The 52894-nt window shown below is 50.6% G+C and overlaps 6 protein-coding genes across 8 annotated transcripts; all 6 read left to right on the forward strand.

The window, feature by feature from the left end:
• Positions 1-4482: 4482 nt before the first annotated feature.
• Positions 4483-7812, forward strand: HOXD13 (homeobox D13; the record flags this gene model as incomplete). Its single annotated transcript, XM_080621321.1, has 2 exons — positions 4483-5170; positions 5962-7812. The coding sequence occupies 2 exons, from the start codon at positions 4483-4485 to the stop codon at positions 6210-6212; spliced, it is 939 nt and encodes a 312-aa protein (XP_080477447.1). The 3' UTR covers positions 6213-7812.
• A 4405-nt stretch (positions 7813-12217) lies between these two features.
• Positions 12218-13517, forward strand: HOXD12 (homeobox D12; the record flags this gene model as incomplete). Its single annotated transcript, XM_080621392.1, has 2 exons — positions 12218-12779; positions 13095-13517. 2 exons carry the CDS (start codon positions 12218-12220, stop codon positions 13331-13333), a joined length of 801 nt encoding a protein of 266 aa, XP_080477518.1. The 3' UTR covers positions 13334-13517.
• A 6126-nt stretch (positions 13518-19643) lies between these two features.
• HOXD11 (homeobox D11) lies at positions 19644-21389 on the forward strand (the record flags this gene model as incomplete). Its single annotated transcript, XM_080621743.1, has 2 exons — positions 19644-20250; positions 20825-21389. The coding sequence occupies 2 exons, from the start codon at positions 19644-19646 to the stop codon at positions 21058-21060; spliced, it is 843 nt and encodes a 280-aa protein (XP_080477869.1). The 3' UTR covers positions 21061-21389.
• Positions 21390-28870: 7481 nt separating this feature from the next.
• On the forward strand, positions 28871-31328 carry HOXD10 (homeobox D10; the record flags this gene model as incomplete). The annotated part of the gene is made up of 2 exons (XM_080622191.1): positions 28871-29612; positions 31051-31328. 2 exons carry the CDS (start codon positions 28871-28873, stop codon positions 31326-31328), a joined length of 1020 nt encoding a protein of 339 aa, XP_080478317.1.
• A 3602-nt stretch (positions 31329-34930) lies between these two features.
• HOXD9 (homeobox D9) lies at positions 34931-37470 on the forward strand. Its single transcript, XM_080620916.1, has 2 exons — positions 34931-35900; positions 36301-37470. The coding sequence occupies exons 1-2, from the start codon at positions 35255-35257 to the stop codon at positions 36540-36542; spliced, it is 888 nt and encodes a 295-aa protein (XP_080477042.1). The 5' UTR covers positions 34931-35254; the 3' UTR covers positions 36543-37470.
• A 4020-nt stretch (positions 37471-41490) lies between these two features.
• On the forward strand, positions 41491-42924 carry HOXD8 (homeobox D8; the record flags this gene model as incomplete). 3 transcript variants are annotated; one of them, XM_080621748.1, is made up of 3 exons in its annotated part: positions 41491-41625; positions 41893-42040; positions 42629-42924. In XM_080621748.1, 3 exons carry the CDS (start codon positions 41491-41493, stop codon positions 42922-42924), a joined length of 579 nt encoding a protein of 192 aa, XP_080477874.1. The 3 variants fall into 3 exon arrangements, with proteins under 3 accessions (XP_080477874.1, XP_080477872.1, XP_080477873.1); XM_080621746.1 differs by having other exon boundaries at positions 41491-42040; XM_080621747.1 differs by having other exon boundaries at positions 41491-42040; positions 42632-42924.
• Positions 42925-52894: the final 9970 nt, after the last annotated feature.

A 52894-nucleotide genomic window follows, 5' to 3' on the forward strand; every position in this document is an offset into this window, starting at 1 on the left:
TTATGTTATATTTTGCACCTTTTAATAATACTGATACCTTAGGTTATATACAGTATATCTTAAAATATAGCTACACTCATATGCAAGGGAAATAACGTTATAAAAGACGTTAATAATCCACTAAGTAGATGTGAGGTAACAAAACTGCTCCCTGCCATGCAGTTAATCAGTTCACCCCAAACTGTCAGCTCACTAATAAACAAGTCATCTGATATTTATATTCCCAGCAAACTAGAGACATTTACCGCACTGATGTTTATCGTGGATTTTTTTTTCTCCCCCAAAACAATAGCACAGTCTAAAAATCTTTCGACATATATTTGTAGAACTTCAAAACCAACAGCTCGGCTTAAAGAACCTCCCGCATTAGAGAGATATTAGTGAGCAATGGGGGAGGAAGTTCCAGAGACGGCCGAAATACGCGAAGTTTTGTCAGACGCTGTTTACTCAGTTGTTCTTGTAAGTTTAAACGGCTGCTTAGGCCTATGGCCAAACGTCTTTGCACTTTTACCTTGAAAGCTATTACTCAAGGCATCAAAGAACATTTCAGTGCTCGTTTATTGAATCTGAGCCGGGAAAAAGGTCATGCAACCTGATTGAAATGAAGTTCGTATGAAATCAGCCAAACAACACCTCGGCCAGCTTTTCACGACCCAGAGCGTGCTTGGGAAAACGGACACGAATATCTGATTCCTCCTCCCCTGCGGGGCAGGCTGCCAACAGGGGCCCGAGGCGCTAGCGGCTGGGACGCTGCCCGCGGAGGGGAGCAGGCGGCGCTGCGGGGTTCCGGAGGTGCGGGGCCGGGGACGGCGGGTACCGGTGGACGACGCAGGAGCGGGCTGCTCCGGCGGACCCCGCGGGGCAGGCGGGGGAGAACGGGCAGCCCGCGGCGGCGCCGGCGACAGGCACGGCGGCGCCGGCGACAGGCACTGCGGCGCCACCTGGCGGCGCTGCTGAGGCACTGCGCGGCGGCACAGCGGACTCTGCCCTCCTTGCCCGCCGCAGGCCGCCTGGCAGTGCAGCTCCGGGGCTTCCCCGTGTCTCGGTCCGCACCACCTTGTCGCTCAGCCCCGACTCTCCCCTCCGTTTCAGATCATGGTGCAGGGACACCCGCGGGGAGTCTGCCTGCTGTCCAGTCCTGGTTCTCCTTGAAATGTCACCCCGCAGCGGTACAGGGCATGAACCTGGTGTGTCCCGAGTCACGCGGGTCGGGCAGCACCGTCCCTCCCCTCGCTTCCCAGGCGGACATCCCCCTTTGCGAGCTTAATGATTACATGATGTCTTCCGGGGCTGCCTTTGCACACAAACAGGTTTCAATTTAAACAATAAAGCCTTACTCCCGTCGCAAAGCGACCCGGCCGATTCTTCGTCCTAGGTCGCGTCGGCAGCAGGGTCTAGGTGACCGAGGTCCCCGCGCGGCCTCAGAGGAGAGGTGGGAGTCAGGCAGCGGTCAGCACCGCCCGTGACCTTAGAGCTCAAGTTCAACGCCCGCAGTGGTCTGCCGCCCGTCGACGCTGCGTCTGGGCCAGGGCACAGAGAGTCCTGAGAAAACCTTCTCCGTCCGGCTCGAAATGGAAATTTTAAAGGCTGAAATAAATAAAGAGATGAGAAACTGTGGCACGGATTTGGAGGGGAAAAATAGTTTAACATTTTTCCACACGTTGCTGTTAAAGCTTTTCATTATCGTAATTCGGGTAGGGGAAAATAAAAGCTTTTCTGTTCTGTTTAGCTATTACAAGTCCACGAAAGTTAAAAGGTAACAACGGAACGCAGTGTGCACGGGGGAAGGTTTGAGGGAAGTATAAGTCGATTTTTTTCTCTTAGTTTACCTTCTCCGTTTGTCCTGGAAGACCTTTTTCCCTTCTTTTTCTTTTTCTTTTTTTTCCTTTTTTTTTTTTTTTTTTTTCCTACAGTGAACAGTAACAAGAGAAGCTGTGTCCTAAAGACACAGCTGAAAAAAATGTGGGTTTTTTTCCTGGGAGAGACCAGGCAGAAGACAGAGAGCAAATAATAAAAGATTGTCCTAAAACTTGAGTGAAGTCCTAACTCCGTTAAATCATGGCAAATGTATTTGAGGAAATGAGATTATTTGAGGGAGGGGAAAAAAAAAATAACCAAAACCCACTTTTTAATTATTATTATTCGGGAGGAGAACACAGCCAGCGATGCTATCTACTTCGTGTGCTACGCAGATTCCCGTGCAATGTGTCAATAGGTAATGCGGCGCAGCTCCGCAAGAAGGCAAGTAGTGTCCGCAGCGGAGGCCCGCAACAGCGGCACATCGCCTTGCCTATCGCGGACCTAACTCTCGGTGAGGACAGTCCCCCCCCGGCAACGGGGACAGCGGGTGGCTCCGGACCGGGGTTGGGGCTGCAGCACGGAGCCCTGCACGACCACCGGGGCCAGGGGTGCAGGACGTGTCCTGTCACTCGTAAAAGGGGCGGATGCTCTCAGAGATCCGACCTTGCCTTATGAGCTCATTATTTTTATTCGTGTGCATAATATCCTGCCGTGCAAGTCAGTGCTGTTTTCTACACCCTCCACAAAACAGCTCATTATAGAATCGAAGTTGTTTGTCATAAACCCTCCCAAAGACACTGTTTTCTATGACACCGAGGGGCTGTCATTGGAAAGAGTTGCACCGTGGTTTGTTTTGATGTTTCGGAGCTCCGAAACCCTGAGCTTTAGGTGCTCATTTCTTTCGGCGACCTTATTTAAAATGCCGTGACTAGAAAGAAAATTTCATTGCATTTATGGCAATTGGAAGCACAACGGGAGATGGGAATTCAAACGGAAAGATGTCCGGAGGAATAGTTTCTCATTTCTCAGGACTTCAGTGAGTTAGCAATGCTTTCACTAGGAAGCTGCATACAAGGAAATAAAAGGATGAGAAACTTGTACCTCGACAAAGCGTCCTCCTAATTATATTTGGTTTTATGTTCTGAGAGAAAATACTGACTCGACTTATAACCGAGCAAAACACGTAATCACGCCTGGCTCACTCTTAGCTGATTATGAAAGATTAATAGCAATTAAGTGGTTAGAACTCTAGAATGCGTTTGCCATCCGGTTGTTGATGTGCACCCTTTGTCATTCCACCCCGCTTCCAGAAACTGCCGACGACTACTAGACTGCTAGCCCCCTCCGCGCCCGCAGCAGCCCAGCAGCCCAGGGGGAGGCCCACCGCCTGCCCTGAGAAGGCACGCACAGCCCCCAAATCTTGTCAGCACTGAGTTTCACCTTTACGGCAGTTGCCTCTCTTCTCTCCTGCGCCTGAGCCTACTTCGGGACAGCAAACACGGCCCCAGCCCTATGCTTTTCAGAGGGCTAGGAGTTTCCCTGCCTTTCCCAGCGGAGCTGCCGCAACTAATTGCCCTCCCCGCCCCAGACAGGGCTAAATGTCTGTAATGCACAACCGCGGAGCGACAGGAGCCGGCCCAGAGGGGCAGAAGCTGGGACAGGGACTCGTCTTCGCTGCTTTCTCCATTTCGAGCTCTTCGCGCTGCTGCGATTTCCATCTCGACCCAGCGGGAGAGTCGAGAGAGACGACAGAAGGATTTGCCATCGTATTGGGTAGTCACGACCAGAACAGCCGTTAGCATAAGCAAACGCTGCGTTTTAACTAATCTGCCTTACCACGACACGGACTGACACCGCAAGGGTATAAAAGCCACATCTAAGGAATACCACGTTTAGCATCTTGTGCTGCACACAGCCCTGGTGCTTTTTCCTGGCTGGTAGCGATATAGGGGCGGGGGGGGGGGGGGGCCTGAATCAGGGATCTCCCATGGACAGAGCTCAGTGGAGACGGGGGACCCCTTCTCCGCTATAACAAAGCCCTCCTACGCCATACATGTCCGGGAAGGAGGGAGGTGTGGAGGATGGGATACAAAGACTGTAACTGGGGTTTTCTTCACCCTGCCGCAGACACAGCAATGAGCTGGGGAAGGTCTCCCCGGGGATCCGGTCAGATCCTTGCCATCTGCTTCGACCAGAGCCCCTGCTCGCGGCTTCAAAAGGGCCAGCGGAGGTCCTTGGTCCTTCGCTGGCCCTTTTGAAGCTGCAGGCAGGAGGAAAGGGGGGATGAAAGCGGCGGGGGCGAGGCTGGCCCTGAGGGGCATCTCCTCCGCCCGCCTGCCCAACCCCTCCCCAGCGCCGGGTCCGCGGCAGGGCGGGAGCTCGGCGGCGGGGCGGGGGTGGGAAGGGAGGGGGGGACGCCGCCGGTGCGGACCGGGGGGCTGCGAGGCGAAAGGGGCAGTACGGGCAGCGGGAAGGTCACATGTTTCGACGGCAGCCTATGAGCAGCCCCCCGGGCTGCGGCAAACTAATCTGGAGCCGGCCGCCCCCACCCCCGTCCCCCCTCCCAACCTGGACTTCGTTTTTATAAACGTACCGCCAGGATCCAACCTGTTGGAGGCAAATAACCATTTGCATCATGCCCGGCCGGGGACCGAGCTGCCGCCGCCCGCGATGTGCAAGGCCATGAGCAAAGCAGCGAGCTGGGAGATGGACGGACTGCGCGGCGACAGCAGCGGCGGCGGCGGCGGCAGCAGCGGAGCCCCAGGGCAGTGCCGTAATTTTCTCTCCTCGCCCGTTTTCGGGGCGGCGCACACGGGCCGAGCGGCTGCCGCCGCCGCTGCCGCCGCCGCCGCCTCGGGGTTTGCCTACGCCGGCGGAGGGGAGCGCTCGGGGGCGGCGGCGAGGCCCGACCCCCCGGCCAAGGACTGCCCAGGCTCCGCCGCGCCGGCCGCCGCCCCTGCGCTCGGCTATGGGTATCACTTTGGCAATGGATACTATAGCTGCAGGATGTCCCACGGGGTTGGGATCCAGCAAAACGCCCTGAAGTCTCCCCCCCATGCCTCCATTGGCGGCTTTCCTGTGGAAAAGTACATGGACGTCTCCAGTCTGACCAGCACGAGTGTCCCCGCCAATGAAGTCTCCTCCAGGGCGAAGGAAGTGTCCTTCTACCAGGGCTATACAACCCCCTACCAGCACGTTCCTGGGTACATAGACATGGTCTCAACGTTTGGCTCTGGGGAACCGAGACACGAAACATACATATCAATGGAGGGCTATCAGTCTTGGACTCTGGCTAATGGCTGGAATAGTCAGGTTTACTGTGCCAAAGATCAGACACAGAGCTCACACTTTTGGAAATCGTCCTTTCCAGGTACGAGAGGGAGAGAAATGGTCTCATCTGCACCCCCCCCGCGCCTCCTCCGCCTGCCAGTCCCCTCCCCCGCCCCTCGGGCTGCAGGGGCGGCCTGCCGAGGTGGACACGCCGCACAGGCACAGAGCGGAGAGACAGGGGGGGACGATGGATTTCCCTTTTTCCTTCCCACCCCCCCCACCCCCGAGGAAACCTCACCCTCTGCTTTCCACCCCGCGGGACAGACCCTGGAGCCTCCCAGCCGCCCAGCACCAGGGTCCCGATCTCTGTCCCGGGGGCACCAGAGCGGCCGTGGTCTCCTTCTCCCGCTGTCTCTTCCCTCGGTGGCCGCTTTTGTGTTCGTGTTCGCAGCTTGCAGGACGGTGCTCGAAGGCTTGCGCTCCTCTGCCTCTCCGGCCGGCGACTGACGCGGCCCCAGAGCACTTAAGAGGCTGGGAGTAATGAGGGCACAGAGGCACAAACCACATGCAAACAAACCCGGGGAAAAACACACCAAAGCGAGTTCTCTGTGTGTGCGCTGCCAGCTTCGACCTGCCCTCGGCCCCCCGGCCAAAGAAAATCCCTGCCGTCCTGCACGCTCGCTAGCAATGCATGCCTGCAAAGTGATGACAGTCCATCAAGGTCATGGTGCTTTACTAACGCGCAAATAATGTGGCAGTGTAAATAATAATAAACTGTAAACAACCCCGCATTATTTATTTGCCCGTGAAACCTGTGCCCAACAAGTATTGGTTAAGCTCTAAACGCCTGTAATAAAATTCTAATTTTTCACATAATGTCTTTTACCATAGGGGACGTTGCACTAAACCAGCCCGATATGTGTGTCTACCGGCGTGGGAGAAAGAAGCGAGTGCCCTACACAAAACTGCAGCTTAAAGAACTCGAGAATGAATATGCCATTAACAAGTTCATTAACAAGGACAAGAGGCGAAGGATATCCGCAGCCACAAACCTGTCTGAGAGACAAGTTACCATTTGGTTTCAGAACAGAAGGGTGAAGGATAAGAAAATAGTCTCCAAACTGAAAGACAATGTATCTTGATCTATTAGTTGCGGACAGTGGTGGATATACAAACTCAATTTACGACCAGCTAAAGACTTTTGGAAAGACTTGAAAATATATTTAATTTTTTTTTTTCTCCTTCCAGTGGTGGTGAAATTTCGGGAATTGTTTTCCTTGAAAGTCAGCGTTTTTCTCTCAGTGGCAAGGAGTGCTGACAAGTCTTGAATTATAGTTCTGTTTCTTCCTTTTGAAAACAATAATAATATTAATATTAATTATATTTTCTGTTCTTCCCTCTAGGCCAGTATAAACGAATTTAAACATGTTGAACGGTTGCAGTTATAACTTTCTTAAACGCTTAACTCCTTAGGGGAGGTTCTGTAATTTTTTTTTTTTCTGAACAACAGTCAGTGCCAAAAAGTGTCAGTTTTGATTTGGTATCGTAAACTTCAAAACACACCGACTGAAAAAAAATATCAATCGGAAAACGCAAGAAATCCGGAGTCCGGACCCGTGGCTGCACCCGGCTGCTGCCAAAACCAGCCGAGCTCCCCGGGACCCGGAGGGAATCCCGAATTGCATGGAGGGGGAACGCCTGCAGCCAGGTTTTGTCCTTTTCGAGGGAAGGAGGGTATCTCCGAGCTGGTGCGGGGCGAAAAACACAGTGCCGGGCATCTCCCACCGCGCTTCCTGTTTCCGTAGGTTTGGGTTTGGTTGGGGTCGGGTTTTGTTTGTTTTGGGTTTTTTTAGAGTGTGGCCTTTTTGTTTGTTTGAGGTTTGTTTGGTTTTTTTTTTGGTGAGGGTTGTGGTTTTGGTTTTTTTGGGGTGGGGGGTTGTTTGTGGTTTAGGGTTTTGATTTGTTTGGGGGTTTTGAGGGGTGGTGTTTTTTGGGTTGGGTTTTTTTGTTTTGGTTTGATTTTTATTTTTTACGTTTGTGTGGTTCCCTGCGGTTCCGTTTTCAGTAGAAATATTTCATACAGTTAATATTCCCCGGTTTCCAAAGGAGCCGGCTGTTCCCAGCTCTTCGTGTCCAGGCGCTCCTTGGAGGAAGCGCTTTCTTTTCTCGGGACTGACGGGCTGGCTTGTCCTCAGCCCGGTGTGTATAAACCTGCGCAGCCCCTGTGTAAAGTGCCCGCTGTAGCTTATTTGACCGGACAAACACAAGGTTCTTCTCCTTTCTTCTGCCATGGCGCTTAAAAATTAAAATAACAAAAAAAAAAAAAAACAAAAAAAAAAAAAAAAAAACCAAAAAAACAAAACAAACTCCTGGTCGGAGAAGTGAAGTTCACCGCTAACTTTTAATTTACGAAACTAAACGGGTGTTAATGACAGAAGCAATAAATAAGGAATTTCAAAAGATGCCGTAATTTATATAGGCCGAAAGGCCAGTATTTTGTCGGGGTTTTATTATTTTAAACCTAGTGTGCATGTTATGATATACACAGGGTGATCAGACACGCTAGTCAGCTACTAGGAGAGAGAAGCGGTATCTCTCTGTTAATGTGCCTTGTCTAATTATTAAAATGTGTGTGTTCCGAACTAGTATTATTTATTTTAATATCCTATTGCTCTAAACACTTCGATTACCAGTGTATGTGGGTAAGACCTACGGTAAGACTCTTCCTCCATAAACCATATCTTTTTCTTTTCTTGTCTTCAAGTCTGCTTTTACTTTGTGTTAGGATTATAGGCTGTTCCAAGCTGTTAACAATGTTGCCAAACTGTTTCTGAACCGTCTTTAATAAAACTATATCTTTTCGATATATATATATAAACGAGAGGACAAAATTCGCCTTCTTTTTGCAGCACGGCGTTTAGCGGGTTCTAAGTTTGCCTGGGATCTTCCCAGGATCACTTAAAGACCGCGGTTCTTGGGAAAGTAGAGTTAGATACGATGCGAAGGAAGCACACAAGTAGGGAAAGGCGTCTCCAGGCGCGCTTTTCCGCCGGGAAGGGGTTTTGGGAAGAAAGAAGTACTGCCGGTGGAAAATATCCGAGGTGGGAGGCAACTGGGTGTCTGTCTTTCCCTCTCCTCCGAGCCCAGCTCTGCCTGCCTGGTGCCTAGCGCGACCCAGCGCCCCTCATTTCCCCTCCCAAGCTGCCCTTTGCCGGTGCTCTGGCGGGGCTCCTCGGCTGCGAGAATGGCCGGCCCAGTTCGGCACCCCTCCGTTCGCTCTGCAACCGGCTGGCTCCAGTGAGGAGTTATCTTCTGCCTCCTCCGCCCTCTTCCTTCCCTTTTCTCTTCCGCTTGCACATGCACGGGATTTGAAACGCTTGTTTTCCCCGAACGGATGGGAAAAAAGTCCATCTCGGAGCATTTCAGATTTTATCGCAATATGCATTTTTGTTTGATTCTGGAAACAGAGGATACTTGTGGGACACATCATTTAGGTACCTGGAACGGCCCTCTCTGCTGGTGCAGACTTGTTTTCCTTGAATATTTTAAATTCTTCTTTCTCCCTTTCCTTGACACCTCCCCATCCTCCCTAATTTGGTCCTATTAATTCCGGAGTAGTTTTTCTTCCCGAGGAGTCTCCCTGTGGCCGGGCACTGCCAGAGTTGTTGTGTTTCCCGGCAGCGGAGCCGTCGCGGGCTGTTCGCTTCCTCCTTCCAGGCTTAACCTTTGGCTTTGCCGGACTCCGGGCTTTCAGACGATGCAGCTTTGCCAAGGCCAAAGCTCTCTTTCCAGGGCAGGAGGAAACACAAACTGGCTGGCAAATGGGTACCAGATGGAGAGGAGTCACCTTTTAGTTTTGTAACAACGTGCAGAAACGTTAAGAAACCAGCAGCCACAGCCGGGAGGAAGGGGAGGCCAGGGCTGCGGGGACGGGACACAGCAGCCGTCCACCTACCAGTGCAGACTGAAAGACTTTTTCAAGCCTGGAGCTGGGGCATTGACAAGCGTTATTCAAAGCTCCAGCGCCGACAGCCTGGGCTCTTCCAAGCGCTCACGGACCCGGCAGAGCCCTGGTGCTCCGCTCTTCACTCAGCGCGGGCGTGGAACCTCCGCGCAGCCGCAGCTGCAGCCGGGCACAGCCGGCCGTGTTTAGAGAGAAGGGCATAACGCTTCCCAGGAAATGTAGCTCGCATTATTACATATAATTGATATGTACCTCGACAAAGTGGCTTGCAAATGCGCAGTGGCACGATGATGCATTGCAGGCCGGCCGCCTCTCCTGCCCCGCAGACACCATGAAGCTTGCTTGGCTCCTCTCAGGCAGTGCTATTTCCCAGCCATGTCTGAGGCAATCCTGCCATCTCCTGGACAACCCCCAGCATAGGCAGCGGAAGCCTTAGCCTCGCTTCAGGAGCCGTGTTTTCGAGTGATAAACGAGCGAGGGAGACTACTCGGTCACACGCAGAGCAACCTTCATCTGTAAGCTTGAAGAACATGTATGCCAGTGAAATCATAGCGTGTGGTCAGCTCTGATGTTCAGGCCGATCCGGTTGCCTACTTAAAAAAACCTCTAAAGAGCGGAAAGGAGCGTGTGAAAGCAGCCCTCCGGGTCGCTCTGTTCCTCAGCGGTGATATTTCCTGTACAGACACAGGCAGGGGGACACCCGCGGCATTCTATCGCCGCCTCCCAAACCAGAAGCCGGCTGGGGCTGGAAAAACCAGCACCAGTCCGTCCGAGGTTCTCCGCCCCGCGGCAGCGGCCAGCCGCCCCTGCAACAAGATGTTTCTGTCAGTGTTTTTCCCTGCAGATTTAAACATAAACATCACTTTCCGCAGCTGTGAGTGTCTCCAGCTACTCCCGATTTTTCTTTTCATATTTTTTTTCTCGATATTAATTAGCAATTACAGATGAGTTGAGCATTAATTGAAAGCTCTGTTTTCTCTAACCCCATAAAAGTTAGTTTGAAGTGTCACCTTTCTTTCCGGTAACTGGGAACTCACATCCATTCCTTGCGTTTATTGCGGGCTGAAAAAAATATGGTCTTTGAGCACAGAAAGTTCCTTCTGTTTTCTGAGAAGCGAAAATCAGAGTCAGCTTTTTCGTACAAGGCGATTATGAAAATAAACTATTGCCCATCGTCATGGGGAGAAAAAAAGCAGAAAACAAGTAAGCTAATAAGAGGGAGATTCAATTGGTAGACATAACTCAAACAATAAAAATTAAAGGCAGTGGTCAGTAATATCCTCCAGCGGTGCTTGTGTGGTCCTGTGTGGTCTAGGAGGGAGCAATCATTTAAAGCTTTCTTCCAGGGCAATGAAATTACTGCAGAATTTACCCCAATTTCCCATCAAACAGAAAGATGAATTTGATTAGGAGAATGTCAAGAGGGGCAGCGTCTCTGATCTCGGAGTAGAAATAAAACCAAGATTAAAACTATGATTAAGAGGACAATAACACGGAAAATTAACCCTACCTGTTAACAAGGTTCAGGTTTTTAACCGAGGTAATGAAAGTGGCTAAATCCTGGTATTAAGACTGTTGAAGATGGGCTCGCTCAAACTCGGGGAGATCCTGTTGGAAAAGAGGCCGGGGACAGAAAGACTCGGTCCGGATGACGAATGGGCCTCCAAAGGGGCCGTGGGGTGGCGGCACCAGGAGGTGTCCGGGAGCGCGGGCCTCTGCTGGGCTCTGGCGAGGTGCTGTTCCCCGAGTCACCCAGTCTCTTGGCCCCTGCGAGTGCCTTTGGGTGCAGCACACGGGGCCTCGGCTTGCCTCTGTGGGAAGAACACCGCCTGCCTACCCGCATGGTCTGGGAAAGGACAAGACAAACTCCTGGGAGGATACTATCAAATATGATTTTATTTGTACTTACTCAGGTGTAACGGGAAAAATAGGAGAAATAGCAGAATAACTGGGCTGTTGTTTGATCTCTTCAAAACGTAAAAATATGTATAAGCTCCCCAAAACAGCACCGTAATAACACAGTAAGGGATAATTTTCTCTTCAGGGGAGAAAAATTCCTTGTACGCAACTTGGAAGATAGCAGCGGGGTACCCAGCCGAGCTGACTCTGCTCTGCCCACCGCTACACTCCCATCCTCTGCTGCAGAGCAGAACCGGCCAGGTTTTTTTTGCAGTCTCTCCATTCTGTTTGAATGTTTGTTTGTCTGTTTATCTCGGTGGGTCGCTCAAGTAATTCCGTGCTGTTGCTGCTATTATTCTCAGACTGTTGGTGTTTGGTTGTGTTTTAAAGACAGAATAAACTCCGGGTTTTAGAGGTGTCGTTTAAAATCTTGCCTTCTCTCCAGAGTGAAGATGAAAAGTAAAAGGGGTAACAAGGGCAGACGTGCGTACCTAAGAGAATACCAGTCATTAGTGTACCAGAATGACGATCATGGTAATATCCGAACAATTAAGAATTTAATTGCAAGCATATGCAGATGCTTATCATGTTGCTCGCAATTAAAACAAACGCGTATATAAAGAGGACATAATGCGTATTCTGCGCCCAGACACACACACACAGAGGCACAAGGTGTGCTCATCTGCACAGAGGCAGAACCACAACCGTGTGTCCTAAGCACTTGCATATCCTTCCCGTTACTGGGAAGGAGACATCGTAGGTTATTCCCAGCTCGCTGTGCACACTTTTATCGCGGTGATAGTTTTCGCCCCAAAAAGCTGCCCAGGCCTTGGGGAACTCCAGACCCGGGGGTGCTGGCCGGCCCTGGAGGGTGTCTGCCGGCTCTGGAGGGGCTCCGCCGGGCACGGGCTGCGCCGGGGGCTGCCCTGTCCCCTCGGCGACTCTGCAAATGTTTAGTTTCCCCTCATCTCTCTAGCGCCGCAGCTTTGCCAGCCAGCCCCGGCCACTTTTATAGAAGTGGAGACCATGTTTTCCCCTCCCCCTTGCGAGCTCGGTATTTTCATATTTCAAGTGTTATCATAAGACTTTTTAAAAGGGGAAAAAAAAAAAGAGACGGGGGAAAAAAAAGGGGGGACTCTGTGGCTCGGTGGCTGGAGGCGGTGCTGAAATTACCGGCTTTGAAGAACCTGTCTGCAAAGTTTCGTCCAATCGTTTCAGGCTTTCCGCTTATTCCCTGTTGTAACTAAATACTGCTGTAAGAACAGCTGAAGTCCTTTGTTGGAAATGTGTGATCGCAGTCTCTACAGATCTGGCTACGTTGGTTCTCTCTTGAATTTGCAATCTCCAGATTCCTTTTATTTTCCCAATTTGCGGGCTAATGGCAGTCAATTGGCGGCTCTGCCCACCATTTCCTACCCCCGGAGCTCGATCCCCTGGACTTGCTCAAGTTCGTGCGCAGCCCAGCAGCAGAGCCACGCGTTCGGCGGCGCGGCGCAGCCTTACCTTCCCGGCTCCGTTCCAATCAACATCAGCTCCAACGGCAACAAAGAGTGCCTGGAAGACAACAATAAATATTACGCCCACGATGCGAGCTCCAAACAAGAGGAGAGATGCAGGCAAAGGCAATCTTTTGCAAATGACCCAACTGTTACTCACGCAGCCAACTTAAAGCCCGTAAAGTATGACCACTCGAGCCTGCAGAGGGGTTTGCATGGCTCGGCTGCTCTTTTTGAAGTGAATTCCTGCACTTCCAGCTTAAAGGAGGACATCAAGAATTCCGTCAACTTGAACCTGACAGTTCAGCCCGCAGCAGTCCAGTCATGCCTCAGACCTTCAGTGCAGGATGGTATGCCTTAAATATCTCGCTTTAGCTAGAGGAGACCTAGTGATACTTGCTTTTTAGGAGATGCCTGTAATTGCTTTGTAACTCCCCCGTAACCCATTCGGAGCGATAATCGCTTAATCCGACTCGAAGGTAGATAGCAATTGTGCTGTCAGATGTGCTTTGCCCGACCTAGTTTAGCTCTGTTACCTTGTGGTTTTGGTGGTGGTTTGGGTTTTTTTTGTTTGTTTGTTTGTTTGTTTTTGGTTTTTTTTTTTTTTGCATATTCTTTCTGATGCCCAGACCTGATCCACTAAATTATCGACGTGTTTGTTGTAGGTTTGCCTTGGTGCCCCACCCAGGGGAGATCAAGAAAGAAACGGAAACCTTACACAAAACAACAAATTGCTGAATTGGAAAACGAGTTTCTCCTCAATGAGTTTATTAACCGACAGAAGAGGAAAGAACTATCAAACAGACTGAATTTAAGCGATCAGCAAGTTAAAATTTGGTTTCAGAACCGGCGGATGAAAAAAAAAAGAGTAGTAATGCGAGAGCAGGCGCTTTCTATGTACTAGAGCAGAGTCTGCCCGTTCCTGCATGAACTTGTGCCCGGAGTGTTCACCCCTAGAGTAGAGTGTATTCGTGAGTCAAACGCGGGGACCGCGGTTTGTGGGTTGTTTCTGTTTTTACCGTTCAAACCAAGTTCTCGAAAAGCGTAGGATCCCTGCGTAAATTGGCAGGCGCGGAGTTCTTAGCCAAAACAAAGAAGACAAGCCGGACCAGCATGGAAACCTGTATTATCAGCTTTTAACCTTTCTTTCTCCATTTATATATAGTTCCTCACGCTTCTTACCCTCTATTTCCTCGGAGAACGAGTGGTGCTAAACTAAAATCGATTTCTTCTATCTGTATGTAAATACCATTTTGCAGCAAAAATAAAGGAATAACGCCTAGTAAAGACGTCAGCTCTGTGAATCCTGGCCGCTCCCTTCATCTGCTGCTCTGCACGCCAGGGCGAGCCTGCGGCGCCGGCTTGTTTTGTGGTTTGAAGTAACCTGCTCGAGCAGCGATGGGGAAAGTGGTTAGCAAATAAACCTTTTTCTTTTTTTATTTTTTTTTCCTTTTTTTCCTTCTACCCCCTGCTCGGAGCTGCAGATCCGGCCGCAGCCTGGCAAAGAGGGCACGTGACACCCGCGCAAGGCCAGCGCGTAACCTGCGCTCCGGCTCCGCAGTGGTATCCGCTCACACTTGCCCGACGGCAGGGGCACGGACAGGGGTGATGGGTGGAGGGGAGCCTGTGTGTCTGCTGGGGATGGGGGGGGGTTGCTGCTGCTCCATTCCCCGGGTACAGAGGAGCGGTTCCCCTTTGGGAAGATGCGCCCCACTCCCCCAGCCGAGCGCCAGACGGACCCCGGGGAGCGCGGCGTAGCGCTGAGACGGAGGGGCAGCAGGGCCCGGAGCAGGCAGCCTACGAGGCGTCGCCGCCGGTGCTGCCCCAGGCGGCCGGGCCAGGCCGGGCCGTGCCCTTTCAGCGCCGCTGACTTTGGCCTTGTCCAAGCGCTGCCCCAAACAAAAAGGCGGAGGGAGAGCGGGCGGTGTTGAGGCGACGACGGGCTGGGGTCGGGGCCTGGGCTGGGGCAGTGCTGCAGGGAGCCGGCGACAGCCTCTCACCTCGAGGTGCTGCCGGCACAGGAGAGGGGAGAGCCAGGAGAGTTTGGTGGGTTTGATTATCTTGAGGGACAGTCCCCATGGCCGTTTCCGCAGAGTCTTTCGTGAGGAAAAGGGGAGACCCCTTTCAGGTTTTTTTTCCCAGTTATAAACCTCAGAGGATAACCCAGCCAGAGGGGCTGGGAGCATTGCCCAAGCCGTTTGATTATTGTTTTAGGACGAGAAGGAAATCGATTTTCCCCTCATCTTGCTGACGGGCTTTCTCTGCCGGGAGCCACCAGGTTCTACAGCACCAGAGCAGTCAGTCTGGACGGAGCTGCAGAGCTGGGGGAAATGCGGGTGCTACTGCCTTGGTCTGGTACTTCAGAAAATAAACAAAAATAATAAGAAAAAAAAATCACGGAATTTTAGAGCCGGATTAAAACTCCTTTTGGCCTCAATTTCCACATAAATCTGTTTCTAATGAAGAGGCGTTTCGACATGCAAAATCTTGGGTTGTCTCCCCCAACACTAATAATAATAACGCTGGCAGAGCCTGCGGTATTTTCTGGTCTATAATGTAAGCTCAGATATGGCTGTGCTGGGCGTACACAAGGCTAAACAACCAAAAGGAATGGCACAGTGCAGTACCTATTTACAAGGGGCGATTGCCTTCCTGAAAGGAATAAACTCATTATTTCATAAAAGGGTATATTTGAACGTCGCTCCTACCCACTCATTTTCTTGTGATAGCTGCTCGCGAGGGCACAGTGGGACACATGATTTTGGATCTTTAAGCGGGCAGAGGTGCAGCCATCTTCCCAAAAGCTTTCCAGAGATCCCCAAAGGTAATGTTCTGGTAGTGTTTCGGGAGGGAGAAGGAAACCCAGCCCAACTCGGAGGCGGCATTTCTCGATGTGCAGAATGGCCACCCTTGCCGCATTGCCCATTTCAGACAAAACCTTGCCTCGCCATGACGGGGCTGCTGCCAGGGGAAAGCAGGGGTGCAGCAGCGCAGGGCAAGAGCTCCCTGAGGGCCGGAGTAAGCACCTGGGCACCCACAACCTGAGACACCACCCTTGGGTCCCTCCAAGTCGTCGAAGCGTCCAGTCCCGTGCTGGTAGCTGGCGCATTGCGGAAAATAGGGGTCTTTTCATTCTGTAGCTTTTCCCTAATTAAAAAAACTAGAAGCAAGCTCAATGGTGCAAGCCAGGAGAAAAGGAAAAAAACCAGATAAAGCCCCTTTTCTTATTCTCTTCTGGAAATATATTCATTCGGCTACAGTCCATGAGAAATGGACCTTTTATGCCGTCATTCCCTATCCTAACCAGCCCCAGTACAACCAGTCCCTTTATTACATGGATGATGTGAAATCCGAAGAAGGTCCTCGTGTGAAAAGATGTGAAAGGCGATGTACTATTTATCAAACGTATCTGACCCACGATGATGGCTTATTGTAGAGCTTCTAGCCTAAAATCGCCTGCGAAAGGATCAAAACCAGAAGAGGTAGAATATAAATTGTGTTGTGATGCTAAAGTACGTGTGTTATGTACCTCTGTATGTGCCTGTGTATAGAGAGGCACATATTTCAGCAGCACCCGTTGTGTGCAACCGTGTGGGCACGTACACACACACACACGCAGACATGCATATCTGTGGGCTGAAACTGTTCACAGACACACAGGCGGTAGAAAATCGTGCATGATTTCAAGCGCGCCCATGCCCCAGGTTTCAACTGTTCCTCTGGAACAGCAGGCGACGACACACAACCACACATACACACACACACACGCACACGCGTGGCAGAGCTGCAAACACAGAATGCGCGCTGCCTGTGCTGCTCTGCCTGCGCGCACCCGCCTAACCCGCCCTGTGGGCACATGTGTGCGCACACGCGTGTGCGGCATGCTGACTGGGAGGGCGTGCAGGAGATGCGCCCGAGTGAGGTGGATGTACCCTTCGCCCTCCGGCTGGATTATTTCGGGTGTCCTTTCGCCCCCTATCCCTGCTTTGCTGGTGCATGGGGTGCGGTGCGGGAAGGGGGGGAGCAGCGGGCACCCGCTTGCGGGGCCCACGGCCGCGTCCCCCCCTCAGCGTGCAGGCAGCCATCCATCCCTTTATTTATTCCAACTTAAACATCTTTGCATTCCGACCGCAGCCCTAACGTGATAAAGCCCTTCCGAGGGGACTCTCCATTCCTCCTCGTTTGATAAGGCTGCGAAAGCAACTCGGCTTGTTGGGAATGGCTCTGGATGCCTTTGTGCTTCCTAAAAGAGCATAAATAATTAAAGTTTGGCAGGGAGGAAAAGCTTTCTTGCAGAACTGTAGTGGCAATAAATGAAATGACTCAGAATCTCTTCTCCAGTCGGTTTTTACGAGAGCTGCCAGACAGTGTCTGTTCACGTTCTCCAGATACTAGGGGCGCCATAACAAAGTTAAGGTCAAGTTAGTGTCTTATCTTGGGTGGCACAAAACACCGCATCTTCTCCAGCCGGACTGGGTGTATTTTTCAAACCCGAATGTTATGCGAGTCGTCTTGATTTTCAAGGAGGGCTTTTGGAAAATGTCACTTGGACCTGAATCATTGGTAATTCCAGGCAACGGTTGCAGATGTTTCAAGACGCCTAACGGTAAAGTATTCGCCTGACTGTGGACATGATGTGCATTTATGCTTCTATGCTGTCTAATCTGCTTGAAGGGGAAAGAAAAAGAAGGGGGATATATATGTAATGCTCAGAGCTGGGCTGGGAACGGACCCCAGGGTGAAAATGCTGTGGCAGGCGGGGACCCCCAGCTCTGCCTTATTCCAGCGGGATCTTTGCTATGGTATTGGTCTCACATTCTCCAAATTAGATTGCTCTTTAAGGGACTGTTTCCTAAAAGGGCTTAGTATTAACAAATCGTCGCCATGTCTTTGAACTTGAATTAGTTGAAACCGGTTGGCTCCTTCGCCAAAATTTAACTGATGCTAGGCTTGCTGCATCGAAAGGAAGGTGAAGGATTCTGTCTAAGACGTTATTAATTGTTTGAACGGTAAAGAAAATGAAGCTCCATAGGTTCCCAGAGCCATCTTTCCTGAGGAGATAGGCGATGAGAAACCTGGGGGCACAACCCAAAAGGATCACTGCCCTGCTCTGCTGCAAGCTCAGGGTGGTAAGTGACACAGGAGCCATTTTAACTGCACAGGCATCGTTTTTAGGAGGTTGTTCATGCGTTGCATCAGAATCGAAGGGGCACGAAAATTATCGATAAAAGAAGGGAGTGGTGGTTTTGTGCCTAGATTTCTAGTGATACCTCGCGAGGGTCTATCTGCTGGAATCAATGTGTAGCTTCTGAGATGGTTTGCGGGCGAGGCACCAAGACAAAACCCACCTTTTCTTTGTACAAAGAAGAGAAAAAATGAAAGAAAGGGAGGAAAAGGGGGAATGAGTTTCATCTTATCTGCTTGGCTTTGGTCTTTGCCTTTTAGACAGGGCAAGCTGGGCTGCGGTGAGGAAGCCCCTTGGGCAGCCCTCGCCTGCTCTGGGGGGCCGGAGTATGCGGGAGGGGCAGCGCCGGTAGTGGTGGGGCGGAGGGCAGGGTGCGGGGAGCAGGGTGAAGGGAGCAGGGTGCAGTAGGCAGGGAGCCGGGCGCTGGGGGCAGCCCCTGCTACGGGGCTCCGCGCATTGAGACCCTCCGCGGCGTTGTGCCGAGAACGCGCTGAGGCGCCTGTCGCAGCGGGGCCGAGCCCTCGGTGGGCACTGCCGCCTTGCATAGCCGGGGAGCCCTCGGGCCTTCCTCCCCTTGCCCGCCGTCTGGGGCCAGTTCTCTACCTGCCGGGCTCTCTGCATGCTGTGGAACTAGGCAGCTGCCTTTCTGGAGGAGATCTGGGGCCTGAAGCCTGGCCGGTGCTCCCGGGGATTGCCTGGGTGCTAGCGGGTGGCTCCCTCGGCGTGGATTTTGGGTGTATTTGGAGAGCGGCATGTGGCGAGGCTGCTCTGGCTATGCTGTACAGTGGTGGAAAAAAGGCATTCCCATAGAGAGCTGGCAAACGTATCTGGAATGAGGGATTGCTCGAGCATAGGGCTATTGCTGGCGCATATTATTTATTCTCTTCTTTTTTCAGCCTTTGTGACTTGGGTTGTGCTCGTGTATGTAAAATAATATTTCAAGGCGAAAAAGAAAATTGGCAAAAATGAGCCCTCGAAGGCAGGGCCGCCGCGGGGCTGGCGGTTGTTCTGAGTGTCGCCCACTCCCAACCCTGCTTTTCCCTTCCAATGAAAATGGACATTTTGGTGGGAGTTGGAGGCACGGGAACAGAGGTCACTTTGTGTGCTGCTTCGCTTCCCAAGGAAACCGTGCTGGGTGGACCCCTTCCCTCCCTGGCCCTCTGCCTTCCAGAAGAGCCCGAAAGTGTCTCCCTTTCATAAAAGCGGCTTCTGAGAGATGTTCTGTTTGCATATTTCTGATCTCAGTTTTTCTCTGGCGTCCTGGCACAAGCGCGCACTGTTCGGGCTTGTAAGCAGGGGAGAATGAGGTGATCGGGACTCGGACTCTGGATTTTGTGACCGGTTCTGATGACAACTGTGGATTGCTGGAGCCGGGCGGACTGATCCACCCGTGCGAGCGGGACTTATCTTTCCTGAGTGAATCATCACCCGCTCGCTCACCATCTGTGTGAGTGGCGGTGGCCGGCAAGCATCGCTCCCGCTAACGAGGAGCCACCGCGCTCCCTAGCCGCGGGTGTCCGACGGGCTCCCGCTCCCCTGGGGCTCCCTTCCCCGACGGCGGCTCAGTTCTCCCATCGCTGCGGGGGGGCGGGCCGGGCAGCGATGCGGGCGGGGGCTGCGCACCGCGGGGCTCCACTCCTGACTGCAACGGTGGTTGGCCAGGCACCCGCCTGGGCAGCGCGGCCCCAGGTGATCACCGGCACCACCGACGTGTACCTCACCGCCGGGAGAAAGGCTGAGGGTGAAAACCGGCTGTATTTGTACAAAGGCTGCTCTCGCCTCTCTGTGCTGGGAGGGCTCTTTGGAGCGGTGTTAGGAGCCTTTCCGAGGGGCTGATATAGATATAAGGACATTTCTGCATCGCGTCACGTGACATAATTACCACTAGAATCAATCAAGATGAATTGCACGTCAGCACACGGTGGGGATTTTTTCTTAGTTGATCCTGTCCAAACCCTCTTGTGCAATAGATGGATCTTGTTCAATGCATTGAAGCCTCCTGGTTGCTTGCAATCGCAAAAAGGAAGACATGACTGAGTTTGACGATTGCAGTCACGGCACTTCCAATATGTATCTGCCAGGGTGCGCTTATTACGTCTCACCCTCAGATTTCTCGACGAAACCCTCTTTTTTGTCGCAGTCGTCGTCCTGTCAAATGACTTTTCCTTATTCTTCCAATTTACCTCATGTCCAACCTGTGCGTGAAGTGGCATTCAGGGAATACGGATTAGAGCGCAGCAAATGGCAGTATAGGGGCAGTTATGCTCCTTATTACTCAGCTGAAGAGGTGATGCACAGAGACTTTCTGCAGCCTGCGAACAGGAGGACGGAAATGTTATTCAAAACGGACCCTGTCTGCGGCCACCACGGACCGTCTCCCGCCGCCTCCAACTTCTACACCTCGGTGGGGAGGAACGGCATCCTGCCGCAAGGCTTCGACCAGTTTTACGAGGCAGCCCCCGGACCCCCGTACCAGCAGCACTCCGAGGGCGAGGGGGACGCGGACAAGGGCGACTTGAAAGCCCAGAACAGCACTTGCAGTAAAATACCATCCAGCCAAGAGAAGAAAGTGACACCAGCAAACAGCGCCGATTCCCCTTCTGGTGAGGCTGTTGCAGAGAAGAGCAACAGTTCAGGTAGGTATCAGTAGTAAATTGGGGGCAAGAGTACAAGGCCAACACTTTGTCAAGCCGCATTTTATGTGCAATTTTATAAGCATCCAAAGGATTTTATATATCCTATAAGATTTCCTTTACCGTTGTAAAGCGTGTTTACGATAGGAAACCAATTTAGGTGGGCTTAAGGTATTCTTGGAAGAGGATATTAATTGTTATTAAATTGTTGATTTGGCGGGGGGGGGATACGGGGAGATTTCACAGGTACTGCTCAGAGCTGCCTTCGGTTTGGAGCTTAAGATCTTCGTTTGTTTGGGGCGGGGGGTGGGTGAGAGGAGTTTGAGAAACTTGGAATTTTTCCAGCCCATTTAAATATCTCTCTGTGTTGCTCGAAGTGCTCTCTTTTAAGGAGAAGTTGGAAAATATTCGCTTTTTTGTTAACTCACCCAGAGAGCAAAAGCCCCGGGAATATTTTTTCCTTTAACTGTTAGAGGGCTGTTATCCAGGCAATGTGATATTGTCAAAGTCTCTCACCTCTTCCTAGCTGAGCGTGTTCGCAGCAGCACAAATCAGTTTCTTCTCTCTTGAATTTCAGCAATTCCCCAGAGATCAAGGAAAAAGAGGTGTCCATATACCAAATATCAGATAAGGGAACTGGAACGGGAGTTTTTCTTCAACGTGTACATAAACAAAGAGAAAAGACTGCAGTTGTCCAGAATGCTCAACCTCACTGACCGGCAAGTTAAAATCTGGTTCCAGAACCGAAGGATGAAAGAAAAGAAACTGAACAGAGATCGACTCCAATATTTCACTGGGAATCCCTTGTTTTGAAAGGAGTAAAAAATGAAAAAAAAAAAAAAAAAAAAAAAGAAAAAGAAAAAAGAAAAAAATTAAAAGAGAGAGCAAGAGAAAAGGAAGAAAAAGAAAAACAAAGAATATCTCGGTCTCTTTGACCTGCCATCTGAATGCAAAAGTAAATTGGTTTACATGACACATCCACCCTGCGGAACTCAAAGTTTCATTCTCATATGCAACTCCACACACTGAATGGCCACTGGAGATTTCGGGGCTTGACGGAGCAGATTCCTGATAAGGGGAAATTAGGGCAAATCCAACTGTCCACACTCCAGTGTTTCTCGCCAAAGGTGCTTTTTTTCCTCTCCCACAGTGCCAGCAATGGACCTGCAGTGTGTCTGGTAGTTTTTGCTTACAATTCATTGAGTTCGGGAAGGGGGGGGGGGGGGCTCTGTTGTTGCTTTTGAGCTAGGGTAACACTTTCCTCCCTTTAAGTGAATGCGGTTTATTTAAGAGATGGTAAATGTACGTTCGCTATATATAAAATATATATATATATATATGTTTCTATTGTCATCCAAAAGCATGGGCCACTGTCTTTTTCATGTGAATAAATGGTTTCTAGTAAAGTTAAGGTTATAACTTCCGTGCACTCTATGGATTTCCATCTCCAAAGGATTCTAGCTTTTCCCGGGTTAGAGCCAAGTTCAATTGAATAATAATGGGAAGCTGCCTAGTAGGGTTGTTTTGAAGGCGTTTAAATCAAGAACAGTTTAGATGTGTAACTCTCCCTTTGTAGGTATGCGTAACCTTCTCTGTTTGTCCGTGAGGCAGAGCCAGCATGGCTGGCTGCAGCCCATCACTTCTGACGGGGCTGCACTTGCTATAAACATCGAAAAAGACTTATTTTTAATTAAAATAATAACAATAATTGTCAGTCTCACAGGAAGGCCAGAATCCCCAACGCCAATGGCTGTTTACTTGTTAGTGAAGAGAGAGGTAGAAAGACGGAGGGCTCGGAGCGAGGCAGACAAGAGGGAGCTATAAACAATTGGCACTAGTTGGGGGGGAAAAAAGGAAAGGAAAAAAAAAGAGATCCTTTTAGAGGCAGAGGGGTGGATCTCTTGGATGCCGTTCCTGGGGAGGGCGAGCGGAGCGCCGGGAGCGCAACCCGCGTCCCCATCCGCGGCTGCGGCAGGCCCTGCGCGGGGGCCGGCATCCGGCAGGGTTCTGCTCCGCGCCGCTTTATCTTGCGTGACCTGGCTGGGCTGTTTACAAAACCTTGAACTGTCTAGACAACACCATAAAAACCGAGGTTCTAAACAGCTTAATTGGGTTATATTATACACCTTCTGGTGGGTGAAAAAGAGATTTCCGCAATGTGCAATAAAGGCGAGGAGTGAGGAAAGAATTTGCCTGTTTTGAATAGGATGAAGCGGCGGCTTTCGCTACGCTTGCATGCAGGGAAGGCAAAAGTGCCCAAAGAAGTCAGGAAAAGCCCGAGAATTCAAAATATGGAGAAATAGAAGCGGAGGGAGGCATGACTTTTTAAAAAATTATTTTTAAAACCTTTAGCAAGAAAAGCATAAGTGTATGCCTTTGAACTTCCAAAATGTCAAGGTCATCACCTTTAACCTTTCTGAATAATTAGGCGCCTTAAGGTTCCTCTGTTATTTTCAACCACCACCCACTCTCTCTCTCTTTTTGTGTCTCCCTTCCTCCCTCTCTCACACACATGCACAACCACACACACAGAGTTATTACCGCATAGCTAGCCGGATTAGCAAATGCATCATAACGCAGAGAAAGCCCCGGCTGGGTCGAGGTGAGCTCTCGGCGGCGGGCGGGAGCGTGCCCCGCTCCGCTCCTCTCCCGCCTTGGCCCGCCGATTCCCTTCCCTTCCGCTCACAGGAATTCACTCCAGATCTCCCTTTTTTTTAGCTCTAAAAATAAAATAAAGAGGGTTTGGGTTTGGGTTTTGAGGTCTTTTTTCTCTCAAAATGATAATAGGTGGGCTGTAGGAAATGCTTCGTAATGTAAGGAGAAAGATGGTCTCTCTATGCAGGTTTTCTGCAGCCGTGAGTTTCTCCACAAAGACCATTAATTAGAAATGCGCGAAGCGGCGGGGAATTTCTTACGGCGTTTCGCCTGATCTTATAGCAAAATTGTCGCGTCTCTCCCGAGCCTTAATCCGCAGGACAAGAACGAGGCGTTTGATTTTTCTGTTCCCTGCAGCGCTTTAACAGTCTACCTCAGCGGATTAATACGCCTTTAAAATGCTAAGACACCGCAAAAAAAGGGCCGCGGAATTAGAAACAACCCAGCATTAATCTTGCATAAACGCTCAGGGATAGCACGGTTACGTTTCTATTTAAAAAGAACAAGAGAAACCCGTGATCGGGAGCAGACGGAGCCGCGGAGAAGAGAGAACCCCGAGAGAGGCAGGCAGCCGGCTGCGGCAGTGCGGGCCTCGGCCACAGGGAGGCGCCCCCACGCGCTGCAACGCCCCTGGCCGCCCGGCTCCCCGAGAATAACCCCACTGCTACTAAAATAGCTAATATATAAGTAACGATAAGATTTCAGGGCCTTCCAAATGAGAAAATAAAGCATCAAAAAGATTTATTAAACAAATAACCCATAACAGCGACGGGATGGAGAAATACGCCGCTTTAAAGGAGAAGAAAAAAAAAATTTGGTCGTAATCCTTCATAATGCATCCGAGCTTTAAAAAAAACCCACCATAATTTTAAGAAGAAAAAAAAAAAGCCACCAAAACTCCAGTGATATCCCGAATTCGTTCCCTAGAACGAAAATCTGTTTATTCCTTTAAGGGCAGCCTTAACGCCAATGAAACAAAAGTAATACAAACCCCATGTTTCCACAGTTTATCTTCGGTTCTTAATCCAGGCTTTTCTTAAAATAAACCTTTAGACACAGAAAGCATAATTTTAAAAACACACTTTACTTAAGGAGAGATTAACGTTAGAACCTAGAGAGGGCTTATTTTGTAGAAAGACAGAGCGAGAGAGACTAAAGCAAAAAGGCAATCTTTTTAATATCCGAACATCACTTTGCCAAGGCATTGCTGAATGAAATCTCTCTCTTTAAAAGTACTATGGAGATCTATTAAAATGAAACTAGAGATTAGAAAATTAAAGTGAAGCTTATGAATTTCCTGGATGCTCTCCAGTGACTGAGCATGTTCCGGTTTTTGTTGGTTTTCTTCTTTATATTTTCCCTCCAGTGCTCACTTTTGGTCAGAATGTGAGGAAAGAAAGAGCTTCGCTGCTTTCTGCTTATTTGCAGAATTAGTCGAAATCTATTTCACGTTGTTTCAGCCATATTCCGCATTTTTTAAAGCCCCTTCTCTCGTGAAAGCGTTTGCTGGCACTTTGTCTGATGGGTTGTTGGGGCTTGGGGTTGGTTTGTTTTTAGAAGTTCATTGTTAACACTTTCCTAGAAATAGCCTTTCCGTCGGTAATAAAATAGCATTGTACAATCTGAAATCCTGGGGATCCCTGACGCCAAAGGTAGTCCTTACAGGCGCAGCAGGATCCCGAAAGAAAATCCCCTGCTCTCCCGGTGGAGATACCCATTTCGAGAGGGAAACGTTTAGCGAAGTTTTTGTGTTTGTTTTTCTTGGCTTGGAAGTGCTCCTTGTGAGCGCCCACACCAACCCCAAATCCATCAAGCTTCATGCGAGGCGCTTTAGCCGCTCGCAGTTACAGTGAGGCCGATCACAGCGAAAGTGAACGAGTGATCGGAGCCAGGATGTGTTATTAAAAAAAAAAATCTGTATACCAGAATATGGAAACGCAGCTTCTATCTTGAACCATCGTGTAAAAGTGATGATTTTCCACGAGCCTATAACCTCTTCTATTATTTTCCCCCCCCCCCCTTCTCTGCTTTATTCCCTTAGACAGAAAAAGCTGTGAGCTATTTCCAAGCATCTATGGGCTTGTCCTTTAAGGAGAACGAAAAGAATATTTGCTTATTTTCTGATTAAACTGCACGTGCGGCAGGAATCTGCCAAAAGATAAATATGCAGCCCAAATACCGAGGCTGAGGGCTGCATCTGCGGCCAATTTACAGGCTAAAATCTCTTCGTAGCAGATACTCACTTCCGTGTCCGCAGAAATATAGAAATACAATAGAGGAAGGATTGAGGCTTCGAGTGAAGCTGAGAGGACAGTCTGGGCTCTGGGTTCCTGTGCGATCCCCACGCTCAAAAATACCTTTGAAGAAAAAGCCAGCATACTATTTTGTTTATTTTATAAGCTTTCATATTTAGGAAGAAGCATAATGTCATCAGTATGTCGTCCTGAACCACCTCGTTCCGTCTCCCCCCACCCTCTCGGTCAAAAAATCCAGGGAATTGAGCCCTCAGTCCAGGCGCCGACTGTCTATGAAAATATGGCACATAGAAATCCGGGCAACGTGACAGTTGAATTATTAAAAGAAGAAAGGACACAATATCGTAGCCAACTTTTTTTTCCTCCCTGAAATAAAAACTATTCTTCAATCTCTCTGCAATATAACAGCATGGCATAAAACATACCATCCCCTCCTTTAAAGACACCTTAAATGAAATGCTGAAATCGAGTAAATGGAAGGAATTTTCCTAAAAGCTTCCTGGGTTCCAGCCTGTTTTTAAAATAAGATATTTCCCGCAACACCTTTGTTACTGAAGGCATCTGCAAAATATCTAGCCTGTTTCGTACCTCGCTCCCATCCCCCTCACATAATGAGACACAAACAGAGCAAATTGCAACTATGAAAATCCTCAGCACAGCCGAGAAAAGAAATAATAATCATATCACCGGTAATAAGGTTTAGGAAGATAAGGCAGTGAAAATTAAGCCCTGCTGCCACGTCTGGTAACCTCAAGTTTTTAGCCCTGACATTTGCTAGAGGAGAAAACTGTAATGTCCACCTATGCTTTATTACAAACAGTGATTTACATCTGCATGGACTCATTGGTTGTCTTTTTTTTTTTTCTCCCTCGTTGGGAAAAATATGGGGCTCTGAGAGCCAAACCTTTATATTAATGTAGATTGTATATCTCATTTATTGCACAATATTGATTTATTTATTAATGTTAATTACTTGATTCCATTTTAATATGATTTAAAACAAGAATGACATTAAACGCCCAGAGCCTAAGTCCCCAGTTCCCCAGTGGCTCTCGCATGTTTATTCAACTTCTATTTACATCAAACTTAAACTTTCCTACTGTTAATTTTCAATAATAAAAAAATGCTGCCCGCTTTTAAAGCCCCTCATAATTTATCACTAGCGAAGGGTCTTACGGAGCCGTTTACCAGTCCTGAATACGATATTTAAGTCATTATCATCGCAACCATCAGCTGAGTTCCCGTGTAGTGACATGCGAGAAATGCCTATTTTCAATTGAAAAAAATCAAAGAGCCCTCATGTCTAATCAGGAGCCGAGCAGTCAGCTCCCCCAGCACCGGCCGGGCTGGAGTGGAAGGCAAGCGCAGTCTTTGCTTATTGTTTTAACTTTGCTGCCGGGCGAAACCCGCTGCAGAGCTCTGAGCTCACACTTCAGCTGGGATATTTCTGGGACCCCCTTTTCTGCAAGTGTAAATAAAGATTATGAAAGAGCCATTTGATGGGCATAAAATTCCTGATTAGATTTAACAGTCGAGTCTTAAGCTGCGTCAAGGAAAATAGTATTTTGTTTCTTTAAACTCTGTGGGTTGTCCGGGCTGTTGTTGCAGAAGAGGAAATTGCTGGAAATCGAGGGGGGGATGCGGGGCTCGGAGGGAGCGTCGTGGGCTCCGCCGCAGCTTCTCCTCCTCCTCCAGCGAAGGGAAATCTTAGCCATGGCTCTGATAATGATCTTAACTTGCCATCCCGGCGGAGCTCGACCCTCGGCGCCGACGGAGCGCGCCCGCGGAGGGGCCGCGCCAGGCGCAGGGGATGCTGCTGCGGCAAGATCCTGAGAGCAGCGACTATGCCGAAGGTAATATTTAAACTCTTAGGCGAGCCAGGAGCCGGAGACTGCAGCTATAAAAGACACTGGCTCTTAACCTGACAATGATGTTGTATTTGAACAGCTGTGATAAGGTTTTAAAGGGTCTGTCTCATTGCCACAGAGAAATTTTAAATAGGGTTATTGTTTCCAGCAGTGCAAAGTGTACTGTAAAGTGCAAAACATCCAAATGCCAAGAAACGGGGGAAAATGCAAACCCACGCTGGTGGGTTTTCTGCCATGTGAAAGGCGCGTTTAAAATTTTTAAAGTCCTTCCACGTGCTGCCTGCTTTTGGAGACCTGAAAGGGTGTTTTGATGGAAGAAAGGCCCAAAATAAACAGGCGGAGGAATTCGAAACAAAAATTATCAACAAGTTCACTTTATCTGGATAAGAGTCCTTGACAGCATCAGCCCCAGAAAAGAAACACCCCACTCCGAGTACAGAAAAAAAAAAAAAAAAAAAAAAGAAAATAACCTCCCTACAAACCAAAACAACACACGCACACACACACACAAAAATCCCACAAAACCCAAACCAAAAAGAACACAACAAAAGCACCAAAAAAAAAAAACCACCAAGAAAACAAGGGGAGGGGGGATAAAAAAAAGAAAAGCAAGGGAGAAAGAGTAATAAACAGTTTGCGCCGTCACTATTTAAACTGTAATAGATGCCGGTGTAGATAGGGGTAGGAAGTGTGGTGGTGGGGGAAACAGTAAAACAGGTTTAAAATGTTGGGGCGGAAAACTCTAGTTTGCCATGTAAACAGTTTCTGTTGCCTTCGGTATTTATTTCCTTTTTTATCATACAGATGCATTTGTCATTCTTCTTCAAAAACAAAACAAGACAAGGAAAGAAAAAGTTGCTGGAAGTGTTGCAGTGAGGATATGAGTTTCTGTATGTTTTTTAATGAGCAGGACCACAGAGGGAGAAATTATCTTTATGATGCTTTCGGTTTCCAGGGCAAGTGAAAAACCCAATTTCTTTTTAAATTTTTTTTTTTTTTTTTTTTTTTTCCAGGCCGTCGGGCGAGAGCATAGTAAAATAATTTTAGGAATGTGGCTTCCCTATAAAACTCGAGTTATGACAGAAGTCTAGCTTTTAATATTTGACAATTTGTGTTAAAACAAAAATTGACCTTCTCGGTTAGCAGCAAGGAAAAAAATCAATAGTATAATATTCAATAATTCATAACGCGAACGCCATTATGCTAAATCTTAACTATTAATCTTATCCTTTACAAAGTCTGGATTGATTTGTTAATAAAATATCTTCCCGTGCGCGGCAACAGAGGGTATAACTCTGGAAAAAGCTTCAGAAGCAAGAAAATTACCAAGTAGCCCAAGAATGTAGATGAGGGTTTTATTGATCGCCCCTGATTCTTCTTAATACGCATTAATAAATCCCGCAACCTTTTGTCCCCGCACTTGTCAGACGAGGGGCTTTTACGGGAGCCATGGCGGACAAGCGGCGGTTTGGTTTTCAGCCCGCCGTGCCACCCGGGGAGGTGGTGTTGCGGGGTGTGTGTGGGGGCTGTGTGTGCTCCGCACCCGCGGAGGCTCCGCGGTGGTGGGAGAGGGGGGCCCGGCCCGGCTGCCGCAGCGCGGGCGCGGCGCGGCGGTGCGGTGCCGGCGAGGCGGCCTAGGGGTCGCTGTTGACCGCGGCGGGGCGCGGCGGGGCGGCGCGGCGGGGCGCGTCAGCGGCGGGGCGGTGGGGCGCGGGGCGGCGGGAGCTGCCATTGGCCCGGCTGTCATGTGGTCGCGCGGAGGCATCCGCAATTACACGGGAATGTTTTCCTAGAGATGTCAGCCTACAAAGGACACAATCTCTCTTCCTCAAATTCCGCCCCAAAATGTCCTTTCCCAACAGCTCTCCTGCCGCTAATACTTTTTTAGTAGATTCTCTCATCAGTGCGTGCAGGAGTGACAGTTTCTACTCCAACAGCGCCAGCATGTATATGCCACCTAGCACAGACATTGGGACGTATGGGATGCAAACCTGTGGACTCCTTCCGTCTCTGGCTAAAAGAGAAGTTAATCACCAAAATATGGGTATGAATGTACATCCTTATATACCTCAAGTAGACACTTGGACAGACCCGAACAGATCTTGTCGAATAGAGCAACCTGTTACACAGCAGGTCCCCACTTGTTCCTTCACTACAAATATTAAAGAAGAAAGCAATTGCTGCATGTATTCCGATAAGAGATCCAAACTCATTTCTGCAGACGTCCCTTCCTACCAGAGGCTGGTGTCTGAATCATGCCCCATTGAGAACCCCGAGGTTCCCGTCCCAGGATATTTTAGACTGAGCCAGACCTACGCCACTGGGAAAACCCAAGAGTACAATAATAGCCCTGAAACGAGTTCAACTGTAATGTTACAGTTAAACCCTCGCGGCAGCTCCAAACCGCAGATATCTGCTCAACTTCAGCTGGAAAAGAAAATGAATGAAAACCCGAACAGCCAAGACAGCACCTCTAAAGTCTCTCAAGTGGAAAGTCCCGAGCCCAAGTCCACGTTGCAAGACGAGCGGAGCTGCCTGCCCGAAGGCTCCGTGTCCAGCCCAGAAGTCCAGGAGAAGGAGAGTAAAGGTCTGTATTACCGAGTTTAACCCGTGCCGTGGTGTAACTCCAACACGCCAGCACCATAAAGCAGGCTTGAATATACTAACGAGCATCACAGCCATCACATTTAATGCTAAGGAGTATCGGGCTGCAGGTGCTGTGTCATTGAAGATTTTGGCAGGAAAAAAAATGCCACACTAAAGGGTCCAGGGATTTTCTGTAGAGGTTTGCCTGTTCCGTGCATGCAGACCTGCAGACAGCCTCCGTGATGCGGAGAATATAGCCGTCTGCTCCTTAGTGCGCTGCAGCAGCCAAAAGCAGCCCCATACCTCTAAAAAAAGCAGGTCTGGAGGTTGTAAAATATGACCAGCTCAAGTTTTCTCTCGTAAGATTTCGCTGATTTTTTTTTTGTGTTGTTGTTTAATTTATATTTTTTTCACTGAGCCTCACTGCGGTTTGATTGCATTTAAAGTTAATTACGATCCTATTAAAATAGGTGAGGAATAGGTGGTGCCAGGCTGGGTAAAGTTGGAAATAAACGCACAATGAAAGCAGCAGCCCGCTATCTGCCTGGTCCAAAGATGGAATATTTCAGTGTGGTGTTTTAGATAACCTTGGGTTTGTCTCCAAAAGTGCTACAATATTTTTGAAATGCGATTGAAAGCTAAAGGTGGTGTAATCTGATTTTATTTTCCCTTTAAAAGTGCACTAGAGCCTTCCTTTTGAGTGGCGTGTTTCGAAGAATCCCAAAACGGGAAATTTTTTACATATCAAAATGTACTTTGCAACCTTTAGGTCGATTTTTACCCTACGTGTGCATGGAGATTCTCTTTATCTGAATTATATTTAACCTCACAGGTCTAGGTTGATGTGGGGCAAATTTCTTTCTGGCGGGAAGAAAATCTAAAAAGAAAATGGAAAAAGAGAAAAAATCCAAGCTGAGGGTGTTAATGTCTTGTATGTCTTTATGTCTTTTTGGCTGGCAAAACGGCCATGTCTGTTCCTAGGTGTGCTTGTGTAATTCAGCTCATGGCTGGGAAGATGCTGCTTCCAAATACAGAGAGAGGGGATTTTGTGTTTGGGATATTTTCCTAGCAACTGTTGTGGGAACCCGAGGCGGCCGTGGCGGGGATAGACCCGTTAAAATCCGGCCACGGGGCTGATGGCAGGTTAAATATTGTTGAAATGCTGAACGCCAGCTGAGAAGTGGAGAGCCCGTTGTGGGCCGGGGCAGGAGAAGTGCAAGGCAGTCGCAGGCAGGGGCCTGGTGGCGGGGTTGGGCAAGCCCAGCTTGGCAGCGGGTCCTCTACCGATGCCCACCCCGCACCCGAGTCCTACGTAGTGCCCGCATCCACCATATCTGCCAGACACTGCAGAGGAGGGGTCATGGCCAAGGGTACAATCTAACAGCCTGAGGTATTTTTGATATTTTTTTCTTCTTCTTCTCCTTCTTTGATTTTGATAGAGGAAATCAAGTCTGATACTCCAACAAGCAATTGGCTAACTGCAAAGAGTGGCAGAAAGAAGAGGTGTCCTTACACTAAACACCAAACACTGGAATTAGAGAAAGAGTTCTTATTCAATATGTATCTCACTCGAGAGCGCCGTCTAGAGATCAGTAAGAGCGTAAACCTTACTGACAGGCAGGTCAAGATTTGGTTTCAAAACCGCAGAATGAAGCTCAAGAAGATGAGCAGGGAGAACCGAATCCGGGAACTGACCGCTAATCTGACCTTCTCTTAAACCCTAACCCCGGGGCGGGCACCAGTGAGGAGTGGGGACAACACCACCACTTGTTAAAGGCAGGAGAGACTGTGGCAAAACCCGGCATTTCCCAGTTTTGTTTTGTTTTGTTTTGTTTTGTTTCTGATAGAATGTGACTTTTTGTCCTTCTTTTAGCGCTGCAAGTGAATATGTATTACTATGATGAGTATATATAAAACCTAGCACGTGTAATTTATTTTTGTTCTCATCGTAATGCAGGGTAACTATTATTGAATATTATCATTTGGTCTTAACTTATTGGAACTGTCGAACATCCAAGCAATGTGACTTTTTCATGTTTTTACTAACAAAATGGTATTTATGTGGGGCTGTTACACGGGCCATAACGTTTGGAGTACATTCAATACTTTAAGAAAAAGAGGGGGGGGAGGGAAACTTTGGGGGCGGGGGGAAAGAGAAGCACATTATAATGTAACTATCCTCGCAAATGAACTTCGAGATTGTCCTTCGTAAAATGGAATATTTCCTTCTTCTCCATTGTAGACATTTCCTTGTGGTGCATATGTGGAATAGTAGTCGTTCAGCAGCAATATGTCCTTCTTGTGCATGTTCTGTTCGCATGTATAATGCAATAAACTCTGTAAACTACTGTGGTTCCTTTGGTTTTCTACAAATACTGAAAGTACAGATGCAGGTTGGCCTCCTGGTCTTTCTCTATGAGCAGCTCTTTGGACTGAGGTACCTTCTTTGCCATTTTCTGGTCTTTGTGTGTATCTGCCTGGTTTTCTTTCTTTCTTTCTTCCCCTTTTCTTTTTTTTTTTTCTTCCCCCTTCCTTTTTTAGGGGTGGGGTCGAGACTGGGGCGGGAAATGATGTAAACCTGATTCATTTATAATTGTGCCTGTAAACGAATGATTAATTGATAAAATGTTGTGTGATGTTCCCAGTCTGACAAACTGAATGAAAAAAAAAAAAAAAAAAAAAAAAGAGAGAGGGGGAAGGAAACAAAAATAAAAACGTAGTAAAATATTATGACCTCAACTGGACATCCTCATCCAATCAACTCATATATGGTAAGTGATAAAAATTCTTTCTACTGCAAGCTGTCAGCAATATGTATGTCATTTTATTTGACGTTCGCATGTTGATTTAAAAAATATCAGTCATCGCGTGCTTACAATGTGTAGACTTTGATTTCGTGTCTGTACTCTCTTTAAAGAACCCCATCATGCCAAATGCAAAGCTGGGCATAAGATAAAGGTTAAGGAGTTCTGTTCTTGATCAGCTCAAGAGCTTTCGGAAGATGGTGGATGTGAAAATGTTCCCTCAAACGTCTGGCAAGGTTGGCTTTTTTGAGCAGAAACGCTCCAAGCATGCTTACAAAACTACGCCGGCTTCTTCAGACCTACTTTTGTCACCCTGCACCGTTTCTGTTTACTCAGAGACCGTTTTATTTCGCGCAATTCCATTTTAGTAGAAGACATCTAGATAATGACGTTCACGACTCTTAACCCTTTCTGTACATAGCTGAAAAATGTTATTCACAGGGCTCTGCTGAGGAAGGCTGTGTGTGTGAGAAGGAGCGGGTAAGGGCCTGTGTGAGCAAAAATACTCAGCAGAACTGCAAATGGCTTGCAAATGAACATGACTCCAAATTGAAGTGCAAATACTTGGGCATACTTTCACGTTCAAACAGTACTGGAAAAATAGCGCGGCTACTGTTTGGGCTGGGAAACCAGCTCGCTCACCATCAGCGCCCATTCCTTCCCTAAGTAGTTTCTAAATCAAGAAATTAAACGCAAGATAGTGCCAACATTGTCTGACTTGGAGGAATTAGTACTGGTCGTGTTGCAGCTGGTGGTATTGCATTTTGCTCTTTTGTTGCTGAGATTTAATTTTATATCAATTAAGTACTTAAATTTAGGCCAATACTTCCTCATGTGCACGTTTGCTCGTAGGGCAGAGGTGTATTTTCCTCAAACCAAAGCATCATAATCTTGATGCTGCGGGAGCCGCAAGCCCGTAGGTATTTTGTGCTTGCTCTCGTTTCGAAAACAAACAAGAAAATCCGTGCTCAACAGCTCCCGCCCCCCCGCCCCCCCCCCCCCAAGTCTTTAAATATTGCATACATTTGAACCGTCTTTTATTTTCCTTTAAAGATAGTGGCTACATCACCAAAGAAGTTTCAGCAGTGGGAAGTAATTAGCTGGCTCCATACCAAGTGTTTAACGTACATAGAAAAAAGGAGGCTCGCTCTAATCCGCCTGCTTTATTATTTTATATCTGTAAAGAGAGAGGCAACTTTTCGACATATCAGAAACCCAGCTTCTAGAGAAAAAATATAGAAGTATGAAACATAAAGGAAAATACTAAAGTGTGATGAGAGAAACAAACACCAACAAGGGAAAAAAAGGATTAAAAAAAAAAAAAAAAAAGAAGTAAAAAAGAGAAGCAAAAAGGAAGAAAACAACCCCAGAGAGTAATAAATCATTAAATAAACAGGAATTTCAGTCCCTTCCTCATAACGGCCCTGGAGTAGGAAGTGTTTTCGCAGCGCTGTTGTCGCTGGTGCCCTCGGCGGGCTCCCCACTAACCGTGTGCTTTCCTCCAGATCCCGGCACAGCCGCCGTCCCTCGCTCGGCAGAGCAGGCGTGGGCAGAAGACCATGGGTAATCTGGTTTTCCGTACTAACAGGGCACCGTGTCGCTCGGGAAGGGTAACTGGGCAGGGAGAGGGGGGAGGGGAGGAAAAGAAGGGAAGCGAAGGAAAAGAAAGCAAAGCGGGCAAAAACCTCGCGTAGGCATTGAACGTGGCCAGCGCGGCCCGGCCCAGATCCCCCACGAGCTAGGGGCGGAGGAGTCAGTTCTGTCAGCGAAGGGGGGCAGCGGCAGCTCTGCCTGCGCTGCCCCTGCCCCGCGGCCGCGGAGCTGCCTGCAACCGGGCCCGGCGGCCTCCTCTGGGCAGCGCTGGGCATCGCCGGGGGGGGCTGCTTTGGGGCTGCGTAGCCCCGAAGTTTCGCAGATACAGGAGCATGTGTTCAGCCACACGTCAGTTGTGCTTGGAGACACAGGCTTTGCTGTTTCCATCCGTCCGTTTTATTAGGGACACATTAATCTATAATCAAATACACCTCATAAAATTTTTATTGAAAGGCATAAAATCATTACAAAGGTCTTCCACCTGTTTTAAAACAACACAATGGGCATCTCTTTTTAAAAGTGTATCCTTTCCATGGAAACTTTCTGTCAAAGGAGGGGGGGAGGAGCGGATAATAATACCCGCACATGCTCTGAAATATGGAAGTACCGCAATGTGCTTTTACTGTAACATTTTCCTGTTTTATGAGAAGTCGTTACAGTCCCAGCTTGCGATGGTTTGTTTTTACAGGCAAGAATCCCCCTTTCCCAGCGGGTTTCCTCAGCAGCTTGGAGTGTGATTAGCAAGCCAAGGCTGTTGGATTTATTTAAACACCCTGCCTCTCATTGATTAAGAAATGAATGGCAGAAATCACTCAAAGGAGGTGAAGAAATAGTGCGCGCCCGCCTCGGCCGTGGGCTGCCAGAGTGGCCACGCCAGCCGAGCCCGGGCAGGCAGGGCGGGCAGCGAAGACGGCCAGGGCAGGCAAGACAGGGTGGGTGGGCAAGCGGGCGAGGAGGGCAGGGCGGGGAGGCAAGGCAGGGCAGGCGGGCAGGGCGAGCAGAACGGGCGGCCCCTCCGAGGTCCGGGAGCGCTGTGCGGGGCTGTTGTTGATGATTTTTTTTTTTTAATCACAGCAGCCCCAGTTTAGCGGATTGATTTACTCGCAGTATTGGTAAATATGATCACGTGGGCTGCGCAACCAATGGTTGAGGGTTGCAGTCTGCAAAATACTACGATTGTTCTCCGGGAGGGTATCATATACAGTTAACAGTGTAACCTTTTATATGACTACGAGGGGAGCCTAAAATGTCGTCTAGTGGCACCATAAGTAACTATTATGTCGATTCTCTCATAGGCCATGAAAGCGAAGAAGTTTACGGGAGTAGATTCGTCCAGGGAGGTCACAGTGCGACCTCCAGGCCATCAGGTGTTGCAGAGAGTTCAGATTTTTCTTCCTGTAGCTTTGCACCAAAATCCACCGTGTTCTCCACCTCCTGGTCCACGGTTCACCCTCAGCCGTCTGCGGCAATGACCGGGATCTACCACCCCTACATGCACCAGCCCCACTTAGGGGCAGCCGACGCCGGCCGCTACGTGCGCTCCTGGATCGAGCCCTTTCCGGGCTTCCCGGGCGGCGGCGGAGGCGGCAGCGGCGGCGGCTCTGCTTCCAGCTCCGGCTCCTCCAACGGGCGCCACTACGGAATAAAGCCGGAGACGGGAGCAGCCTCCTCCTCGTCTTCCTCCTCCTCCTCCTCCTCTTCCAAAAGGACTGAGTGCTCCTCGTCCCGGGAGTCCCAGGGGATTGGTGTGCCCGAGTACACGTGCAGCTCCTTTCTCCAGGAGCCCCGGGAGAAGGCGGCTGCCGGCAGCTCCAAGGACCCCGTCGCTTGCAGCCACAACCCTAGCCCGAGCAGCGATCTGAAGGAGGAGAAACAGCAGCAACTTGACCCAAGTAAGTAAAAAAAAAAAAAAATAGGGGGGAGAGAGAGGGAGAGAGGGGCAGAGAGAGAGGGAGAGAAAGAAAGAAGGAAAGAAAGAAAGAAATTGCCCCTTTGATTTATTGCCGAAACCTGTAAGGCTCGAATGTGCAAAACTGATAGTTTTACTAACCTATAAAAACGTCTAGACGCCTACCCCAGCGCAAGCAGCAACAAGCACCCATAAAAGACTCCACATAACCACCTACCATCAAGACATCATTTGTACAGTAAACAGACTGGGGCATTAAGGCTTTTATGATAATTCCTCCAAAGTTGTGAAAACAGTCCATCCTTCGTTAAATTAATTTAACGACCTTTCTCTCTCCTCCCCACCCCCCGGCCCCCGTTCCCTATATACTTCCCTTCTTCCAGATAATCCTGCAGCAAACTGGATCCACGCTCGTTCAACGAGGAAAAAGCGTTGTCCCTACACAAAGTATCAAACTCTGGAACTGGAAAAAGAATTTCTCTTTAATATGTACCTCACCCGAGACCGCCGTTACGAAGTAGCTAGGATTCTAAATCTCACAGAGAGACAGGTCAAAATCTGGTTTCAGAACAGAAGAATGAAAATGAAAAAGATGAACAAGGAGAAAGGCAATAAAGGAGACTAACGCTGGAGTAGAAATGCAGTTGGGGAATACTGCTTTAGTTTTGAGTTTGGGAGGTTTAGGTTTTATTTTGAATTTGGGTTTTTCGGTTGCCGAGTTGTTGGTTGTTTTTTTTTTTTTGGGGGGGGGGAGAGGGGTCTTTTTATTTCTTCCTTCCTTTCTTTTTCTTTTCTTTTTTCTCCTTTTTTTTTTTTTTTTTTTTTTTTTTGTGGTTTAGTTTGGTTTTATTCATTCTCCCCCTGTACTCTCAGCCCCACATACGTTTCTCCTCCTCCTCCCGGTCCCCCCCCCCCCCCGCGTCTCCCCCAGGAACTTTAAATCAATCTGGTCCTTTTTTTTTTCTTCTTTCTTTTTTTTCTTTTTTTTTTCTTTTTATTTTTTTTCCTTAGCTAGAAGTGAAACGTGGTCTATGTCAGGTATTTTGGGAAATTTTGTCTTGCTCGCCAACGTGTTTTGCAGAGTCGCTTCATCCCCCCTTCCTCCTTCCCAGACAGTTTGGTTGATATTGTGAGTGCACGTTAGCTTTGGGAACTCTATCTGATGTTAAATGTTTGACATGTTCCTTAAAAGTGATGTAGTCTAGATAGTTACTTTGCCAAAATAAAGGTAAGGAAATTAATTATAATTACGGTAATAAAATATATATTAAATTACATTGGTTTAAATCAATGGGGGTGCTGTGTTGTCCACGATTTACTAAGAGGAAACCTTTCCCAAAACCTCTGCTTTCTAGGTCTGAATTTCGCTTCTTCGCAGTAGATGCCACAGAGAGGCCACGAGCTATCCCCCCCCACACCTTTAGTGCACTGATAGGAGGTTATCTCATCCCCAAAGCCGTTCGCAATAGGCCTAACGCCTCCCGGTCCCTCGGCTAGCTGACGACCCTGCCCCCGGTGACTGTTGTATTAACTAACTGCGCCGCGTCTCGAACTACAGACCTGTTGTAATTGTTGTCAGTTATTACACAATAAAGTCTGCCGTGACCGAACGACAGCGCTGCGGTGAGAGGACAAATCTGTGCGCCCCTCGCGACGCTCTCCGTGCCGGCGACCCTACCGCGCAGCTCCCACGGGGCCTCCGCGGGCCGAGCACTGACGGGCCGGGGCCGCGGGAAAGCCCGGCCTCGCTGCCGAGCCAGCAGCACCTCTGGCAGCCACAAAGGCCGGAGGAAAATCACTTCCCCGCCGCTCCCGCCTAATCGACGTTTGCTTTCGGAGGGCAGCGGCGGCGAGGCCGGCTCCGGCCTCTCCGTGTAGGTGCACGGGCCGCGTATTCCTCCCGAGCGCCTGGGTTACCGGCGCTCTCTGAAACACCAGCCACCTCTTGAGACAACTTAGGAAATGTTCCCGCACGGGTCCCCTAGAACCAATGGACAAAAATGATGCCTATTCGCTTAAACGTATTTTATTGTTGGGGGCCGCTTCCAACCTCTACGCTCTTTAATCTGGAGGTTGGAGGGCTCTGGGGGGACCCGTCTGCTTCCAAGCGTTCGGCTTTGTTGGCGAGAGCTCATTTAGCAACGTGTCTCCTGCCTTCTGCGTTTATAAGCCGACATGACTTTATCAAGATAATTGAGATGAAGTTCATTGTAAAAAATGCTTTGTTTAAAGAGCAACCATTAAAATGAAGGACCCGTAAATATTTACGAGCAGTTGGTTAATTCAAGAATAAGGGGAGAGCTGAGAGACCTGGTGTTTAATGTTTTTTACCTCTGTAAAAAAAAAAAAAACCGGCAAAAGCCTGCAGTGCCAGGAAAAGGTGTTGCATTGCTTCCCATCCATTGTGGAGAAGATACCTATAATTCTTTTAAAACAGGAAGAACCGTGGTATAATAAAACCATTGAGATGGCTAGACGTCTGGACCTAATGAGTTTACGATATGCTATGGCGCTTTTCTTTGAAACCACCTTATTTTGATGTTTGTGTTTGTTAAAGGGGGGGGAAAGGCCAAAAAATCCAGACAAACTAGGTCTTAAAATCTTGGACTATAAATTTCAATATGTCAGCTTTGGGCCAAGGCAACAGACTCAAAAAAGACCCGAAGGTCACTGAACTGAGAGATTTTACGAAGTCTACTGATTCGTTGAAATGTATTTTATTGGATCTTCCACTGCGACGTTAGCGTCCGTGTTTGCGGAAATAACTATGGAGGGGGGTGATCAATAACTAACAACACATAAACAATATTCTTGCCACACAACAATCTATTATGTTGATTCCAGCAAAGGCTCTGGTAAGAAACTGTCGTCACGTCCACACAGTCTCTTTTAAATATTTTATTTCTGGCATATTGACAGTTTCTACCTTGTCTATTTCCCCCCCTCCCTGGCCTTTGTTTACCTATTTCTAATATGGTGTGCGTTATTTCAAAATGGCAGAAGGAAAACCAACGGCTCGAACGCCGAAACGCGGTTTTTCCATGGAAATGATTTTTTGTGTCAAACAGAACAATAACTTAATTGCTACCCGTTGGCTGTGTTAATATATGTTTGTACATATACGCAGTCGCGTGCACACGCATCATACCGAATAATTCACAGGCATGTGTGGTGAAGAGGGGGGAGGAGGATGAACAAAGATCCATCTTTACTTTCGTTTACATAAATCAATCCAGAAATACAGAAATGCATGGCCAAAAAAATAACATGTTGAAGACAAAAACGTATAACTCTGAAACTACCACACATGGAGAATTTGTGGTGTAATATGTGGGGAAACACGATTGAAAACTCGATAGTAGCGGTCTTCAAAGCTCAGGCGTCGTTCCTGGCTGCCATGTGTAAACGAGGCGCATTCTTTGTATGTAGTTAATTATAGCACTGGAAAAAAATAAAAGAGGGTCACAGAAATGTGCTAAGAAAATGGCACTGTGAAGTTCGAATGACAAAAAAAAAAAAAAAAAGAAAAAGAAAAGAAAAAGGGTGAAAAAATGGGGGAGGGAAAAGGGAAAAAAAAAGGAAAAATAAAAAGAATGAAAACCATCCTAGAACCAGCGAGCACAGGAAGGACCTCTCAGCGTTGAGGCCCCGCCGGGGCAGTGCAGAGCCGGCCGGTGTCCCACAGTGCCACTTCGGGGTACTGGCGGAACCACGGGACGGCGACGGGGCCGGTGAGCTGCGGGCAGAGCAGGGCAGGAGGGCGCTGCCTGCCGCCACAAGCCGCCAGAGGGAGCCCGCGCTCCACTTTAGTGTCACCGCCGCGCTTGGCGCTCCGCGCCCCGCGTACTGCTCTGCGCACCGCCCGGCAGCGGAGAACCGCTGCTGGGACTGCAGCTCCATGCGAGTGGCAGTGCTGACACGTGGGAGGAGGGTGGTCTGGAGTGGATGCGGAAAACATCCACGCTGACTCTCCGCGCCTCTCCGCGGAGTGAGGCAGTTTCTCTGCTGCCGCCATTCCGCCAACACACCTCCTGGCCTGGCCTCCTGCCTTCCTGCTGCTCTCTTGCTATGGCCTTTTGGTTTTGATTCTATCTGTCCTTGTAGCATTAAAAATCCGTGTGCCCTTTCAGGGCCTCTCTCACTCCATCACCCCCCACCCGCCTGTTCCCCGGCTGTTCCTGAGCCTTTGCCAGCCTCCAAAGGCACGTGTTGCAGGCCACCGGGCCCCTGCTTGGGCGCGGGTGTTGCTGCGGGCCTAGTGCCCGTTCGGGCACTCGTGCTGGGCAGCAGGGCTGGTCACCCAAACAAAGCAAGTTAATTGTGATGGGGGGGGTGGGGGAGCTGAGTGTGATGGGGAAGGAGCCTGCGATGCCTTTTATGTAACCACAAGTATTTTTTGTCAATTCACACCAGATGGTCACACGTGGCTCCAACCGGGGCCCGTATTATATTTCACCTAAATTTTTCGTTTCTCTTCAAAATAGGGCGGACTCGACCTCCTGGGTGTGTCTGTCCAAAAAGCTGGTTCCCACCGCAGGGTGAAGCCGGGAAGAGAGGGCTGGAGACAGCACTTCGCGAGGCTCGGGGCCCCGCGATGGCTGCCGGCTAGAGGAGCAGGGGCAGAGCCGAGCCTGCCGGGCAGCGCCTTCCTTCCTTCCTCCCATGTAACAGGTCTCGCTTATTTGGAACCTCGTCCCCGAGAGGTGCTAACCGCTCATCCACATATTTTCCTTGTTTTCTTTATTTTTTCCCTCCCTCTCTCTGCCTCGGTAATGACGTCCACCAAGGGTGAAATGATGGAAAATATATTCATAGGCATGATTTCCATTAAGTGTCAATTAACCTGGAGCCTCAGCCATGCGTGCACGGCGTCAAGGGTAAATGTGCATCTCATTTCCCAGCGCTCTGCTCGCCTGCAAGGGAATGACCGGAGGGTCCGCAGCACCCCGCCGCCCTCTGGATCTCCCCGGCTGCCCTCGCCAGCACCCTCGGCTCCGTGCGCCGGGCACCGGCTCCCTCGGCTGGTCTCTGCCCTAGCCGGACGGCGGTGCAGGCCGCGGTTCAGTGCTCAGCCGCGGCCCTGGGCCCCTAGTGGCCTCGCCCCGGGCAGCGCGCCCGCGGTTATCGCGCGGGATCTGCGCGGCTGCCTCGCCTCTGTGCGGCGGGGGTTTCGTCGGCTTCTGGCGAGCGCGCACCGACGGGGGGAGCGGAGGCGCCGCGGCTGGGGTGGATCCGGGCAGGGCTGGGCCGGGTTTTTTTCTTGCCTGAGGAGCGGCACATGTAAACTGAAGCCAAAAGTCCCCCCTGAGCTCATGAGCGTGTGTGTGTGTATGTGTGTGTGTGTGCGCGGGCTGCTGTGTGCCTAATAGGAAATAGTAAAAGCAGTGAGGCAGGTCATTTTGGGAGCGATTATAATCCAGTCCTGGTCACCACATACACGGAGAGCAGGAGCGGTGAGCGCACGGGCAAGCGGCGACGGCATGAGCACGGAGTAGAGGCATCAGAGGCGGCGGCGGCGGGAGCAGCGCCCCGTGCCCGCGCCCGCGCCCCCGCCCGCCGCTGCCCCCTCCCAGATGAGCTCCTACTTTGTCAACCCGCTGTACTCCAAGTACAAGGCGGCAGCGGCGGCGGCGGCGGCGGCGGCGGCGGCGGCTGCGGCGGGGGAGCCCATCAATCCCCCGTACTACGACTGTCATTTCGCACCCGAGGTGAGCGGCCGCCACGCCGCCGCCGCTGCCGCCGCCCTGCTCTACGGGAACGGCGCGGCCGCCGCCGGCTTCCCGCACCCCGCTCCCGGAGGGGCGGGGGGCGGCGGCGGCGCAGCAGCGGACTTTTACCACCCGGCCGGGGGGAGCCCCACGGCCGCCTACCAGCCGCCTCCTCCTCCCCCCGCCGCGCCTCCGCCTCCTGCCCCCTGCAGCGGGGTTACCTGTCACGGGGAGCCCGCTAAATTTTACGGATACGATAACTTACAGAGACAGCAGATTTTTACGACACAGCAAGAGGCCGAGCTGGTACAATATCCTGACTGTAAATCGTCCAGTGCTAATATTGGCGAGGAACCAGACCACTTAAATCAGAGCTCGTCTCCTGCTCAAATGTTTCCCTGGATGAGACCACAAGGTTGGACGCAGTCAAAAATTTGCTTCCATCTCACGTCTGAGTTCGAAACTTTCTTTTCCTCCTCCCGCTTCTTTCTTGCTGCATCTCGCTCCCTGCCTCTGCCGCCCTCGCTCTCTGCCTCTCTTCCCGCGATTCCTATCTCCGCGGTGGCTTGCGATAATAAAGCGATACAGTAAGCGAACAGAAAGCTCAGCAGAAAGCGGCTGTCACCCCAAGAGTAGCTTTAAAGTCCATTTGGACCCCGAGGTGTATCTGCCACGCTCGCCCGGCTCCTGCCGCAGCCGTCCGAACGGGAGGGAGCAGGGCCGGGGGGCCGGTCAGCAGGCAATAAGGTGACCCCGTAAACTCGGTCCGGCAAACCCCGGTGGAGGGGTGCGGAGCCCAGGTATTTCCTGCGTCTGCTACTGCTGTTTGTCCCGCACTCGTGTGTAGAACTCGGCTCTGTCGAGCCCTCTGCTTTTTTCCCCTTCTTTTCTGTGGGGCTTCTCTCGAGGAATTCCAGAGGGGCCCTCGCCCTCGCTCCCTGCTTGTGCCTGGTTTTGAACGACCACACCAACTTCCAAAACCTTGTGTTTTTGTTTTAAACAGCAGCGCCGGGTAGGAGGAGAGGAAGACAAACATACAGTCGATTCCAGACACTAGAGCTGGAAAAGGAATTCCTCTTTAACCCCTATCTGACCAGGAAGAGGAGGATCGAAGTGTCCCACGCACTAGGACTCACCGAAAGGCAGGTAAAGATCTGGTTTCAGAACAGGAGGATGAAATGGAAAAAAGAGAACAACAAGGACAAATTCCCCGCTTCCAGACAGGAGGGAAAGGAAGGGGAGGCCAAAAAGGAAGCACATGATCTGGAAGAAGACAGAGCTGAGGGCCAGACGAATTAAAATTTGCCCTAAAAGCCTTTGCGAAAGACCATCAGAAATAACCAGCGCCACAGCCCGACATGTCAGCCGGTCTCCCCCTGTACGAGGTCCTGCCGTGGGACGAGAGACCCAGTGTACCTCTGCTTGACATTTCTCTGCTTCTGGTGCTCCAGTTGTTTATGGTTTTGTTTTTAACCATATCCGGAACAATCTCTAGATTTAACAGTTCATCTACTTCTTTTCCAAATTTGATACAGAGTTTGTAGCAATACATTTCAAATGATTTTTTTCCCCAATCTTAAAAGACGGTGATTGCCAGAAACAACATAAACTTCCTAATAATGAATTCCAATAAGCAAGACATTTAACGACGCTTTATTAATCAAGACAAGTGCACTTGTGCTATTTTAATTCTTGTTCTTATGTTGACTAAATTAAATAAATTTAATAAATTTGAAGAAAATATCTTAGAATTATATTTAACCTTCTGCTATAATATTTTATTAGAATAAACCAAATTTATTCAAATATAAAATGCATCGGCATCTTCGCATCTTTTTCGTAATCCACTCCTCCAGTAAACCTCAGTACCCCTCCATGTCTGGACTAACTCCTCCCTGCGCCTTTCTCCGTACTTCCCCCTGTGCTGGGTGTTTCGGTGGGGTCTGGGAAGGGCACATCGACTACAAATCCTGGGTTTCTCCCCCTGCTGCCTGCACACCCCGCCAGAGTCGCCAGACATGGCTCTGCGAGATCGCTGTGGAAGCAGCGGGCAGCGGGGACTAAGGGCCCACCCTCGGGCTGAGCCCACCCTGCGACCCGGTCCCGTGAGCCCCCTCGACGTGTGTGCCCGGGCCCTGCCTTCACCTTTCCAGCCCTCCCTGAGCTGCGGGACGGCGGGGCCGGGGGGCTGCTGCCGCCAGACAGGGGACTTTGCCTTGCCGAGGTGACCGTTGCTCCTGATCGGTGCTGGGCTTCCATCCGCAGCCAAACCCTGCCTAAGCGACCCTGCGGATGGCGGACGAGTGGAGAGATTAAAAGCTTTTGTGGCCTTACGTGGAGTTTTCTCGGGAGCTGTAATGGTTAGTGCTCCCAAACCACGCATAAACGGAGAGAAGGGCATTTTTTCCCCTAAGTATTATGGCACGGCTTGAGTGCGTTTCCCGTGAAGGCCACAGCCTGTAAGAGCAGATTCCTCGCAAGATTCCCCGCAGCCAAGGGGAGAGGAGCCTGCTCTGATCAGTAAAGCGGTTTAATTTATCTCCCCTTCTCCCCTCCCTTCCCTTTCTCCCGCTCCTCGGCGAGGTCCCGCAGGCTGCTATAACTGAGAGGACGGCCGAGAGCAGTCCTTTTTAGGAACAGTAGCTAGAGCGCTGGGGTATGAGGTGTAAAACCCTACCAATATATTTGCGTCATTTTTTCTCCACGGCCTCACGCCCCCGGGAATGATGGTGAAGGGGATCGCAGGGACGCGCCAGCCACTGCCACAAACACACGAAATTTACATTATCTGCCCGAGAAACTTTTAGGGGCCGAACCGGGGCCTCACTCGGAAAAATATCGAGGAGCCTGGAGGGGTGCCGGCCTCCGCCGTCTGCGCCCAGCGCTGCGGCCCGTCTCACGCGCCCACTGCTTCGCTCCAGGGAACAGATCCGGCACGGCGGGAACCGCCATGCCCGGTGTCAGAAATTGTATGGTGGGCTTGGTTCATTTGGTTTCCCTTCCCTTTACCCCCTCCCCGCCACCGAGCCAAACACGTTTCCATTCCTGCAAAACAGTAGCTCTAGAGGGAGTCACAAGCAAGCGGAGCTATTGTTCTAGGTTTATTTTAATCACGTAGTTGGTTAAAGGTTGTAAACGAGGGGAAACTGCAGCAAATAGGTGAAGTAAACATTTTGCTGAATAGATTTGCATAAATACACGGGTATCCCTAATGTCCAGGAAGGATGGGGGGCTGGTGGCGGCGCGGTTAAGGAAACCCAGTCTCCTGACACGTAAACACCCCCCCTTGGTTTTCAAAATAATATCCGTTGCCACTGGCACCGGCATGTTGGGTCTCAGGTCAGGGTAAAAGCTCCTTCCCTGTGCTGCGGTTGTGGCCAAGCCTTGGTGCAGCAGGTTCCTGCAGGCGCTGCCGCAGAGATACCAGTGCCGTAGACCGGGACGGCAACACGGGAAGCGCGTGTCGGAGACCGGCACACCTGAGCGAGCACTAATATTTATTCGGAAAAGAGCTGATGCTGTGGTTGTTCTCAATTTCCAGACAAAGAGAATAAAATTTAAATATTCCTGGAGAAGTTTCCGTTAAGCGCCACTCTCCCTGGGCCGACTGGGAACGCAGCCACGTAGACAAAAACTGACTTTCTTGTGCGCACATCGTCTGCAAAGGCCTAGCTGTAACTGGGATAGTCCCTGTCTTATTAATTAAGAAAAACAATAAAAATCGCTGTAGTTGTTAAGGTATCTCCCCCTTATAGCCTGGAAGCTGGATCTCCCCCTCGGTCGTACTTGGAGTCTTGCTAACAAAAAGAAAACCGATCCAGAAATTGTCCCGGGCGGTCAGTAAGCCCCTGATTAACTGGACTCCTCCAGCTCCGGAGCAGGCAGTGGTATTTTGGCAGAGAAAAGCCTTAGGTGCTCGAGTAGCAGAGGCAATGGAGACAAGAGGCCGCCTGCGGCGGCCGCAGTGCGGGCATACCGCGCCTTTGGTTTCCGCGGGATTTCTCCGTTTCCACCCCGGGCAGCTCTGCGCTGCCGTGGGTGCCATAGAGTCGCCGCGAGCGGTGCCGGTGCCTCTGTCGAGGGACATGACACACGCGTGTGATATTCACGGGTGTGCAACTGCTAGAAGCAGCGTGCTAAAAGGATCCTCCACCTTTGGAAGTGTTTATTTTTGTTAGCTCTATTTTTGAGGCAGGTACAATCAACACGGAGGTCACTGATGGAGGAGTCTGTTTATTGTCTAGAACAAAAATTGAGCAAGAATACTCCATCTCCGAGCAGAGCATTCCCTGTGGACACGGGGCAGGTTTTAGTTTTTTCTAGTACTTTCTGCGAATGGGATTTTGCCCCAGATCCTAGTAGCCACGGTAAGGTTTTCTTGGGGACAGAGGCATCCCCATCGGCGAGGCCGTGGGCAGCCTGGGATGGATGTCAGCGCTCGCCGTGACCCGTGGGCAACGGGCACGCCGGGTGGGGAAGCGGCTCGGACTATTTTTAGGTCAGCAACGGCTTCGGCTTCAGTAGTGGGCGCTCAAGCAAGTGTGGATGCTTTTAGGGCAAGCCGGAGTGGAGAGGGGGGTGGGGTGGGGGGGATGTGGGTAAAGCCCCCTTTCGTTGGGGAACGACATGGAGCCGCCGGCGCCGCGCGGTAGCCCTCTTTGTACTGCTCCGAGGAAGCTCACCCTTCTCCCTGCGCGGATCTTCCGCGCATGGCCGTGCCCGCGGGCCTCCGCAATCGCGCCCGGGGCGCGCAGGCCGCGGGCAGGCGGGACCGGGGACTCAGTAAAAGCGCAGCGCGCACGCGAAAGAAACATGGCGCTGGGAAGCAGTATGTGCAAAATCCGCAAGGAATTGCAGTAAATTCCTTTTTGTTTGAAGAAAATTTACAACTTGGTAATAGACCTTTTTATGACCTATTTGGGCTCGTCATTGGCTGCGGCTGGTCATGTGCAGGCAGCGAGCGCTTTCATGGCCTTTTCCTGATTTCCCTGGCGAATTTCCCCCTGCATTCAGCCTTCAGAGAGCCTCAGCCCCTCTTTTTCTAACCTTTGTCTAGGCTGAGGTGTATGGCAGTCTCCCTCATGTTTGTGCCCTGCACCCTAAAACCCGCGGCCGGTCCCGCCGTTGCCGTGCTGACACGTCCCCGGCCCCGCGGCGCTTCCTCTCCCGCGACAGCGGGGGAATGCGCAGAGCTCCGCACCCGTCGCCGCGCTGGCTCCAGCCCCCCGCTCCTCTTCCGCCGCTTCTTGCCGACACATCCTCTGACACACGGATTGCTACGCTGGTGCAAAATGGATTACAGCGACCGTCCCGGGCTCTTCCGCCGGCGGGCAGTGCCGCGAACCGGTAAGCACTCGGCTCCCCTCGGGATTGCCGCTGGTTCTCTGCACCCGCGCACAGTCCCGCACAGCGGCACGGCGCCGGCTGCCCTGTCCTTCAGCCCAGCTGGTCACCTGTCCCTCACAGTCCCTATTTTCCCTAATACCATTGCTTTATTACTGTTATTACTATAATTATTACTATTATTACTGTTGCTGTTAGTGCTATTGTAATTATTGGCATTGTTATTGCTATTAATAACGGTTGTGGGTACGCCGCGGGGTGTATGAGGCTGTTGCGCAGACTGGAATGGAAAAGGCGTTGGGGCCCGCGATGGCGCGGCGATCCGCGCCCCTCTGCCCCGAGGGGCGGAAGGCTGGGGCGTAGCGCTCGCAGGCAGCGTTTCTCATGCGCGGGGTTTCTTCCAGTAAAAAGCGTTTTTTTCCTTTGGGTACCTTTTTCCCTTCCAGTCTGAAGAGCGGTGTGGTGATGCTGCGGTTTGATTTCCCCGTGGCGGAAAGGCGGTCACGTAACTTTAAAGCTTAACAGGTGTTTTCGCAAGAGAATCGGGGTCAGCACTCCCGCAGAGGCGGAGGGCACGGAGCGGTCCTGCCGAGCTGGTCAGGCCGGTGGTTGTGCCCGGGGCCCCGCCCGAGCGGTTTAGCATATCCTTCTCTCTTCACTGTGCATGAGCCACGGGTGAGGTTCCGACCGGCCCTGCGGGAGGCACAAGGGCCGGGATCCACACCCGCACAGCGCATGAAGGGCTGCGCGGAGCCACGGCAGTGGGACACCTCGCAGCGCGGCTGCTGACCCGCGTGGAAATCGTGAGGGACTCAATAGGGGACGAATTTGCCGGAAAAAAAAAATCCTCCCCCCAACCCAGGTTTAATTTGAAATACGTAGAGGAGGTGGAACAGTCATATAAACTGTATCTGCAAAACCCATATATGTGTATATACCCGTATCTACATTACCTATATACTTACATATGTATGTTCTCTGTAGAACATTGATCCTTTGGAAGTATATTATTTTAAACGCACATATACTTTACACATTTCCTCTTCATTTTCAAGATGTGAAAGCACAGTAGAAAATCTGCTGCCTGGCATTTAGTGTTTACATTGTTGGTCAGCGATGGAAATGCACCATGCTGTTGCACTGCAGGAATTTACTGAATCGCCAATTTACCTCAAAAGCAGCCGCTTATTTAACGGTAAAGCAAACCGCCTGATTAAACCATCCCTAGTGAGAATGGAAAGGAGTGGATCGTGCCCCAGGTACATATTTTGAAGCCGCAGGAGAAATTATTCTTTAATCCATCCCTGAGCATCTTCCCAGCTTGCTGAGCCCGAGCCCAGCTCAGGAAGCGATAGGATGCTTTTCCCTCCCCCTTTGGCTCTGCAGTAGCCGGCAGCCCTACGCTGCTGAAGGACTTGTGAATTATTTGGGGGAATTGTTTTCAACATAGCAACAGTCTTTAAGAGTAACTTGGAAAGCATGTACTGCGTTAGGTTTCACTCTCAGAATCCCTCCTAGGTGACACAGTAATTGTAGCTGCTTGGATATAAATCTCTCCAAAAACTTCGAAAAATCTCGTCCTTGAGCTGTTTTGAAATTATTCGTAGCCTGGGGGAAAAGAAGGAAACAAAAGCAGGATGTTCTAACGAATTATTATGTGCATGTACGTCTGCGGGTCCATATGCTGACACATGCGGATATATATATGCATTTATGGTCCCACTGGTTTATGTGGGAGTTCGGCTTTTCTTCCTTTCTAAACGGCTTCCTTCCTTGCTTGCTTTTGCTTTTGTTTTTCTCTTTTTTGCTCCCCCTTTCATTTCTTTCATTAACATCGAAGCATAAATAAGTATGTGTATGCTCTTAAATACACCTATGTGTTTGTGAGTGTTCATAACAAATTCTGTATGGATGTGTATATATATATTTATGGCACATACGAAAACTGTATTTTTATATATATTTATACACCTATATAACGTAGGCACCTGTATGAGTGTAGATGTGTTGGTGTGCTGTAATTTTTGGAACACAGAATCCACATTTACATTTCTCACACCTGCTCCGTTTTCCGACGTGTTTGGCAGAATTTATGAGTCATCTCATTTTTTTGTTGAAAGGATATAGCCGAGCCCTAGCCCACACTGTACTGACGCATGGTCAGTGAAAGAACAGCAGCACAAAATAACCCTCAGGACAGCGCAGGCTGCATTCCTCAGCAGTACCCAGGTATCCCTGGCGCCAGCTGCCATTTGGCAAGTCAGGCTGGGCTCCCGCTTAGCTGCTCCAAGTTGCCTGGGCGAGAAGAGCAGCCTCTGCTCCCCGAGCCTGGCGCGGTTTTGGGGCAAGTAAGGGAGGCGATACAAACCGCGGACCCGGGAAAACCGAGCAAAGGAACACAAGCTGGGTTTGCGCTCTTAAGAACCGCAAATACCGCCGATTCGTTTATTTCCCAATAATGTTTCTCTTTCCCCAAACAAATATAATTCTCATGGGGTGTTTTATGAGCGCTTGGGGCAGAAAAAAATCCGAACAAAGACAGTATTTCACCCCTCGGTTGGCAGGCAGCTGTTAAAGGTATTTACGGCTCTACTGCAGTGCGGCACTCAATGCTGCTGAAGCGGGAGAGGAAAAAACAGGAAGCGAAAGGAAAAGATGAGGCACAATAAACATTGCAGAAGGTCGTAGGGGCCGGGCGGGGCTCGGAGGAAGGGTCCTGCCAGAAACAAGAGGCAATAAAACTGCATTCAGCGGCAGCAGGTTCTGTCCGACCCAAGTACTCGCCTCCCACCACCGCGGGGGAGGAGGAAGAAAGGGGGGCAGCCCGCATCGCTCACCCAGCGCCCCATGCTGGAGCCGACCCGAACTGGACACCGCCAAGGTGCCGGGGCTGAGGGCTCAGCCCAGCTTCCCGCCCTGCCCCACCGTCGAGGCTCAGGTCCGACGCCTCTGCCCGCGGGTGGTGCTACCTCGACGGCCAGGGCCGGGGTCACCTGCCCGCGGCTCCCCTCCCTCGGGTGGTCGGGCCAGGCCAGGCCGGGGTGCGGAGTAGAGCGGCCGCCGGGGGCGCGGTAGGCCCTGGCTGCCTCCACCAGCCACTTTGTCTCCACGGCCTCTTCCAGGAGAAGGCGCTGTAGGACAAGCCTGGCCGCTCTCACCGCCTCGGAGAGGGGCCTGCCGCTCCGCCGCCCCCCGCGGCCGGCCCCGGGCACCGACTCGGCCTCCCGCCTGCCCACCGGAGAGGTCCACAGGCGGAGCCCTCCCCAGCAGTGGCCCAGTTGTCCCATTGCTTCCAGCGCTGCGGCCTCCCTCCGCCCCGGGTCCGCGGGCTCTTGCACGCACCGTACATGCCCCGCCGCACTCCCTGCCTTTCCCCATGGTGCCGGCGGGGCTCACCTCGGGTGCCCCGCCGCCCTCCAGGTCACCGGCCTGCCCTTTGATGCCGGGCAGCCACTGTTTCCTTCTCTGCTGCTTTGATGTGGGTGCCAGAGCACCATGGCGGCCCGCACCCTCTTCCCTGCAGGCTCCCTTCCACCGGGCAGAGCCCCCGTACTCTCTGCAAGCGGGGCGCGGCAGCTTTCAATGCCTCCGCCTCACCTGTTGCCTCCAGGTTTCATCTGACCCAGCCTTGCCCGGACATGACCATGGTGATCCCTAGCCCCCCGGGCAGTGCCTGCCCCAGCGCGACGCTCCCACGGCCCTCGGCCTCCCCTCCCTGCTCCGCGCTCCTCACCCTCTTCCCCCGCTGACCGGGGGTGCCGCCGCCGCTCTTCCCGTTTGATGTCGGGGCGCGGCTCAATACCGCCCTGCCCGCCCCGGGTCTCTGCTGCCGCCGGATCTGCCCGCGGACCCGGGTAGCTGCCGGCAGGGGCCTTTGCATGCCCACATCCTGCTCGACGAGGGCATGGGTGGTGAGGTGACTGCTGAAAGGTCAGGGTTATGAGAAAAGCGAGGAGGGCTAATGTTTTGGACGCTATCAAGGTGCTCTGTAGGTCTTCAAAGTCAGAGATAGAACCTGTCATTTTCTGGTAGTGTGGTCCTCGGGGTAGGATGCTGGCAATCATGTCTATCAAGTGCCATCGAGAGTGACAGTGGTTTACACATGTGATTCAATTTCCTCAATCCTTTTATCGCAACAGTTACCAGAGGGAAATCAATTGTTAGTGGGTAACTTAATTCCACATCTTATCCACCTCCAGATCATCAGTCCTGAATATGAGAACTTGCATGAAAACTTAGAGAATGAACTGGCCAGAGCTTCAAAGTCAACTTTCACATCTGCATTTTAGAATAAGAAACGTGAAAATCTTCCTAATTCCCTCTTCAAAATGTCAGGGCTAGTTGCTGAAACATTCATCTTCATCTTGTCCATGATCACAGGGAGCTGTATCTCATTCATCAACTCCTCACTACCCCCACAGCCTCACCGTTCCCAGCCCCACCCTCAAGGCCACATTTGCCCGAGGCACATGCCTGGCCCGGCTTTGCAGGGGCTGACTCTCTGGCCGGGCGCCAGCAGTGCTGCCACGCTGACTGCCTCTCCACGACTCTTCTCCTCCTGCACGCGTGGGATGCGACCCCGTCCAAACCAGGGTCTTTTCTTGCCCACGGGGTAGGCCAAGAGAGCCGAAACAGTCGCAGATACCAGGGAAGGTGGTGGGAACCGATCACAGGGGCTGGAGCCCACTCGTGGCCCCTGCTGCCCAGGACCTGACCTCCACAATATCCGGCACCAGCTGCCAGGTCTGGGGCAGATGCCTCTGCATCGCGGTTCTTGTCGTCCCAGCCTCTTTTCCCTACATTTTGTTGGACTTCCCCATTGCATCCCTACCCTTCACATCCCGATCCTTATCCTTTTCTCCCACCTTCTCAGGGGACTAGCACCCTGGCATCTTGCAGCTGCTCGCCGCTGAGGCCGTTCCCCAGATGCCAGAGAGAACGGTGTGTTTTGGGGCGAGGGGATGCCTGGAGTCTGCCACAGAGCCTGGTCCCACACAGGGCAATCCACTCCTGCCCCGGGGGCGCCTGGCCGGGCCCTCAGAACTTTAATCGGCAGCCCGACAAAGCTCGGACTCCGTCTGAAAGGTCACTTTGCACAGTGCCTCTGCCAGCTATTCTGGGCAGGGATGGGCACAGGGGAAAAAGTCATTCCCTGGTTTAGGCCATTATAAAAACACACAGGTGATGCCGAATGATTAAAGCATTGACACAGCAAGAGAAACAGCAGAATGATAACTCTGCGTCTTAAAGAGAGAGCAGGGAAGGTGCTCAGGACGCCTCTTGTGCTATGGGGGAAAACGAATTGATCAGCTGTGATCTGAACCACCCAAAAAGCACAGCAAGAGGTGAGCTGCCCCTTTGGGGCAATTTAGAACTCGTGTAACAGGCAGATTGGCCAGGACATGGCCGAGTCAGAGGAGGCCAGGAGGGACCTAACCAGGCACCATCCAACTGGTGCCGACACCAACAGTGAGCTGAAGCTGTCTCGCTTTTCAGAGCTGAGACCCAGCGCAGCAGCGCAACCGTATCTGCACTGGCGGGCCGGGGCAGAGGCCGGTCCCCATGATCTGCGGCTGGTCCTCGACGGGGCTGACGCGACTCCCCGCCCTCTGGGGAAGGCACAAGCCCCTCCTTGGAAGCGCTGGGAGCTGCTGACAGCTCCGACTTCCTCATTTTAGCCATGATAGATTAGGAGCTGATGCCCGGGTTCCTTTATGCTATGTGGCTGCCAGGGACATTTGACTTCCTGTGCTCGGGCTCCTTGAAATTCTCATTTGCTAACTCACACCCTGCTCCCTTCACACCAGGGTTGTTTTATTGTTTTATAACCGTCCTCAGACTTCCAGTCCTCAAAGATCTCATTGTGGCAGGCTTCACACTTTCTCCCTTTCCAAAGCCCGGTGCCCTCTCTGTTTCCAGCAGTTTG

The sequence above is a fragment of the Psittacula echo genome (genome assembly GCF_963264785.1).
Source record: "Psittacula echo genome assembly, chromosome: 6".
Lineage (NCBI taxonomy): Eukaryota > Metazoa > Chordata > Aves > Psittaciformes > Psittacidae > Psittacula > Psittacula echo.

Coding starts and splice junctions, on each gene's coding strand:
- HOXD9 (XM_080620916.1), top strand. CDS start 35,255: ATGTCGTCTAGTGGCACCATAAGTAACTATTATGTCGATTCTCTCATA. Junction 35,901..36,300: donor ACAGCAGCAACTTGACCCAA/GTAAGTAAAAAA, acceptor CCCTTCTTCCAG/ATAATCCTGCAGCAAACTGG.